The 71,524-nt window shown below is 34.0% G+C and overlaps 6 protein-coding genes across 16 annotated transcripts; 5 read left to right on the top strand and 1 right to left on the bottom strand.

Annotated features, from left to right (window-relative positions):
- Nucleotides 1-14,537: 14,537 nt before the first annotated feature.
- LOC108483466 (protein decapping 5-like) lies at nt 14,538-18,573 on the top strand. 2 transcript variants are annotated; one of them, XM_053023051.1, is made up of 9 exons: nt 14,538-14,831; nt 15,017-15,117; nt 15,277-15,348; nt 15,422-16,117; nt 16,205-16,372; nt 17,367-17,456; nt 17,748-17,942; nt 18,031-18,141; nt 18,230-18,573. In XM_053023051.1, exons 1-9 carry the CDS (start codon nt 14,681-14,683, stop codon nt 18,353-18,355), a joined length of 1,710 nt encoding a protein of 569 aa, XP_052879011.1. In that variant the 5' UTR covers nt 14,538-14,680; the 3' UTR covers nt 18,356-18,573. The 2 variants fall into 2 exon arrangements, with proteins under 2 accessions (XP_052879011.1, XP_017642370.1); XM_017786881.2 differs by having other exon boundaries at nt 15,422-16,372.
- Nucleotides 18,574-19,632: 1,059 nt separating this feature from the next.
- LOC108482824 (clavaminate synthase-like protein At3g21360) lies at nt 19,633-21,389 on the bottom strand. Its single transcript, XM_017785915.2, has 3 exons — nt 20,971-21,389; nt 20,300-20,553; nt 19,633-20,156 (listed from the first exon to the last, which is right to left on the bottom strand). Exons 1-3 carry the CDS (start codon nt 21,334-21,336, stop codon nt 19,811-19,813), a joined length of 966 nt encoding a protein of 321 aa, XP_017641404.1. The 5' UTR covers nt 21,337-21,389; the 3' UTR covers nt 19,633-19,810.
- A 2,692-nt stretch (nt 21,390-24,081) lies between these two features.
- On the top strand, nt 24,082-25,982 carry LOC108480952 (probable transmembrane ascorbate ferrireductase 4). 2 transcript variants are annotated; one of them, XM_017784104.2, is made up of 4 exons: nt 24,082-24,440; nt 24,528-24,579; nt 24,652-24,848; nt 25,470-25,982. In XM_017784104.2, exons 1-4 carry the CDS (start codon nt 24,267-24,269, stop codon nt 25,794-25,796), a joined length of 750 nt encoding a protein of 249 aa, XP_017639593.1. In that variant the 5' UTR covers nt 24,082-24,266; the 3' UTR covers nt 25,797-25,982. The 2 variants fall into 2 exon arrangements, with proteins under 2 accessions (XP_017639593.1, XP_052879287.1); XM_053023327.1 differs by having other exon boundaries at nt 24,528-24,848.
- A 19,850-nt stretch (nt 25,983-45,832) lies between these two features.
- LOC108480179 (uncharacterized) lies at nt 45,833-50,047 on the top strand. The gene is made up of 11 exons (XM_017783078.2): nt 45,833-46,500; nt 46,595-46,681; nt 46,837-47,007; nt 47,215-47,303; nt 47,398-47,486; nt 47,601-47,704; nt 47,816-47,909; nt 47,991-48,066; nt 48,184-48,298; nt 49,095-49,626; nt 49,745-50,047. Exons 1-11 carry the CDS (start codon nt 46,221-46,223, stop codon nt 49,836-49,838), a joined length of 1,731 nt encoding a protein of 576 aa, XP_017638567.1. The 5' UTR covers nt 45,833-46,220; the 3' UTR covers nt 49,839-50,047.
- Nucleotides 50,048-50,295: 248 nt separating this feature from the next.
- Nucleotides 50,296-57,104, top strand: LOC108483379 (protein CHUP1, chloroplastic). 9 transcript variants are annotated; one of them, XM_053023373.1, is made up of 10 exons: nt 50,296-50,520; nt 51,997-52,270; nt 52,480-52,553; nt 52,709-53,461; nt 53,633-54,964; nt 55,070-55,201; nt 55,554-55,735; nt 55,913-56,024; nt 56,459-56,602; nt 56,732-57,104. In XM_053023373.1, exons 2-10 carry the CDS (start codon nt 52,183-52,185, stop codon nt 56,828-56,830), a joined length of 2,916 nt encoding a protein of 971 aa, XP_052879333.1. In that variant the 5' UTR covers nt 50,296-50,520; nt 51,997-52,182; the 3' UTR covers nt 56,831-57,104. The 9 variants fall into 9 exon arrangements, with proteins under 9 accessions (XP_052879333.1, XP_017642233.1, XP_017642232.1 ...); XM_017786744.2 differs by having other exon boundaries at nt 50,297-50,520; nt 52,465-52,553; XM_017786743.2 differs by lacking the exon at nt 50,296-50,520 and adding an exon at nt 50,528-51,407 and having other exon boundaries at nt 52,465-52,553.
- Nucleotides 57,105-58,087: 983 nt separating this feature from the next.
- LOC108480632 (uncharacterized) lies at nt 58,088-60,941 on the top strand. Its single transcript, XM_017783683.2, has 7 exons — nt 58,088-58,236; nt 58,757-58,819; nt 58,944-59,023; nt 59,358-59,466; nt 59,634-59,793; nt 60,104-60,267; nt 60,356-60,941. The coding sequence occupies exons 1-7, from the start codon at nt 58,234-58,236 to the stop codon at nt 60,704-60,706; spliced, it is 930 nt and encodes a 309-aa protein (XP_017639172.1). The 5' UTR covers nt 58,088-58,233; the 3' UTR covers nt 60,707-60,941.
- Nucleotides 60,942-71,524: the final 10,583 nt, after the last annotated feature.

The following is a 71,524-nucleotide window of genomic DNA, read 5'->3' as shown; positions in this document are numbered from 1 at the left end:
CTATTTCCCCTGACTGACATTTTAAATCAATCCGTTTTTCTCTACAATTTACTATGGCATCGTGTTCAATCAACCAATCCATTCCAAGAATAACATCAAATTCTCGGAAAGGTAACAACATTAAATCAGCAGAGAATTCACGACCTTGTATTTTCGGTGGACAATTCCGACATATTAAATTAACCAACACACTTTGCCCTAGTGGATTAGTGACTTGCAATTCAAGGTCATGGACTCAATAGTCATTTTCTTTTTCGACACTAATGCGGTGCAAATATATGAATGTGTAGATCCGGGATCAATTAAAGCATACAGAATCATCAAAAGATAGAAATTACCAGCTATCACATCCGGAGCGAAGCTTCTTCCCTTGCGGATAGCATATGTACGCAGGTACTCTTGTCTCGATCGGGTGCAGTATCTCTCGTTCGAATGAACAGTCCAGTAGCACTACTTTGACTGAACGTTTACTTTTCCGAGGAGTATTTGCTTGCTTCTCCCTTGTTCTCTATCTTCGTTTAATAATTGAGGACGATCCGAATAAAATGATCGGTTCCACCACATTTATAGCAAGCTCGGCTCTTCCCAACACTCACCAATATGAAATCTACCACAATTTTACATCTAAGTCTCGAATATTTTGCACACTACTAACACTAGCTGCTGGTTTCTTAGTTACTCCGACATCTTGATGAGTCGTTTCTTGTTATTCGATCGTTCGGATTATAACAGTCGACCGTAATCATTTCGAACTTTTGGCGAAAAAGTCGAAGTTGGTCTAGAGAAACTTCTTTTGTATACCTCTTTACCTCTTCTTTCTCTTTGCATCTTTCGTTATACACTTCTTCCATCTTTTGAGCTCGATCGATGAGAATCACAAATTCGAATCTCTGTACCTCCAATCATCATTCGATTTCATCATTAAGCCCTTCTTCAAATCTAATGCACATTTCTTCCTCTGTCGCTTTACAACATCCCGAGCATATCTCTTGAGATACACAAATTCTCTTTCATATTCGACCCTTTGTTTTATTCCTTGTCGAAGATCAAGAAATTCTCTCTTCTTCTTATCTAAATATCTCTTTCCCACATACTTCTTCTTAAATTCGTTTTGGAAGAATTCCTGTAAGTTTATCTGCAGTACCATTGCCTCAATGGTTTCCCACCAATTATACGCTTCTTCTTTCAATAGCGGCGACATCCCAAATAATCCTCAGGAGAACACATCATCTGTTTAAAACTCTCTCCAAACTCTTTAACCAATACTCGCTTTAACCGGATCATCGTCCGATCTCCTCGAAATTCTTCACTCCAAACTTTCGAGTTTTTCAATTGGTGTTCTTTTGCTAGATTCAGTTATCGGAGGAGGTGGAGGAGCAACCGGGGTACTACAGATGTTGAGATAGGGGAGGAGGTTATGAGTCTCGATTTCTTTCTTGCACATTCTCATTATACCACCGATTCATGAATCCATAAATCATATTTTTGAGTTCTTGTTCTCGCATCAATGAAATTGGAGCTTCACTACTTGTTCCTTGTTCGAGGTTTGTACTCGCTATTAACTTCTTCTTGCTCGGTTTGTTCGGTCTATCGACATCTTTTCAAATCGAAGATAATCTATAATAAAAACAAGGATTAGATCGGATCATACACAAGACACTATCATGATTTATATGGCATGTAATTCTAGATACTTTTCACATCATACATATTCCGAGAATCGCCAAACCGAAGCTCGATACCAATAAATGTAACGCCCCTTTACCCGAGACCGTCTCCGAGTCGAGCACGAGGCATTACTAAACTTATTTGAGCACTTAAACAAATTCAAACAATTTATATCACACTTTCGGATAAGCTGTCCAACTGTGTCATAGTTGCTAAATAATTCATATCTCGAGTTATAAAACTCGAAATCCAAATCCGTAAATTTTCTCTAAATTTATACTCATATATCTACTTACCAATTTTTTTCTAGAATTTTTGGTCAATCCAATTAGTACAGTTTATTATTTAAAATCTCCCCTGTTTCAGGGTTTGACTACTCTGACCTTTGTGTATTACGAATCAGATATCTCTCTTTACAGAGCTTCAATGACTATGCCGTTTGTCTCTAATAAAATAGACTCAATAAGGAATCTGTACATATAAAGTATGACTTCTAATTACCTTTGTAAAATTTATGGTGAATTTCCAAAGTCAGAACAGGGGATCCAGAAATTGCTCTGGCCCTGTTTCACAAAAATTTAAACATCTCATAAAATATAGCTCATATACCTGTTTTGCTTCTTCCATATGAAAATAGACTCATCGAGATTCGATTCCATAATTTATTCATTATTTAATTCCATTTCTACTATTTTAGTGATTTTTCAAATTCAAACTACTGCTACTTACGAAAACTATTTTAGTACAAATATTGTTAACTAGTTTATAACATCTTTACTTCAATTCATTCAAACTCTATACATGCCATATAAATCTTCAAACATAAAACAAAAGCTACCGGAATTGATCTGGATAGTGTGCTTTGTTGTGTTGATCCGATCTACCCACTTCACTTCAAGTCAATCTACATAAAAATATTAAACACACACAAGTAAGCTTATTGAAGCTTAGTAAGTTCATAGGTTAAAAGTAATGCTTACCAAACATAATATTTCCAAACAATACCAAAACATTTACTAAAGTTTCTGCGATTCACAACCATTGTTATAATAATTCACATAGTTGAGCTCAACAAGAATAACTACTCAATCTCTTTCATTTGGATCACTTCTCTTTTATTTCTTATAATCAAATTAGGAAGCGGCTTACGAAATTGAGTACGTCGTTGCTCAATGCCACGATTCACAACTCAGTATGGTTTTCCTCATTGAAATACCATACCTACATTTTAACTTCGGTATGGGAAATGCCATACCTACATTTCTTAACTTCAAGATGGATTTGATAATACCATACCTACATTTCATGATTTCGGTATGGATAATACCATACCTACATTTCACAACTCAGTATGGATGATACCATACCTACATTTCACACTTTGCCATGGAACAACCATGGTCTTATCCAATCAATTCATCACACGTCACGATCTGAACGTACTCAATCCTGCGTTTTCCTAATTTGCATTTCCACATTTATTCTTTCATTAACAAAATCTACACAATCCCACAACAAATTCAGTATATAATAACACATTATATACTTCAATCATTCACAAATAAACATCTAATTTCAACCATATGAACTTACGGCTAATTTGTAGAAGATATTGAAATTTTGGGACTATTCGCAACTTTTTCTTTTCCTCGTTCTTCTTTGGATTCTTGATCTATAATATAAAATATTTCTACTCATTAGCATTTATTTGATTTCTATTTCACTTCACAATTTATGCTGTTCAAATTTCGAAATTGCACTTTTACCCCAAAATTCTGATTTTCACAATTTAGTCCCTACTCAATTCACCCATCAATTGAACTAATTTTTCTCAATTAACACTTTATTTTATCATTATAAACTATTTCAAAACCTTTTATATTCTGAATTTCAACAGCAACCTTCAATTCACAACTTTTTCACAATTAGGTCCTAAATATCATTTCCTATCAAAATCACTTAATAAAACCACCTTAATATGAAATTAGAACTTAAATTTCATAATAATTCATCATAAAATTCCCTTATCCATCCAGGGTAACTTCCAATTTCACCCATAAAATCAAAAACTAATGAATTCTACAAGTGGACCTAATTGTAAAAGTCATAAAAACATAAAATTATCAAGAAAAGCAAGAATTAGACTCACATGATGTAAAATATGAAAAACCAGCTTTCTCCAGACCTTCTATGGCGTTTTGGCTGAGAAATTATGAAGAAAATGTCTAGATTTTTCAATTACATCATTATTTAACTATTAACTTTTATCTATTTCCAATTTTGCCTCTTGTTCACATTGTTTTCTTGCTTATTTCATACCCAAACCGTCCAGCCATTAACCTTTGGGTCTAATTGCTCTTTAAATCCATCTTTTAAATACTTAAGCTATTTACTCACAATTTAACAAATTTTGTGCTATTTTCAATTTAATCCTTTTCAATTAATTAGCCATCCAAACGTTAAAATTTTCTAACGAAACTTTAATATTAACTCAATGACACTCCATAAATATTTATAAAAATATTTATAGCTCGATTTTCAACTTTGAGGTCTCGATACCTCATTTTTGACCCGTTTGACCTAATAAATTCTTTTAATTCACTAATTTCACCATTTCACAAATTCTTCTAAATTCTTACTTGACTCATAAATATTAAATTACTATCTTGTTCAATCTTATTTGTCGAATTTAGTGATCTCAAATCACCATTTCCGACACCACTGAAAATTATGCCGTTACAGATTTGGCGTCTCTGTAGCGGCAGAGAGCAGATCAAAGATAATAGATTTGGCGTCTCTGTAGCAGTGGAGAGCAGATCGAAGATGATTTGGCATCTTTGTAGCGGCAGAGAGCAGATCGAAGATAACAGATTTGGCGTCTCTGTAGCGACAGAGAGCAGATCGAAGATAACAGATTTGGCGTCTCTGTAGTGGTGGAGAGCAGATCGAAGATGATTTGGCGTCTCTGTAGTGGCGGAGAGCAGATCGAAGATGATTTGGCGTCTCTGTAGCCGCGGAGAGCAGATCGAAAATAACAGATTTGGCATCTCTGTAGCGGCAGAGAGCAGATCGAAGATGATTTGGCATCTCTGTAGCGGCGGAGAGCAGATCAAAGATAACAGATTTGGTGTCTCTGTAGCGGTGGAGAGCAGATCGAAGATAAAAGATTTGGCGTCTCTGTAGCGGCGGAGAGCAGATCGAAGATAACATATTTGGCGTCTCTGTAGCGGTAGAGAGCAGATCGAAGATGATTTGGCATCTCTGTAGTGGCGGTGAGTAGATCGAAGATAACAGATTTGGCGTCTCTGTAGCGGCGGAGAGCAGATCGAAGATAACAGATTTGGCGTCTCTGTAGCGGTGGAGAGCAGATCGAAGATAACAGATTTGGCGTCTCTGTAGCGGCAGAGAGCAGATCGAAGATAACAGATTTGGCGTCTCTGTAGCGGCAGAGAGCAGATCGAAGATGATTTGGCATCTCTATAGTGGCGGAGAGCAGATCGAAGATAACAAATTTGACGTCTCTATAGCGGCAGAGAGCAGATCGAAGATGATTTGGCATCTCTGTAGCGACGGAGAGCAGATCGAAGATAACAGATTTGGCATCTCTGTAGCGGTGGAGAGCAGATCAAAGATAACAGATTTGGCGTCTCTGTAGCGGCAGAGAGCAGATCGAAGATAACATATTTGGCGTCTCTGTAGCGGCAGAGAGCAGATCGGAGATGATTTGGCATCTCTGTAGCGGCGGAGAGCAGATTGAAGATAACAGATTTGGCGTCTCTGTAGCGGGGGAGAGCAGATCGAAGATAACAGATTTGGCGTCTCTGTAGCAGCGGAGAGCAGATCGAAGATAACGGATTTGGCGTCTCTGTAGCGGCGGAGAGCAGATCAAATATAACAGATTTGGCATCTCTGTAGCGTTAGAGAGCAGATCGAAGATAACGGATTTGGTGTCTCTGTATTATCAGAGGGCAGATCAAAGATGACAGATTTGGCGTCTCTGTATTAGACGGGGAGCAGATCAAAGATAGCAGATATCGCCTTCCTGAGTTGCAGTGAAGCAGATTGAAGCCGTCAAAAGGCCATTTAAAGAAGATCAAGAACTCAAGACTCGGCGAGCCCGGGCAAAATTGGTCCTTTTATAGTCTTTGCTCTATTCTCGTTACACGACAATGACAAAGAGGGGCAGCTGTAAGGCCCAAAATTTGCCCGGGCCTACCAAATAATAATAAAAAAAACAATCAAACCAAACCCCCCAAAAAAAATAAAAGCTAAAAGCCCAATGGCCCAACACCTAAACAATTCTCAGCCAAAAAGGAAACAAAAAACCCTAGCCGCCGCACCTGGGCCCGCCACTACCAGCTGTCTGCCACTGCCACCTGCAATTATGGAAAAGCAACAGGGGTCACGCACGAGTTACTGTAGCAAATAGTAAAAAAAATTATTATTATGTTGTAAAAGCCATATCAATATGCTGGTTAAAAAGGGGGTGGTATTACACACACAACAAGGGGGGAATCCCCATTCTGGTACGCAGGTTTTCAGAAAAAAAAGAGCAAAAAAAAAAGAGAAGAAGGTTACGTTTTTTTCAATTTCTGATTTTTTTTTCTTTTTTCATTTTTGATTTTACTTTTAGGCTTCAAAGAACAAGAAATAAAAAGAAAAAAGGGAGAAAACTTACCCGAACCTCTGGGTCACGCTGGTAAGCATTTCCTCCGTCGTCGGAGCCGAACCCAAAAGGGTGGAGATCCTTCATTTTCGGTTTTCTTGGTTCAAAAATCTTAGCCTTCATACATGGCTGAATCGGGGCTAAAACCCACCCTTGAGCATTGCCACCACCGTCACGGTGGTGGCGCGATGATGCTTGACAATGACAAGCTCACGATTTTCGATGGGAGAGGAGAGGAAGAGAAGCTTTAACGTTTTTTTTTTGTTCTTTTTTTCTTTTCTTCTATGAAATTAAGGCTGAAATAATAAAGAGAATGGGTGTTTTAAACACCAAACAAAACGGTGCCATTGGTGGGGATGGGGATTCATGTATCCTCAATTATTGGGATATTTGCATACGAGATCCCTCCATCTTTAGCGTCCTTTGATCAGGCCCTATTTTATCTTTGCTTTTTCTCTTAATTTGGTCTTTAGATTTTGCTTGTTTTTTAGATCAGTCCTCTTCTCTTTTATTTTTTTTATTCGCCCCAAGCCCCTGTTTTAAGTTCAAATTGGTCTTTTTTTTTTCATATTATATATTAAATTAGCATATTTAATATATTATTATTACTCTAACTTATTATTATTATTATTTTGCTAATATTACTATTATGATTATATTTCATTTTGTGTATTTATTTTGTGTATTCATTTTATATTTAATTCATTAATCATTATTATTAACATGTCCTTGGTATTTTTATTTCTATTATTATTTATTACTATTATTTTTATCTTGATACCACTTCTATCGTTATTATTATTAGAATTAGTGTATGTTTATTTATATATGTATGTACATATATTTTTATATAGTATTATTTTGATTACTTCATTTTAATATCATTATTATATTATATTTATTCTTTGCATTTCAATATTATTATTATTACTACTATTATTTTCATATATTAGTGTATTTTTTATATTTATATATATTATTTTTATTTTAATTCAATATTTTATTATATTTGCTTTTTGTATTTCTACATTCATTATTATTATTATTATTATTATTATTATTATTATTATTATTATTATTATCATCATTTTTATAGTTACTATTATCATTGTATCATGACTATTATGGCATTTTATTTTCTTATTACAGAGCGCCAAATCATTATCTTGAATATATAAATCTAATATGTTCTTCAAATTATATCTCATTATATATTTTTACCATCTTTGCATATTTTATATATAAATTAAATTCTCCTTTATTGAACACAAATTGTCAATCTTAAAACTAATACTCTTTAACACTTTGTATATTACCCAACTTAAAATATTCATTCCATAACACATTCCATATATATCTCTAGTTTATTTATTACAAATAGTTTGATTCAACAATTCATATATTATCGTTCACCCTTTTAAATTCATCTTTTTTTTATATTTTAATTATCATATTGTTTTGCATATTTCGCACTTGATTGTATTGTATTAGGTTTTACATATTATTGTTGTATATTATCTTCATTTCGTATTGTCATTATATTGGTTATTCTTCACCCATGATTAGGAAATTTATAATTTTTAGAGTAGTGGATTTCGATTGTTATCTTGTTATTTGATTAAAGGATTTATCTTATCTCCATTCATCTATCATAACATCTTATACATGTATATTATCTTGTGTTTTTATTTCCATTCCGATCTATAAATATCACTTTATAATTCCTAATTCTTTAAAACCAATTATTCCCTTTTATTTCAAGTTAAATTAGTTTATTTCAAGCTGGTTTTATAATTATTTGTTCCTTAAAACGGAGGCGATATTCGATGTTTGACAAATTGGGGAATCGTGCCCTATTGTGCTGGGTTGCAATTTCTTGTTTGCTCAAAATAGTCGAATATCTCTTCAGAATTTCACTCACATTTTCTAAAAACTCTTTAAAATGAAAGAAATGTTCGATGTTTGGCAATTTGGGGAATAGTGCCCTATCGTGATGGGTTGCAATCTCCCGTTTGTTCAAAATAATCGAATGTCTCTTTGGAATTTCACTCGTATCTTCCAAGGTGAGGCAATGGTCAATGTTTAGAAATTCGAGGAATCGTGCCCTACTGTGCTGGGTATCGATTTTTTGTTGGACCAAATAGTTGGGCATCCTTTTGTTATTTTCAAATTATAAATTTTCGAACGTCGAAACAAGAAGATTTTTGGCAATGGACTCGGGTTATTCAAATGTTATTAACAAGAACCACATTTCAAAAACATTTTTAATTTTAGACAAAAGGACAGTATTTAATCAAATTGGTACCAATTTTGGGCGTAATGAGGGTGCTAATCCTTCCTCATACGTAACCGACTCCCGAGCCTATTTTCTCATATTTTCGTAGACCAAAATCATTGTTTTAATAAACCAAAATGTTTTAGTAAAACAACCTAAATTTCTAGGTGATCCGATCACACCTAAACAAAAAAATATTGGTGGCGACTCCATTTTCACTTTCCAAAAAGTCGATCCATCATTTTTAAAACGAAAAGAAATAAAAAATGGTTTCGACATATATTATAAAGGAGACTACTCGAAACTTACTTCGGATATTTTTTGAACAGTTGCGGATAGGCTATACGATTGCTTTCCCCTTTTCCTTACCTGATCTAGCTCCTCCCTGCTCTTGAGCTTAATTTAAACAAAATGAATTTATTTAATTACTTATTCAACTATACTTCTTAGTAGTCGCATATAACAATCATACATAACTCCAATACATGTTTATATTTTATAAAATAGGCCATGACTCAATTTCATACTTATTTATTCCCTATCTAATTCGCATGCACAACAAAGATTTACATAACTTATTATGTTACCCTATACATGAATTTAACTATATATATATTCAATTGTCTCTATGACGCAAGGTGTATACATAAGGCATAAATATATATATATATATATATATATATATATATAGTGCATGCCTTGACATCATGTAAACCCCATTCAGCCCTAACTAAACAAACTTTGCCTCCATTTAAAAATTCCATTTCATGACCAATATAGCAATTTCGTATGAGTATCACCTATGCCAAACAATGACAATTCATACTTTTAACAAGATTAACTTCTTTCATCAACAAATTCTTCTTCAAAACTTAAAGGCTATAATCAACTTATTTCTTTGTTAACCATAACCGAATGTGCAAATTCATCCATCAAAATTCAAAGCTTTGGCATGGGCTAAGTAAGAATCAAGATGATCAACCTAAAACAAGTTAAAATTTCAAAAATCTAACACAATTCACTAACCTTCTTTATGCTTCAAAATGACCGAAAGTTTTCCCCCAAATTCTTTCTTTCTAATCGGCCAAGAAAAACAAACATAAAGCTTTGTTTTCATCACCCATTTTTCTTTTTTTTTATTCATTAAATATAAAATATAAAGCCATTTTAAGTGATAAATAATATATTTTTATATAAAGCATCATCATGGCCGGCCAATAACAACAAAAAGGGATATTTGACATGCAAGTTCAACCTTTTTATAATATGCATTAATAGACCACTTCAATTTTACTTATCACATTTCACAATTGCCTCACATGAGTCCTATTTAATAAATTTCACATATAAATGACAAAATTAAAGCATGAAATTTTCACACATGCATGTACACATACAATAAGCATAGAATATAACGGTTAATTATTTTTATGACTAGGTTTTGTGGTCTCGAAACCACTTTCCGACTAGGGTCAAATTAGGGCTGTCACATTACAGATTTAAAAATAATTTACATATATCATTTACTATTCATAACCAAAACTAATCATATTCAATCATACTGTCCTTTAAATGAATCCTCGAAGTCCAATTTATGCATTTGAAACAAGTCGGGACTATATCGGGAACTTCGGAAATTTTTAGCAAAATTTTTAAAATTTTCCAAGGTACAGGAGACACACGCCCGTGTGGTCAGGCCGTGTGTCTCACATGGCCAAGTGATACACCCGTGTCCCAGGCCATGTGGGCATTCAATGTGAGATACACGTCCGTATCCTAACCCGTGTCTATACGCATATAACTCTCTAACTTGGGTCACACGGCCAGCCACACGCCCGTGTGCTAGGCCGTGTGGACAATTTAATTTTCAAAAATTAAGTGCAGGAGTCACATGGCCATATGCTAGGCCGTGTGACACACACTGGTAAGACACACGCCCGTGTCTCTGCCCATGTGAGCAATTCAAAGCATTCTGTTTCTCAAATTTTAAGATGTAGGGGACACACGACCAAACCACACCCCGTACACGCCGCCGTGTGTCACACACGGCTGAGACATATACCCGTGTCTCTGCATATATGGACAAAATAAGGCCATTTCCAAGCCTTATTTCTCACCCAAATTTGCCTTGCACCTACATTAACATTTTAACACATCCCCAAACCAATTCAAGGCATTTAAATCAAGCCAAAACCAATTCTTATGCATGATATATCATCACAGATTTTCAAGTGACCAACTTACCAAATTGGTCAAATATTCATTTAAGTATATTTATACCTAACAATTTATCAATTCAAGCACACAACACATGTAAACATAATATGGTCTCATACACATATACATCAAAACATACCATCACTAGCCATTCCAATGGCTAATTACAACTAAATATTAACATGCCATCATTTGGTCAATTCAACCTATACATGTCATTATACCAAGGAAAATTTTACTAATTATACCAAAATGAGTTGAAGGATAGTGTGATCTTACTCTGACCCACTTCTAACCTCTACGAGCTTCCAAGTACTATAAAATAAAGGAAATAAAACAGAGTAAGCATATTATACTTAGTAAGTTCGTATAACAAATTTAACTTACCACTCATTTACATTTAAGGTAAGCATACAAAATTTATCCAAAGAAATTTGGCAAATTGCCTAAACACATATTATCTTAAGAAACTTGTTAGTCATGTATTACATGTAAACATCAAGAATCAAGGATGAGCTCATCATATAATAACTTTCATATACATATGTTTTTCATATCATATTTCCATTTAAAATGTGCATTTCTATAACAAATCATCTTAGTTTGGTTTAACCATGTCAGAACTTTGCCCGTTGAATTTATTTGAAATATCGATGGATACACATAGAGTACACTCAAAGTGTACAATTTGTAATCTGTCAACTCATATTCAGGGGTACCCATTATGTCAGGAAGCACTCTCTTAAGCCATGTAACAAGAAGTTTTTCCGGGTTATATCAGGAAACTCATAAGAGTTTAAAACAGGAAGCTCATTGAGCTTAACAGGTAACTTAGAAGAGTTATTATTAGGGAACTCTGGATAGCTATATAACAGGAATTTCAAGTGAGTCATATCAAGAAGCTCACAAAGATTCTATATCAGGATGATCATAAAAAGCTGCGTTTGTATCCTCAATATATGCTGGATCACAACTGATCATATAATAGGACGTTCACAAAGAGCTGCGGTAGTCCGCAACACATACAGGATCACTACCAATCAGGATGCTCACAGAAACCATATAACGGGAAACTCGAGAGGACTTATAACAAGATGCTCGTAAAAGCTATGGTATGTCTGCAACATATGCAGGACCACAACTAATCGGGAAATCCTGTATCCATCGAATTCCATTATTCAAACGGAATTTAATATTTATCGACCTTTGTCAGATATGTAACCAATTTCATGTATATGACATTTATACAAGTCACATACACAACATTCAATTCAAGCATATAAATATACATAATTTAGTTACCCGAACTTACCTCATCACTTGCTCGTATACGGAGATCTACTAATCCGATACTTTTTCTTTTCTTTGATCTAACTCTTTATTTGATCTTTCTAGATCTATATAAATGAATTTAACATCAATTTAACACATTTAATATCCAATTCAATCCAACTTACATTTTAGGCAAAAGTACTATTTTACCCCTATACTTTTTAATTAATTTCAATTTCGTCCCTAGGCTCGGAAAATGAAATTCATGAAAATTAATCCTCATTCCAAGCCTAACCAAATCATATAACATTTACAACCCATGTATTTCACAAAATTCATAAATTTTCCATGAATTTTACATCTTTTTAAATTAGTCCTAAAATCACAATTTCATGAAAATTTCCTTTACAAAAGTTATTTATCTATCAAGAACCTTTCATTTTCTACCATATATTTCAAAATTTTAGCATACTCATCCATGGAAAAATTTTATACTTTGATAACTTTACAGATTGATCCCCAAAATAGATAGATTAAATAATTAACAGAAATTTTCGTTTATTTCCTTTATTAACATTAACAATGAATAACAATGAGCAGCCATATACAATTGGTGGAAAAAAAGAAGCTCGTATTACTATTACGAATTTTGGCTACAAGAAGGCTTTTTCTTATCCTCATTAAGTTATTACGATCTCGGAAATATAAAATTACTAAAAACAGGACATGATTACTTACCCAATTAAGCTTGATTGAAACTCTCTCTCTTAACTAGGGTTTTCATAGAAAATATTTGGGGAAGATGACGAAATAAGATGATATTAAGTTATTATCATCTTTATTTATTTCAAATTCCAATTTAGTCATTTTTTTTCTAATTTTCAATGGATGATTCATCATAAATATCTACTAACTCTATCTAATGGTCTAATTACCATATAAGGACCTCAAGTTTTGAATTCTATAGCTATATACTACCTATCGCTACTAGAACTCAAGTTTTGCATTTTATGCAATTTGGTCCTTTCTATAATTAAACATGAAACCGTTAAAATTTTCTTATCAAAAATTTCTTACATCTTTTCTATCATAATGCAGACCATGCAATAATATTAAAATAAATTTCTTTCAGACTCAGATTTGTGGTCCCAAAACCACTGTTCCAATTTAACTGAAATTGGGCTATTACAACACGGCCAGGTGACGTGGCCGTGTGTCCCCTGTATTTTAAAAATAGGTCAAAACATAATGCTCACACGGCTTACCACACGGGCGTGTAGCTTGACCGTGTGACCCCTGCACCTTAATAATACAATTCAGTATGCTTACACGGCCTAGTACATGAGCGTGTGGCTTGGCCATGTAACCTAAGTCAGAGAGCTCACATGTTTGGACACGGGTTGGGACATGGTCCTATGTCCCTATTTCGAATGTCCACACGACTTTAGACATGGGGGTGTGTCCCCTGCACCTTTAAAATTTTTGAATGTTTTTCGAAAATTTTTCTGAGTACCTGATTAAGCCCCGACTTGTTTCTAATATATATTTTGGGCTTCAAGAGCTCATATAAGGGACTTTAAGCTTGATTTTGATTGATTTCTGATATGAATGCTAAATGAAATGAAATGTCTATTAATTGATCTGTAAATTTCGGTAATACTCTATAACCCTATTCTGACGCCAGATACGGGTTAAGGGTATTACATTTGGTATTGGTTCAAATCCCATTATATGCAGTGACAAATCTAGAAATACGACTTAAGGGTAGGGGTGAAGTCAAAAATTTTTTTTGAGGGGGCGAAATTAAATTATATATTTTTACGATAATAAAAATGTAATTTCGCCATATTAATAGCCTATGTCTTTATATTTTTTAGAGGATTAAATAAAATTTTTATTATTTTTGGGAGCCAAAGTGCAATTTTACCATTACTAATTTAAAATTTTATAAATTATAAAAGGGCCAACATGAAAAATTTTCTATTTTAGAGGGCCGGGGCCCCTGCCAGGCCCCCTAGATCTACTCATGATAATATGCATATTTTAATATTTTTAATAAAAATTAAAGTACCGTTAAATAATATAGCTTAATTTAATTATGAAAGAATATTTTATAATTTTTCTTATTGAGATGATGTCACGAATTAATTTGACACCAACTTAACTATAAAATTACTAAAATATTTTTATTTTAAAAATAATTAATATTATTATAAAGATATTTTTTTACTTAACGCTTTTATACAACATTCCAATTAAAATAACTAAAAATATTATTTTGTAATCAAACACAAAGTAAACAAATTCAAATAAAAAGACAAAGTAAACAAATTCAAATAAGAATCTCTTATGCTCTATCCATAAAATTTGTTAAATATATATTTTTAATATAAAATATTTTTAGAGAGTATTGTAAAATATAGTAATAATAATTGTATAAAATAATAAAAAATAATAATAATAAGATGATGGTCTTTATTATGATGAGAAAGAAAGTAAAGGAAGAGGTCGTCCGTTTCACAATCTAAAAACCTAAGAAATCCCTGATCCCTCTCTTTCCGAAGAAGAGAAGAGATCGGGTAATGGCGGCGGAGAATTCAAGTTCGAAATCGGCTTCAACGGCTGATTCCTACATAGGGAGCTTAATAAGCTTGACTTCCAAGAGTGAGATCAGATACGAGGGCGTTCTTTACAACATCAACCCGGACGAGTCCAGTATTGGATTAAGAAACGGTAATCCCTGTTCTCTTCTCTTTAATTTCTCTCCTATTTTTGTTTTCATCATACAACATAGACTTCGCTTTTCCTAGGACCGGATTTGCATGTTTTACCCTTAAAATTCAATTTAGCAATTTAGCATCGTTCATCCCTTCCAAGTGCTACTATTTATCGTTCTTTTTTTCTCTCGGTACGGGCAGTACGATCATTTGGAACTGAAGGAAGGAAAAAGGATGGTCCGCAAGTACCCCCGAGTGACAAAGTTTATGAATACATATTGTTCCGTGGGAGTGACATTAAGGTATTCATTTTTATGCTTATTAGATTTTATTCCCCCCGAACTTAATGTGCTCAGTGCTGAGATTTTTACTGTGTTTCTTCACTTGCATGGTAATCGAGTATATCGTGATGTTAATATATTTACTAACTAGTGAAATTTCTTTTTCCTTGGTTTTTGCAGGATTTACAGGTTAAATCTTCACCACCTACACAGCCTACCCCACCCATAAACAATGATCCTGCAATTATCCAGGTTAAGAATAAAAAATGAAATATTGATTCAAAGTTTGACATATCAAATCCTGAAGCTTTTCATATCCTTGCAGTCTCACTTTCCACACTCAGTTTCAACAACTACAAGCATGCCATCTGCTGCTAGTGGACCTTTGACTGATCTTACTTCACACAACACTCAAATGGGATTAGCGGGGTTTAATTTTCAAGCAGCACTACCTCTATATCAACCTGGTGGGAACATAGGGTCATGGGGTGCATCACCTCAACCTCCAACTGCTAATGGTAGTGGGCTTGCTATGCCCATGTATTGGCAAGGATACTATGCCTCCCCAAATGCGCTTCCACATTTGCACCAGCAAACTTTGCTTCGGCCATCACCAGGACTGTCAGTGCCTCCTTCAATGCCGCAACCAATGCAATATCCTAATTTTAATGCTTCTTTGCCTGCTGGCTCTGCTAACTTACATAGTTCAAGCTTGCCTGAAATTCCTCCTTCTTTACTTCCTGCCAGTACGAGTTCCCACATGTTCACATCTTCTTCTTTATCATCTGCCACTTCATCTTCGCTGCCTCCTGCACCCTCAGCTACGCTGGCATCAGAAACCTTGTCTGCTTCCTTGCCTAACAAAGCTCCAAGTCCCGCACCTCCTCCAGCTACACTCAGTGCCAGCTCGCCAGCACTTGCTCCTTTGATGAGTTCTAGTCCAGAATTAAATTCCATTGCACCACCAATTGCCAACAAACGAAGTGAAATTCCTACTTTGCCATATCAAAGTGCTTCTCAGGTTGCATCCTCTGTCATTGGGGTTTCAAATTTTATTCGTGTGGAAACATCTACACAATCATTGGTAACCCCTGGTCAGCTCTTGCAGTCAGGATCTACTGTTGTTCCTTCATCTCAGCCTGCAGTAACTGCACATAAAGATGTGGAAGTGGTTCAAGTGTCCTCATCATTATCGCCTGAACCATCAGTACCTGTTGTCTCAGAAACTCAGCCTCCATTATTGCCATTACCTGTTTCTTCACATGTTGCCCCAAAGGTACTTTGATGCTTCTATTTTAAATAAAGCTCAAAATTAAATAAACATTGATTGTTGGGGACACATTGCCTAACGCTACGAAACAAATTCTTAAGCTAGTTATCTTTTAGAAATTAGCACATTTGCTTTGACCAAACTTTTCACCCTCTGTGCCTTGTGTGATGCAAGGTTCTAGTGCCCAGAGTGCATTGCACACTGATATCTAATAAACTGTTTTGACATTAATATTCTGCATCTGGCTTTGACAACTTTGGTTGCAGTGAAGTGATAAGAGAATAGTGCGGATGTTGACATTTGCAAATTCTGTTCCTTTTTTACCATATTAAGAAATTTGCTCCTGAAGCTACTTCTTTAGGATGCTGTACTTACCGTACAGAAAGTGCTCCTGGTGTTTTGATTTTTGTTTCACAGGATTTTGAGTTTGAAATTTCCAAATTTTTGTTGCCATGTACTAGTGGTACATATTTTCAATAGTTTTCTTTTCCTTGGGTTGTTGACTGTAGGCTGCTTGAGAAGGTATTAATGTGATTATGAATTGCAAAACGGGAAATTAGAACTGATATGGAAAGTTAAACCAAGTATGGATTCTTAGAATGTGTGATTATCTGGGTCCATTTGAAGGGTTAGCCTCGTGGTTTCATTTGTGAAAGTATGTGTCTCCTTTTGTAAGGATCTTTTTGTAGATTATGAGTAGTTAGTACACGCAAGGTGGGCACTTTTAATGCATAACGGCAATTATTTTACTTGTTTTCTTCTCTTCTTTTACCCAAGTAGTGCCTGTCCCAAACGAGAAAAAATCATGATGAGCATGAGATATACATTTTTAGGTTTGTTGTGTTGTTTATTGTAGTGTAGAATTTACTTTGTTGCTTTATATGATATTTGATAAAAAAACCTTTCATGAGTATTAAGTTCATTGACTTTCATTTGCAATAATTTGCTTAACTGAATGTTGTAAGGAGCCTGACAAGTGTTACAATTTTTTTCCCACTAGCCAAATGGAGCTTCCTTTCAACCTCGCCATGGTTATAGAGGATATGAAAGAGGAAGAGGAAGAGGAAGAGGAAGAGGAAGAGGAACTGGGGTAAACTTCGTTTACATTTGTAGTCTAAAGTTGAATTTTCACAAATTTGAAAAGATGCAGCAAGCTGAATATTGTTGTTGTCTTGTTGAAGCTATGTGATTATAGGCTAAACCATTTCATTTTAGCCTGTAATTTATTGGGTGGAATTGACTATTTGGGTTAGTTTGTAGATGTTTTAGAGATAATTCTTGGCTTATCAAGTTTCATAAATAAAATTTTGAATGCATTTTATTGTTGGTTATAGTTATTCTTCAAGACTGACTGTATATTATGGAAAACTCTTATTGGTAGAGTTCACGTCCAGTGACAAAATTTACTGAAGACTTTGATTTCGTGGCAATGAATGAGAAATTCAAGAAAGATGAAGTATGGGGTCATCTTGGTAACAGTAGCAAATCTTATACTAAGGATAAAGAAGCAGATGCCGTTGATGAATATGGTTCTCAAGGTGAAGATGATGCTGAAATACCTAAGATTCAAACGAAGGTTATCTTACCAACTTATATTTAACTCATGTAATAATTTGATTATCTTAAAGGCTCTCTACTCACTCTATCATTCTGGTGTTGTACAGCCTGTTTACAATAAGGATGACTTTTTTGATACTCTCTCCTGCAATGCACTTGATAATGACTCGCAAAACGGAAGGCCGAGATTCTCTGAGCAAATGAAGTTAGACACAGAGGTGATGATGCATTGCTTGTTTATTCTTCCTATTAACTCTCTGAAATATGTGGACCCTTTTTGATATTGTAGTGGTTTTGGTGGTGCAGACTTTTGGTGATTTTTCAAGACATCGAGGTGGACGTGGGCGTGGAACTGGACGTGGACGTGGTGGTCGTTATCGTGGTGGGTATTATGGAAGAGGGTATGGATATGTGGGGAGGGGTCGTGGGTAAGACATGCATTTGCATGCTCCATAGTTGTGCTTGATTTTTGAAAATCTTTACGGCTGTTAGCGGGCCATGTGAAATTGTTCTCTTTTATTTGAAATGTTACAATGCACAGTCAAAACCATCCGGCCTGGCAAACATCAGACTGAAATAGGGCTATGCTCGGAATTTGTTCTCTTTCTTATTTCTCCGGAAATAAAAAAAAGTAGGCAATATTTTTACTATGTTCTATTTAATACGCTATTGTTTTCCACTTAGCATGACTTAGATATTGTGATTGATTTGTTATATGCATATCGGGGTCAGTGCATCTTAACGCCCCATCATTCAGGTACTTCCACCATAAGCTATGCGTGCATTGCATGCTGGAGTTGGCCATTATCTAATCGAGTCATCATATTCGTATAAATTGTTAAAATTCAAGTTGGAATGTGAAGTCTGGTGGAATAACCATGACGATATTGGTTACAGGGCTGCTCGGGAGCTTCGGAAGTCATCAATGACCATTCCTCTTGCTTTTCTTTTAAGTTCCAATTTTTTTTTTATCAAAGAGAGAATAAAACAAACATTAATCAACACTATTCTTCGGTTACAAAATCATGACAGTTAGCATATGGTAAATTAAAAACCTATCAGGAGACATTGCAACGGTTGACCTCAAACCACCAAAGCTAAACCATCAGTAAGTTTATTGCGTTAGCATATAGTAAATCAAAAACCCATGAGGTGGAGACATTGTAACGGATGATTCCAAGCCACCAAAGCTAAACCATCAGTAAGCTTATTGCCTTCCCTGTAGACTTGTAATATAATCACCTCTCATTCTTTCTTTATGTACGAGCTTCTCAACCGAAGTTATACTCTCCAATCTTAGCATTCCTGGTCAACATATTAACACCATCAATATTATCAATTCAAGAACAACTCTTCTTTGACCATTCCACCAGGCAAGTCGAAAGTCTTCAACACCTCAAAATTTAGCTTCCAATGCAGAACAAGAACCAATGAATCTAAAAAATCTAAAAAATCCAAAAATCCATTTCTCATGCTAATCTCGTATAACTCCTCCACAAGCGATTATGCCCGTACTTGATTTACACGTGCCATCAGTTTTCAACTTGTACCATCCAAGAGAAGGGCTCCTCCAGCTTACATATTTCTTGAGCAAATAATGATAGATTTTTGAACTTTCCATGCATATATAAGTAGATATAAAAGGTATTAATTTAACTATATATATCTTTATGCTATAATGAAAATATCCAAAACAGAAAAAAAAAAGGTTTACAAAGTTTGTTTTTATTATTTCATTATATTTTAAAGAAACATTTCAAGATACAAATGCTTTCTTATTCCACACAGGACTGATGACTGATGTCGAAACGAAGCAAAGCTTTTAAATTAAAAAGTGTTGGTATAAGATGATATGTTTGGATGGATAAAGTTGAGGCAAGGGGAAGTCTACTTGCAAGTGGCAACAAGGACTCTTCTGGGGGGCTTAGAAGGCCTCCGTCCATGGAGCAAAGCCATGTTGTCAAAGATGGCAACATCACCCTTCTCCCACTTGAATTGAATGCTTTCTTCTTCTATGATCTCTCCACATCTCTTAACTACATTCTCTGGAATCTCTGTTCCATCTGCCATGCTAGCTGAGCTTATCTCTTTTCCATGCATACCGACTACAGTGTTAAACCACATTCTCCTCCCCTTCCTTCGATCAAACACCCTAGTTAGAGATCGAGGTCCCAATACAGCCTTCACTCCCCCATTAGGTAGCCACTCCAAGTCCATTCCCAGCGCTTCGGCCCTGTAACATTTTTTGCATTTTTGGCTGTGTTTAGAGGCTCACAGTCTATCTCAGAATTAAGGCTCATAAGCATATATGTATATGTGCTTCAATTTTAAATTTTTAATAAATATTAAATACTAAATGTTCAATCAAATTCGAACCTTCTCTCGGCCTCTTCACGGTCCGATGTTCCAAAAGTATCTTCCCAGCCTCTGCCCCTCATTGATGATGTATCGTTCTTGCTGAGGGCTGTAAATGAGTATTGTAACCCCTTGGCTTCCATTTCCTCCACAGCTTCTGGGAATTCCTCTAGCATCCGCTCTGTTACTCGAAAGCTAGGAACAAAGGGCGTCTCTCCACCTTCCGGTGGTGGCACCTCGCAGAATAGTAGTAATGTCTTCGGAGATTCCTTTATCTGGTGAACAATGGCATTGTAAGATCTAGTTAAACACCAATTTCATAGCTGATTCGTGACCTAAGGAGAAGCCATATGTGTCAACTTTTAAAGTGAAAGATATCTTATATGTTTTAGCTTCACTGCATCATCAAAATTGTCAGCTATAGACAAAGATTATCAAATTCGAGAGCGCAGTAGGATCAAATTTCATGTTTGATTTGTTCTGCGTTCCGTTTTGTGTAAATCAATCATAATCATGGCCAATTTTACAGCTCCATATGCAGCCTTCCTAACATTTATATATTTATTGAAGTTGATTAAAAACTAAGAAATAGCTAAATAAGTAATTGATCCCGTAATTTGGGTTGCATTTGTAAAAGCATGGAGTTATGTCTTTGTTTCCAGAAGATATTATAGTAGCGAATAGGGACATACCAGAACCATTTCATGATGGTAATATATGAACTCGGAGAGAGGTCCTTCGTTAGCTGTCCAGACACGTTTATGCACATGCGTCCGAGGTGCTGGTCCGACATAACGAATATCATCCCAACCAAAGGCTTCAACGATGTCATTGAAGTCTTGTGCATTCTTGACATCAAAACCCCGGAGGAGGACAGCACTGTTTTTGATGATCAATTGCTCAAACCAATCCTTGTTTGTCTTCAAAGCCAACAGAAGCGACTCCATATCAGCCTTGTCTGCCTTGGGGGGTTGCAGAACTAGCGGCATGGATTCACCATCCACCAGCTTTTGGCCTTGGCATTTCCCTACCTTGAAATCCTTGCAAGAAAATTCCATATCTTCCCTTTGCTGCTTTAAGTTTCTAATTTAGTTGTTCTGAGTCACGCTGATACTCTCAGTGGAACCGAGGGTAGGTTTAAATAGTTGTGATACTGTGATAGGATATAAGTATTCATCGAAATTGGAATTTACTAGGCAAGGTTTAAATGAATACGACAGATCGCTAGTTGCGCTTTAGATCCATCTTGTGTCTTTTGGGTTGTGGGAAGCTCAGATATAATATATAAATACAAGACAAGGTAAGATCGATGACAACAAGATCATACCGGATTGTTATCGAAAGATCCAGTGCCTTCCATGGTTTTCGTTAGTTTGTGTAAATAATGAGAGATGTATATGTTTATTTTAATAGATAGCTATCGTAGATTCTTTGGAGTTTTGAGGTCGCATGGCACTAGGTGTCGTTAATGAATTATATTCTCGATGCCTCCCAGGTTGGATGGATAAACGAAAATGCCATAAAATGTTGTCCAGATTCTAGAAATCATCGACGTTTTTGCCATTTCATAGGCATCTTAGCTTGGAGCAAAGTTCAAGGGACAAGTTTATTACAGCACAAATTAAGTCTTAAGTGATATATATATATATATATCCTTTCTCATGCTTATGGATTATCTTAAGCTTGCATGCATAAAGCCAGTAGCCAACCGTTGCAACTGATATAAGCAACAGCTTTTCTTTTTTTTTTTTTTTGATAGAATATAAACCACAATTTGGAAACTGGTTGCAAATAAAATCAAAATAAAGTAAGTTGGCAAGGCAGCTTAAACTAGGCATAATTAATTATACTAATTATATATTATATTCTTGAAGTTTTGACGTTTGGGTGTTAACCAGGGCGCTCCATTTGTAAATCCCATTTAGATAAACAACAAAATAGAATATCTAAATGCTAAATATCGAGTGTTTCGAAGATGCCGTCCCTGCCCCCACCAATTCACATCAATGCAGGTTGGGTTTCAACAAAATAGTCAATCCAGTCCAGGCCATATCTATGAATTAGACCATATATATCTATTTTTCCTGTCAATTTTCTGAGCCCTGACCCTGAGGTTGCAGCTCTGAATTGCTTGTAAAAAAGGGGATAAAAATCAAAGCATATATCAGCAGATCACTATGAATAAAAAGATTATGAAGTGACTGCTTGTGAGTCTATTGCTAGACTTGCTTTAGGATCGCAATCGACAATCTTTTTGTCAACCGCTGATGAAATCATCTTTGACCATTAATTTATCATTAATTGCCGTGTCCTTATTTCTTTTATCGGCTATTTTGAAATTTATAATAGTTGGTAAGTGATTATGTCACAAGGAAACTCTACTTCCGGACCATGCATTCCTTCATTCATTGGTCTGCCATAATAATAAACTAATCAAAACTTAAAAAGTTGAAGGAGAAGTACCATCTGGTTTACGCTCATATAACATTTTTCTTATTGAGATAGTTAACGAGATATTATAAATAGATGAAAATAAAATTTAAAAAATGCACTTCGAAGTATTAATTTATTATTATTGACAGTAAAATATAAGATTAAAAAGTTGATTGAGTTTTAGTTTAGTTGGTATCGACATTGTTATTAGTGCAAGAGGACGTGAGTTTAAGTGTGTTCAAACATATCATCCTCTTATTTTAAAGTTGGAGAGAGATTATGGATAATTTTAAGTACATTATTCTATTAATTTTAACCTTTTTTCTCTTTTATTAATTTTATTTAGAACCATAACATCAAACAGCAGTTGATATTACAATGCATGTAGGGTGCTAGAAGTACTTTTACACCTGAGAAACAATCCCAAACAACATGCTTTTAGAACTTAAAGCACTTCTTTGAGCCAAACCGAAAAGCTGGGTAGGTGGTGTTGTGACTTTTAGCTTTTGTAGTTTGGGATGTGAAAATACAAATTGGCCCTCCTCTGTGCTATTTTTGTGTTTTTAATTATCTTCAAGCAAGTTATGATTTAGCTTAATACTTTAAGATGTTTAAGAATGAATATGTGATGAGTTATGCATAGTTTAAATTGGTTTGATGCATGGGGATAATTTAATAGTATTTTTATTATTAGCAGTTGTTATTGAATTACTTAAATATCATTTAAATTAATTAATTTAATAGTAATTATTATTATCGAGTTAATAGAAATTGTTATAGGATTTTTAATTACCAAAATCATATCTAAAATAAATATTTTAACTTTCGATCACAGTTTTAAACAGTAATATTAAATATCTAAAATTAATAAATTACACTTTTTCAATAACAATATCAAACTAGACGAAATTTTATGAGTAACAAAAAAAACCATTATATATACAAGATTACAAAATCAAACAGTTTACGTAACAACATCAAACAGTACTAACAAAGACAAACTATTGTTGAGGAAGGCAGTTGCTGAGCCATCTACTTGAGCTCAACTGGCTTTTAAGCCATCCTTCTCTGACAGCTGAACTTGAATGAAGTGGAGTGATCTTAAATTTGTTAGGAAGGTCAAAATGTATATGGATTGGATTTTGAATGCAAGAATTTCATTAATCCCTAATCAAGAAGCCCAGCAACTGTCCAAAAAAGGAGCCCAACAATAATGAAGATGTTATTATAGATATAGTAGTTCAGGGCTCCAGTCATAATGCAGTAGCAACGCCATTGCCCCACTATCAGCTCATAGTCTTTTTTTTTTTTTTGGCCTTTTTGATCGTTTGATCCATTTATAAATTTCATGGTCCTGGTTTATCATAGGAGGATTACAGGGAATCTTATCAAAGGCAGTAAATAAAATATAGAAACTTTCCATATAAAGTATTGTTAAAGGTGTCATGTCTTTGGTCCTTTACTCTTTGCAGCCTGCTAGATCTGAGAGTGTGTGTCGGTAGCTATCCTCTCGCCACTTCACTCATCAGCTCAGCTGTACTCAAACTGAAGTTGCATGTTTCTAAACAAGCCCATGGCTGCAGTTTCTCCACCTTTGGTTCCGCCTCTCTTATTTGCTAGAATATCAGGGATCCTAGTGGCAGCTTTGGTCCTCTCGTGGGCTCTTCTTTTCAAGTCTAGCTTCCTTCCTCACTCTTCTTTACCCTCCCAAGAAGACCTCATCTATGCAGTGAGTATTTATTTATCACTCCATTCTCTACTTAATTACTTCACATTTCCTTTTGCAGCCTTTGAAAGTTATCTGTGTTGCTTACAGGTCCTCCATCCTTTGCTCATGGTGATTGGCTTCATTCTCATAAGTGGGGAAGGTAAATCAGAAAATGAAGTGAAAATAGATTATTCTTTTTTTCAAACAATTGAAAGTTCTTCTTTCTTTTCAGCTATATTGATACACAGGTGGTTGCCTGGTTCAAGGAATTTGAAGAAATCTGTGCATTTGTGCCTTCAAGGGGTGGCTTTAGGTTGTGGGGTTTTTGGGATTTGGACAAAGTTCCATGGACAAGATGGCATTGTGGCTAATTTTTTCAGCCTGCATTCTTGGATGGGTTTGATCTGTGTCAGCCTGTTTGGAGCTCAGGTTCTATTCTTCAGCCACTCAATCATTTTTTGTTCCTATTTCTTTCTTCAAAAATGGTCCCTTAAGTTTTCTTTACTGATAAATACATTCCAGGGGCAAGTTAATTACAGTTAACTTACCGGAAACTGAGTTGTAATCACAATTCACACTTCTTTTTTCTTTTCTTTTTTTTTATCTACTGGGAAACATTAAAAAATAACGGAATGCTGAAAGCTGCAATTATTGCAGTTCACCCATTCATATTGTGTTGCTTTCTTTTGAGGTTGTGGCCCCATTTATACGACTCCCTTAGCTGCTTAGCAAGTTTCAAAAACGTATTTTAGCCTTTTTCAATTATTTATGCTGAGATGATGTATTCCAGCGTTACACGGGATAACTCATGAGCACGGCCTGGAGCCATCCTTAATGGACTTATTTAACTATTGCCTAAGCACGAAAATTTTCATTGAAAAGACTGATCAATTGTCATACTCTCATTTGCTCAAAATAATCGTTTACATTCAGAGCAAGACAACATATTCGGCTTGCTGGTTAATTCAGTCTAATGACAAGGAGATTAGGAGTTTTCGTTTACATGAAAAGATAATTTTTTATATGCTGTGGTTGTGTATTTGAATGCAGTGGTTGGTGGGTTTTGTAAGCTTTTGGCACCGAGGTGAAGTGCGGACGACAAGAGCAAAGGTGTTGCCGTGGCATATCTTCCTTGGTCTCTACACTTATGGCTTAGCAGTGGCAACAGCGGAAACGGGGTTGTTAGAGAAATCGACATTCTTGCAAAGCAGGCGGACTGTATCCAAACACTGTCCGGAGTCCATGATTGTTAATAGTCTAGGTCTGGGGTTGGTTCTCCTCTGTGGCATTGTCATATTGACGGCAGTTTCGCCTAAATATCATGCTCTGCAAACCAAACTTATGTATTCCTCAGATACCAAGTGTTTGTCCTCTTGATCACATGATTAGAGATCCAAAAGAAATAAAAAGTCATTCCTATACTGTTTGTTATACTATTGTATATAATGTAAAGTGTAAGGTTTTGGTGCTGCATGGGGATTTGGAGAGGAATGATTTGTGTTTCCTTAAATGGAAAAGCCTTTTGCTGTCAATTTAAAGAGTAAGAGCCAAGTGGTATAAAAACACCATGCTTTCTTTGGTTTGTTGATTTATGACAACATTCTCCACTCAACAGGCCTTCTTGATGCAAGTAGACCTAGAAAAGGGATAGACTTAAAAAGGGCGACTTTATCTGGGTTCCATTGAAAAATCGACTGTACCAACTTTATAATTTCTTAAATCAAAATTGAACCTATTTTGGAATAAAATTAACTACACCCAATTGCCTTTTCTCAATGGGTAAGTTGTAAAAAAATTGAAAAATTTTATAAATTTAAACTTGCTAACTTGTCAAATTAGATAATAGCTATATAAATATGAATGATGTGTTTAAATTTGGTTAAAATAAACTATTAGTCCTTGTACTTCTATAGAATTTAAGATTTAATCCATGTACTTTAAAATTTATAACTTCAACCGTCTTATTTTTTAATTTAAAAATTTTAGTCCAATTATTATTATTATTGATAATTTTGTTAAAATTAATCAATTTAATATATTTATTTTCCGTTAATCGTTTTTTCTAAGAAGAAGTAATCTTCTTCGTACTGCTATTTTTTATTTCTGGAAATCCAACTATTTTAAATTTACAACATCATTCATAAAATTCGATCAATTGCATTTAGATATTATTTTTTCTTTCATGCTCCCAACTAGTTTAGGAAGTTCTTTTGTTGACTCTTTACATGTTTGGAGAATGCAAGTCACTGATTTAATTTAATTTAATGGTTAAAAATTGGGTAAAACTAATGAATTTTATATGATGTGAGTGGATGCTTCTCCAAATTCTATTGATATCTATTTATTAAGAAAGTTTTAAATATAAAAATATTTATACCCTTATTTATTTTTCTATTTAGTTTATTCATTAATCTATTTTTAATACAATATAATGAAACTTTAATTACATATTGAAGTGATATAAAATTAAATATATCTTTGATTTCTTTCATAAAAAATTATGTTCTACTTCAATTAAAATTAAATATTTTAAATTTATATTTAATTCATATATATTAACCTTAAGATGGATTCATTAAATTATTTAATTACCATTATTAAAAGATTTTAATAAAAATTATTAAAGTATAAATATTAAAAGTTATTTTGAAGTTAATGTTATAATTAAATAATTAAATATTTAACTTGTATTTACATAAAATAATTATTGCCTTATAAGGCATGGGTTCAAATCTCATCAAAAGAAATCAAGACACATCTAATAAGGGACGTCCAAGTGTCACAAGGCTAAAACTTTAGTCTGACAAAGCACACGGTCTTAAATAATTGCTTTACTTCAAATCCGCCTAAGTTAATCTAACTCTCGAAAAATGAGAATTTACACAGAATCTCTTTAAGGCACTAAAATAAAGTGGAAGCAACTCAAAATGACAAAGAGACTTTGAATCGAACAGAAAGTCGCAATAAAATAATATCACACCAAATTTTTGAGTAAATGCTCTCAAATATATTCAATAACTATGAATGAAGTGATTACAAATGAATGGGGGAGGGCTCTATTTATAGTTGAACTCCCCTAAATCCAACAGTACAGATCGAATTACATCAACGACTGAGATTAGTGCCTATCTACAAGATGAAAGTTCTAAAGGATTTAAACTCTATATGTTTTTATCCTTTAGGATTTACAATAATTACCCTGGAAACTCTAATTTTATTGGAGTGTTTCACTGGGCCACCAATGCTTCAAATAGATGGGTTTTTTCGTGTGTTCCACGAATCAAACCAGTTCAAGTGGGTCAAATGAGCTCCATTTAATTAGTTGACCTTCATGGGACATTCTGTGTGCATTCGTCACAGGTTTTGATCCATGATTTGTGATATTCTCCTTGATCCATCATCGTGATGCCCTTGTCACGTCCTTGAAATGACGTTGGTTTGACTCGTCTCAGAATTATCTCGATGCCTCAGCTGATTTTTAATTAGTCTCTTATTTTTGGGTAGTTCTATCCCTCGGAACATTTGCCTCGACTTATGTCTCCGCCATCACCTAACTCAAACCATTTCTCTCTTTTGTACAACTCGTTCAAAAGAGCCCACCACTCTTACTTGCCTCTATTGTGACTTGCCTCGATCAAGATCTCCTTGACTCTAAAATCTGATGCACAACCCACTTCTCTCATAGGTGTAGCCTCACTAATAACTCAATAAGCTTCATATCGGCTTTCTACACCTTTAGCATTTCCAAGGGAGTCTTCGTAGCACTCTGATTTACCAAGTCAATGTTCTTGCCACAATGAACATTCTCGGCAAACTAGATTGCCGATAATACTTTGGTTCCACCTTTCTTATCACGACTACTGACACAACACATTGTCGTTAACGAGTATCCAAGATACATATACAATTGATGAAATGAACCAACAGAGCATTAATATTTTCAAGAAAATTTAAACCAATAACGAAGTTGTAATCATTTAAGTGAATTACTTCAAAGTCATCATTGTCTTTTCAATCCCCAATTTGTACCTTAACTCCTTGTGCTACTCCCATAGTTGAGACCTATTTTGTGACAGCCCTAATTTGACCCCAGTCGGGAAGTGGTTTCGGGACCACTAAACCGAGTCGTGAAAATAATTGAATGATAAATTTTGTGCTTAATTTGTGTGAAAATGCATATGTGAATTTGTGGTGCTTTGATTTTTGCCAATTAAGGTGAATTTTATTGAAAGGGACTCGCGTGAAAAATTTAAGAAATGTGCTAGGTATTTATGTGATGGCTTATTACTATGGTTTAAAAAGCATAAGGATGTGCATGTCAAATTGTCATTTTTTTTATAGTGGCCGGCCATGTGGTTGAGTAATTGAAAAAGTATAAATTTTATATGTATTTATATATATAAATATATTATAATATGTAATAACAATTTTATATTATAATGAAATAAGTAAGTGGGTGAAAAGAACAAGGTTGATAACTTTTGTTCTTCATTGCGAAAAGGGGGATAGGAGAGACCAAACTTTCGACTATGTTAACATCAAAATTAAGGTATGTTTCATGTGCTATCTTCAAAGTCTTGTGAAAATCTAGTTAATCACATAGTTTCCTACATAGCCCATGTTAAAAACTTTAGTTTTGGTTGAGGATATAGCATTCGGCCATTTACCTAAGTTTTTGCTAAATTATTGATAGTTGAATATTAGTTTTAAAGAATGAATAATTGTGATTGTAATGGAGTTTCATGTTGCTTAGGTGGTGAATTAAGCATATATGTGCATTAGATGCTAAGTAGGAAATCGGCTAATGTGTTGGGTGTACTATGGCCGATTGTGACTTGGATAAAATTTAGTAATGTATGTGCTTTAAATGTGTTATGAACTATTATAAGTTAAATTAAGTTGAAGCTTGGTAAAATTGAATAATTGTGGTTTAATTTCTTAATGGCAATTGGCTATTCTGGTGAAATGCAAATGTTAATATTTAGTTACTAGTGTTTATATGTGTGCTAGCCGGATTTGAACTTGAATGATGATTTGAGTACAATGTGTTGTATTGATATTATGCTTAAGTGAAATTATAGATATATATGATGAAATTGATTGGTGATATACATGTTTGAATAATATGTATGCAAAGAATGTGTGAAAGAGTGAATTGGTAATAATCTATTTGGGACAGTAGCAGTAAAGTGATTTTGGAAAATCACCATAAATTGTGGAAGTTGAGTTAGAAGCTGAATAAATTATTTAATTAAAGCTTAATGAGTCTAGTTTCTTATAAAAGAAACCATGTAAGCAAAAGAATTTCCGATAATAAGATATTTGAAGTGATGCGGGACAGGGTCAAAATGACTTCTAGATCCCTTGTTCTGTTTTTATAAAATCATTATAAATTGTACAAAAATGGTTATAAGATGAAGTTTATATGCTTAGACTCCTTAATGAGTATAGTTACAAATGAAATAAACGAGAACATATTTTTAATTCTGTACAATGAGAATTTTGATTCGTAGTGAAGAGTGGTCAGATTAGTCAAACAGTGAAACAAGGGAAACTTTAAGAAAAATCTGGTATTGATTTGCCAAACCAAAAATTCTGAAAATTTTATAGATAAAATCTATATGAGTCTATTTTCAGGGAAAATTAACGGCACTTGATTTGGAGTTTTGTAGCTCCAGTTATAAATGATTTAGTGACTGTTGCTCAGGAAGACAGCTTGCAGTAAAATTATGATTATGTGGTAAACATTGACAAAAAATTCGTTAATGAGTTGCTTATTGATTTCTTATAAGCTTACTATGATCAGTAAGTGTGAAATTTGAATATATATATATATATATATTATATTTATAAAGTGATGCTTGAATAGTCGAATAATGACTAGTTTAAAATCTTTGAATTTAAGCTCAAGAGCATAGAGGGACAAATTCGGATAAGGGAAAAGAGAAAATAATCGAATAGCCGTTGTAATCATTCGGTAACATTCGAGGTAAGTTCTTAAGTGTTTAAGCTTGATTCCTTTTTATATGCCTAAGAGTTAAATTAATATGGCAAAGAGAATGTAAATTTTATTTAGTTAATGTGCCGAATAAATAATGATTTAAGGCTATAACCCGATTATGGCTATTATGCTTAAGTTTAATTGGATTTGGAAATTTGATGTACTAAATGAGTGTTACAATGAGTAAACTATGTCGTATATGTGTTGGTAGAGATATCACGATTTGTGATTATTAAATATCTAAAGGAAACCATGATGTGTATAAAATTATTATTATTAGTCCTTTGTGGTAGCCAAATATGGCCTGGCACCAAAGTGATTAAATGTGAACTTCGATGAGGTAAACTATTAAAAGTGTGGTGCTTTAAGACTATGGGCTAATACGATATGTGGATTCGTTCCGTAAAGTAAATTATTCAGGTACGAATAACCTAATTAAGTATATGTGAATTAAATGAATTTGATGATTGATGTGAATCGAACATATAAGAAATGGTTTCATGTTTATGTTCAACTATGAGACCTTGTGTTAAATCGACAATCGATTTCCTTCAATACATTAAGTTGGTCAGGTATACGATATGTACTTATGCATGTTAAATCGATTGGAATTGAATCATGAATGTGAATTGAGAAGCATAGGTAAAAATGCCTATGTCATATATGTGAGTAAGGGTAAAACCATCGTAAATTATCGATAAGGATGGGCTATGTGCGGAACCAACTTATAATTTCTAATTTGAAAGGTTGTGTGCGAATTGGTAAGCAATATGTATATATTAGGTGAATTGTGACCTTTTGGTTTTACTTGAATTAAGTTGTGCGATAAATAATTTATGTATATGACTTATAGTCGAATGGTCACTATGGGTTAAGCTTGAATGGTGAAATGTGATATTTATGTATGACTTTTGAACCGAAATGTAAATGATGGTGTTCATATGAAGCTTATATCCGAATGTAGCAAATGACTACTAATGTGATATGTTGAATGAGATGTGTTAATATATGATTAAAGATGCATGATATTTGATGTGTATCCGGGCTTAAAGACCCATGAGCTTCGTCTTTGGTATTATATCCGGTTAAATCCATGAGCTTCGTCTTTGGTAATATATCCGGTTAAATCCTGCAGCTTCGTCTTTGGTGTTATGTTTGGGTTTTATACCTCGCAGGCCAAGTGTTAGTGAATTTGATAAAGTATATGACTACGAGATCCTATGCTAAGATGATAAATTGAACTCGTATTACACATTAAGTGATTCAGGTATGTGATATATATATATATATTATATGTGAGATTGATCTGACGGGAATTAAGAATGTGTAATGAGAAGCATATGAAAAGATGTTGTAAATTCATATGTATAATTGTATATGTGTGCATTCAGTTATTATGCAAAGTTACAAGATAGTTTTTGATATGCTATTTAACTATGAATGTTGAAAGTAAATGTGGGTAAGAAATGATACACTAGTGAAATTTGAAAGAATTAAAGTTAATCCGGAAGCTTGTAAATACTATGTTTATATGAGTTTGAGTATAAACGGAGTAAAATGATATGTGTTTGTGCATAATCAGCCAAATAGTATTGTACTCAGAAAGTGTTATGTGATTTCGAACATTTGGTTTGTTTTTAAGTTCAACTGTTTAAGTTGCTTAAGACTTACTAAGCTTATGAAAGCTTACTTTGAATGTTATGTTTCTCTGTTTATTTTTGTAGATCGTTGACTCTTACTATTAGCTCGGGGATCGTCAGCACTTCGTCACACTATCTACTATTGTAGTAATCATGTGATTTGGACTTAGCTTATGACATGTATAGGATAGACTATAAATAGAATGATATTTTGACTATTGTATATAAGCCATGCAAATATGGCATCTTATGGAAGTTTACTTTTATAAGTTTTAAATTCGATCTTTGTTTGTGTCTATTAGTTATATAAATAAATGATCTTTTATTTAAGAAAAGGTTCAAAGTTTTACTGTTCTGATCCGATTCCTAATTTCTGGTAATATCTCGTCCTATTCCGGCGACGGTTACGGGATAGGGGTGTTACATGTTTGGAATTTTCAATATCGATCTTTTAGTTGATTTACTAACCGAGAGACCAAGTTTACCCACGACCTTTTCTATGAAAAAGTTTGATGCTCCGTATCAACAAGATCACTATTTTTTTGGCCTGTGATGTTGATGTCTACAAACATCAACTCATTTTGCTTGTAATCCCTCTTCACTTTGACAAAATCGAATACCATTGACTCAAACTTTAAATTCTCACTCTCTGGCTCTACTTTATCTTCTCTATAGGCCGTAGATAGATTAGGTCGCTCTAGACGGTCCCGTATCCTATGCGGACCACAACATAATAAGCACTTCATTGGTTTCTTTTCATTCTTTTTAACCCTCTTTTTTGGAAAAAAAATCGGTTCAAAAATAGTTTTATTGTACAGCAAAAAAATAAAATTTTGAATATCAAGTCGGTTTGTGATATTTATAGTAATAAACTTTTCTTGAAATCGCATCTATGTTTTGGGCTAGATAGATCCTTTTCATTCCCAGCTTTCAATCGGACTACCTTTTATCCTCGTACCACGAACTACTTCTAGTGTGGGCTCGAACAAATTCGAATCAAACACAGAACCATAAATTAATTACTTTACTTTCATTGGGAAAGTAAAACTTTCTCTCAAATATAAACCGATAGAATTACTGTAACAACCCTAACCCGAATCCATCGTCGAAACAAGGTTATGGAGCATTACCAGAGATTTCAGAACAGATAACATACATTTCATATCATACAATGTTCATATAAAAAATCAATCATAAAGTCCCTTATAAGAGCCCTCAAGGCCCATAATGCACATTAGAAACAAGTCGGGTCTAAATCGTGTACTTAGAAAAATTTTTGCAAAATTTTAAAATTTTTTTTAAGTGCAGGATACACACGCCCGTGTGGTCAGGCCATATGGCTGACATGGTTGAGAGACACGCTTGTGTCTCAGGCCATGTGGGCATTTGAAATAGGGACATACGACCGTGTCCCAGGCTGTGCCTAAATTAGGGTGGTTACTGACTTGGGTCACACGGCTAAGCCGCACGCCCGTGTGCTATGCCGTGTAAACATTTTAATTTACATTAATTAGGTGCAGGGGCTACACGGTCAAGTCACACACCTGTGTGCCAGGCCATGTACCACACACAACTGAAACAGACGCCCGTGTCTCTACCCTTGTAAAAATACCTGAGCATTCTGTTTTGCAATTTTAAGGATACAGGGGACACCAAAACACACGCCCATGTGCTAGGCCGTGTGTCATACACGGCTGAGACACATGCCCATGTCTCTACCCATGTGGACAAAATAAGGTTATTTCTAAGCCTTATTTCTCACCCAATTTGTCTTCCACCTACATCAACACTTTAATACATTCACCAACCAATTCAAGATATTAAACCAAGCTAAAAGTAAGTCTTATACATGCCATATTATCACATATGTTTAAGTGTTCAAACTTACCAAATCCACATATGTGCATATAGGCATATTTTACCAATTATGCTATCTCGAACTAATCATCAATAGGTCTATGTACTTTCTACAATTTAACCATTTTAAACACACACATCAAACATGTTTAGGCCATATATCTACATATCAAAATATACCTAACATAAGCCATACCAATATCTAGTTTCAACCAAATATTTATATGCCATCATTTGGCCAATTTAACCTATACATGCCATTATACCCAAAAGAAATTTTGCTATTTATACCAAAATGAGATGAATGATAGTGTGATGTTGCTCTGACCTATTTCCAACCTTTACGAGCTTCTGAATACTATAAAACGGAAGAAATAAACAGGGTAAGCATTTAATATTTAGTAAGTTCGTATAACATGAAATTTAACTTACCATTTAATTACATTAAAGGTAAACAAATAAAACATATTCCAAACAATATGGCCAAAAGCTTAGCACATATCCTCAAAAATCATGTTAGTCAAGTAATCAACAAGAAATATATATGAGCTCATCAATATTCAATTTCCAAATACATGTATTTATCAATTCAAGTTTTCAAGAACATGTACATATAATATCTTTGTATTTCAAGTATTTATCATAATAATTCATTTTAAACTCTTATCATCTCACATCAGAACTTTACCCGTTGAATCATTAAAAATATCGATGGATATAAGGGTAGTACACATGAAGTGTATGAGTCTGAAATTTGTCAATTCATATTCAGGAATACTTATTGAGCATTTAAACGGGAAGTTCTTCCAAGCCAAATAACAGAAAGCCCATATGAGGTTGTAACGAGAAACTTATCTGGGTTTAATAACAAGATGCTCATAAGAGCCTAAATCAGAAAGCTCATGCGGGCTTAACGGGTAACTTCGAAGAGCTATTATCAAGAAGCTTATGAAAGAGCTTTTAATCGAGAAGTTCCAAATAGCCATATATCAGGACGCTCATAAGAGCTGCGGTGTGTCCGCAACACATGCAGGATTATTACCGATCAGAATGCTCATAGGAGCATATAAACGGGAAGCTTGGTAGGATAATGTATTAAAAAACTCAAGAGCGATTATATCGGGATGCTCATGTGAGCTATAACGGGATGTTTTTGCGAGCTATGGTGTGTTCGTAACATATGCAGAACCACAACCACTCTGGGAACCTTGTATCCATTTAATTTCATTTGTTTAAAAGTGATTTATTTCTTGCTGGACATTATTGGATATGTGATTTATTTTCATACTTAGCAATTATACAAATCATATACATATAAATCAAACAAATCACATAAATATACAATTTAGTTATACGAACTTACTTGGACAATGTTCGTGTTTGTATGGTACTAATTTGATACTTTTTTTTACCTCGATATAGCTCCGTATTTGATCTATCTAGATCTAATTTGGGCAAATTAGTTTTCTCTTTCTTCAATTCTCAATGACTAGGGTTTTCATATTTTATTTAGGAAAGATGATGAAAAATAATGATATTTTCTTATTTTATTAATTGATCATCTTTTCATCTTTTACTTTCCAATTTCATCATTTTCTTTAATTAAAATTCCATGGATGAATCATCATACTTATCTATTAACTCCACTTAATGGTCTAATTACCATATAAGGACCTCAAAATTTGAATTTCATAGCTATTTGATACTTAAAGCTACTAAAACTCAACTTTTACATTTTATGCAATTTAGTCTTTTATTAAATTAGACATGTAATCGGTAAAATTTTTTTAATGAAATTTTCATACGTTATTCCTATCATAATGCAGACCATGCACTAATATTAAAATAATTTTTTTTCTAACTCAGATTTGTGGTCTGAAACCACTGTTCTTATAACACCCCAAACCCAGCCTGAACATTATGGCCGAATCTGGCGATATCACATGAGAGTGTTTTTTTAAAAACTGTTTCGAATAAGGAAAACTGTTCAAATTGTTATCTTTTTCGTAGCCGATATCGTGTAATAGTCAAATTATTTGAAAACATTTCTTTATCGCGGAAGCTTTTGAAACCAATTTATTATTTATTTAGAAAACTCTTAGTTTGTTTTAGGAAAACCATACTTGGGCGTTGTAGCTTATAATCCATGTTCGCAGTTCAAAAACCCAAATTAAAAACCAAAAGTATAAGTCTAAAATTACATCAAAATATTCCCAAAATAATGAATAAAACAAAAGCAGTAAGTCTATAAACCAAATGTATGTGAGCGTGGTCACCATTGAGTCTTCCACTGTACCGATCCGCCTACTGCTGGGGATTACCTAAACAGATAAAACAAACAAGGGTGAGTTTTCACAAACTCAGTGTGTACATCCCCACAGTTCAGCATGCATACAGACAGATATTAGAATATAGTCATAACTCGGGCCTAAACCTTTTTTATAGAATCGGTATGGCTTTGGCCCACTCAGAAACAGAATCAGATACAAACTTAAGGCCTTAGCCCATCAAAGCCCACTCAGAAACAGAATCAGATACAAACTTAAGGCCTTAGGCCATCTCAAATATAGCATGCATAACAGATCAAAATAACTGAACATGACCACTAACCCTGCACACCAACTCCGTCCAACCCAACACACCATGTGGGATAAAATCGACCTACCTATCCCTGCACACCAAATATGGGGATAAAATCAACCCATCCAACCCTACACACCATAAAGTACCGTAATGCGGCACATGTCATAAATATGCAGCTTAGCTGCCAGATAATAGGCTTATAAAGCCTTCAGATACTTCCTTCTCTTTATCAAACCCACCCCGATGCAATGCATCATAGAATATGGCATGTTATAATGCAGATAAATAGATCATACATTTATATTCAAAATAGTATAGATGTATATGCTAGGTATAACATGGTAACACATACATCATAATATCATATAACAGAGCAGAGGTCTAAGTATTACTTATTGACCCTTTGACAGGTCACAGTCGACTTGGGCAACCCGTGCAAGCTTACAGAACATTTCAAAAAAATGGGCTCACACGCCCATGTGGCCTACACGGCCTAAATTGGCCTTCCACACGGCCTGACCCAAATTCTCACACGCCTATGTGGTTCGTCTTTGTGGGCCCACACACCCATGTGGACTATACGACCCAATTGGCTGAGCCTGTGTCTTTCATACGGCCTCGCCAGTCATCATACGACAGTGTTTGTCGCGCCCGTGTCACTTGTGCACGGCCTAGTTCGTCGACCACACGCCCGTGTACTTCTACATGGCCTACCACAAGGGCGACTACACGCTCGTGTGGCGTCGACAGAAAGTTTTTTGGCTTTCACCGATCCCGTTTTCTGTGTAATTGGAGTACACACCTGTATTATTTAGTAACGGCCCAAATTTCAGTGATATCGGAATAGTGATTCGAGATCACTAAATCTAACATGTGAGTTTAGATATTAGTAAGTAAATGCTAAGTGTGGTTTTAGAAATAATTTTTAATTAGTGAAATTATGAGTTAAAAGAAATTTGTAGATTAAATGAGATAAAAAAGAGGTATCGAGACCTCAAATTCAAAAACCGAGCTATAAATATTTTTAGAAATATTTATGGAGTGTTAATAAGTTAAAATTAAAGTTTCGTCAAGAAATTTTAAGGTTTTGGTAGTCAATTGGGTAAAAAGGACTAAATTGAATTAAGTGCAAAATTATGAGATGTGATTAAATAGCTCTAGTAATAATTAAATGAGGACTAAATAGGCAACTAAACACCTATTATTAGGCTGGACGGCAGGTGTGTGCTGGAAAATAGAAATCAAGTGTGAACAAGGGGCAAAATTGGAATTGGGTAAATATTAAATTGTAAAATATGATTATTAGGTAAAAAAATCTAGAGTTTTCTTCAATTTTCTTCATCTTCTCCAGCAAAAACACCATTGAAGGGTTCTTTTAAGCTGGTGTCTCATATTTCTATTACATATCAAGAAAACGAAATGAATCGAGGAAAGGAGAAAATTCAAGAATAGTCCCTAAATTTCTACGACTTTTTCAAATTAGCCCAGGTAAGTTCATATGACAAAGTTCAATGTTTGATATGAAAATCTTATGATTATTAAAGTATTTTATTGTAGATGAATATTATCAAATTGTATTAACTAATGAATAATGTGTAACTAAAAGAACAAATTAGTTGGAACAATAGTTTGAGTGCTTTTATTTTATGACCATAATGAATTGACGGAAAAGATGTGATATATGTTTCTGTATAAGACCATAGCCGGGCTATGGTATCGGTACAATGTAATTCGCGTTCTCGTATAAGACTATAGCTGGACTATGGCATCGGTGTGATGTAATAATATGATTCAGTATAAGATCATATCTGGGACATGGCATCGGTATGATATGTGATCCGTGTAAGACCATGGCAGGGCTAAGGCTTTGGTGTGTGATGTGTGACAATGTGAAAGTCCATAGTTTACTATGGCAATGTGATAATGAAGCACTAAATTCCATTATTGTTCCCTAATTTGACAATGGAAATAAATAATAAATGGGCCCAAAAGAATTAAGTTCGTGAATTGCATCATGAAAATCATTCAAATGAGTTTATTAATGAAGTTGTGATTTGCAGGATGAAATAGTTTAAATAATACATGTATAATTATGTACAGTGTTCGGTAAGATTTGTGTTATTATGCCTATGAGCTTACTAAGCTTCTATAAGCTTACTTGTGTATGTGATTTGTTTTGTAGATTGACTTATATACATATGGAGGATCGGATCTACATCAAGGGTCACACTATCCAGATTTACTCCGGTAGATTTTGTTAAATAACTTTTTGGTTTCTATGACATATATAGTAATGTAACTATATGAATAATTAAGTATGCAAACTATGTTGAATGTGATGTTTTGTGATTTGAAAATGAAATATACTTGTTTTGGCTTGAAATAATTGTTTTGTTGAAATTTTTTAGGTATAAATGTTATATAATATGGCTTGTGAAAATTACCTCTAAAAGGGGTGGCAAATTGGCTTAAATCAAGCCTACATGGTGCCACACGATCAGGGGACACGGGCGTGCCTTATGGCCGTGTAAGAAACTCAGTAACCTCCTAAATATTACACGACCTTGACACACGGGCGTGTCATTTGGCCGTGGATTAAGTCAGTAGCTAAATATGTATCACACGGCTGCAGCACACGGGCATGTTCCAGGCCACACGGGCGTGTTCTAAGCCACACGGACATGTCCCCCTATCTTCAAGGAAAATTTTCCAAAGTTCCCGATTTAGTTTCAAATCACTTCTAAAACATATATAGGGCCCGTAGGCCCATATTAAGGACTTTAAGATGAAATTTGATAAGAATCGATCTAAAATGTAAAGTTTGTCTCAGTTTTGTATAAATATTAGTGTATAAGTCCTATTCCGGTGACGGCTTGGGGTTAGGGATGTTACATGTTTTCGACACGTAACCGCTCCCAAGCTTCCATAACCTAAAAATCAACCAAAATCCCACTCAATTAATCACTTATTTCGATTCTCCATCAACTAAAATCAGAAGGAACACTCCCTAAAATCTAACGAAACCCTTATCTTCGAGTAAAAACAGTGGTTCCGCACACCGGAGCACCGATTGGCTGACACAGCCCCTTAACTTCTACCTAAGTACCGAAAACAAGCCTCTATTAACAAAATATTCATTAACCAATAAAAAGCGCACTTAATCAAACTTACCTAGTTGCACGAAAACGATAAATTGAAACACCGCATTTAGAAAGGATGCAAAAAGAGTATTAAACAAAGAGGAATAAAAAAACAGTAGAGAAGAGAAACAAAAAAAACGGAAGGGGACGTTAGAAACTTTAGAAGAATACCGAAATTTTGGGAAAAGAGGAGGTAAAAATGAAAAAAAAATTAAAAGATGAGATAACCACCCCTTATTTTCCTTCCACAAATCCACTAAACTACAACCACTCCAGAGTCCCCACTCTGCCGAAATTTTTGCCCATCACCGAGCAAAAATTAAAACCCATACTCCTGCAGGGATTCGAACTCCAGACCTCTAACACACCAACATACAATTTAACAACTAGACCAGTAGGCCCATTCTGATAAACTTTTACAAATAAGTACTTATAAGCCTAATAACCAAATACCAGGCTTCATTCAGATAAAAACCAAAATTTACCAAAGCTAGGTCTAGAACTTGGGACCTCTTACACACACCCAAAATACTTAACTACTGAAGCAAATGCACATTTGTATCAAACTCTAACAGAATCAGAAATATAAATTTTGGGGCGTTACAGTTCTGATTTCACTAAAAACGATTGTTACAATTACAATTTTCAGAAAGTAAAATTTATTCTAGAAAATAAATTTTCACTACTTTTTGGCAAAATAACAATATTAAAAAAATTGAGAGACTTGTGTTTCTCTCTTTTTCGAGGTGTGATTTGAAGCCTACCAGTACTATCTATTTATAGTAAAAGTTGAGAGAATCTTGATTGAATCGATAGAATCCAAATAATATTAAATTAATAGAAAAAACCTAGCTCTCTATTATTTAGGGAGAGGGGTTGGCAACCCTAGGCAAAAATAATAGGGTTTTTAAGCACATTGAAGTGATTACAAATGAAGGGAGAGGGTTCTAATTATAGTTGAGCTCTCCCGAATCCAACAATACATATTAAATTACATCAACAGTTGAGATTAGTGACTATCTATAAGATGAGAATACTAAAGGATATAAGCTCTATATATTTTTATCCTTTAGGATTTATAATAATTACTCTGGTAACTCTAGTTTTACTAAAGTGTTCCACTAGGCCACCAAGATTTTAAGTAGATGGGCTTCTCCATGTGTTCTAAGAATCAGTTTAGTTCAAATGAGTTAAATAAGCCCTATTTAATCAATTGACCTCTGTGTGATGTTCTGTGTGCATTCATAATGGGCTTTGATCTGCGGCTTGTGACACAAAAACCTTCTTATGTACCTAATGATCTTCTATTTTTCTTTTCGATTTGAGATTAGTAGACTCCTCTGTCATGATTGGTCCATTTGACCTACCTAAATGTGGGATTAAGAGGCTCATTTGTCATAATTGGTCTACTCGACCCACCCACTTGTTGGGGTACTTATATAACACTGATTTTTTCTTTTATTGACTTGTTGGCACACTTATATACACAAAGATATTCCCTTTTCTATAACATCCTCAAAACCTCATTGGTCACAAATAATATGATATAAAATCTTACCGAAATAAGATATATGATCAAATAAAATGAAAGTTGCAATATATCAAAAAAGAGTTAAATCAAGAAGCATGACATGAAGTATTAAGGAAGGGACTAAATCGTAAGTATGTGAAATTTTTTGGCTCAAGTGTAAATATTCAAAATTTAGATGATCAAAAGAAATTTGAAGGACCAAAAGTGAAAATAATCCAATTTACTAAGATATGGAATTGGTATACGGTGACCAAATTGAATAGGTGGAGAATGTGAGGGACTAAATCACAATTTTAGCGAATAAAGTAATGATTCAATGATGAAATTTTGAAAGATTATGAAGGGTAAAATGATCAATTAGAAAATGGTAGTATAAAAAGAAAGGAAGGATGAATGAAATTTATCATCCTTCCAACATTAGTGAAAGGGTGAGAAAGAAAGTTTTCTTTTCTTTATAATTTAGTCCTTTACCATGAAAACCTACATTTTTACCTAAAATTTTTAAAAATTTCCTTAGATATTAAAGAGAGAAGATGAAGTAGAGATTTTAGAGAATATGTTCATCAATTTAGAAGCAAGAAAATAGTAGATGAAGTGGAGAAAATGAGAAGAAAAAGGAAGGAAAAAGGTGAAGATGAGAAATGCATGGGAATAAAGAAGAAATGAAGAAATTCTTGACAATAGAGGTAAGTTTCATACTAAACCTACGTGTATTTTAATAGATTGAGTTAAAGATGTTTTGAGTGAGATGTATAAAACATGTATTTAATCTAACTACTAGAAATAGAAAGTATTTGATGAAGAATAGAGACTTAAAACACTAAATTGGTAAGAGAGAATGTGAGTTGTATGGTGAAAAGTACTAAAATTAAGAAATGAATATGTAATCTACATATAAACATAAGTGACTAAATTGTATAATAATCAAAAGTATGGCAATTATGTGTGATTGAATGAAAGAGAGTGCAAAGAACCTTGGAAAAGAAAATATTTTCATTAAACAGTTTGGACAACGGTAGTGACTTAACTTTGAAAATTCACCTAAAATGATAGAAATTTAGTTAGAGAGTGATGATGATTATTTTATGAACCACTAAACTAGACTACGATCACGACTAAGGCAAGTGCACCTATTGAATGCTAATATAATTATGGTGAGTCCAGAATATCGTATCCACAAGAACTAAAAGTATTAGCATTAACTTTCTTTCTATTATTTAGCCTAAAATAAAAGGGGTTTGTTCTAATTTGAAATTAACTAACTAATTAACTACTGCACGCAACAAAGAGTGAAGAAAATAATCGAATAAACCAATAATAAAGGCAATACCCAAGGAAGAATCCACCTAGACTTCACTTATTATTCTGACTCTAAATCAAAAGATTTATTCACTTGTCTTGATCCGTAGAAATCCCTAATTTATGTTAATATCTTTTTCGACACAAAGAACAATTGACTTTAGGTTGATTAATCGAAATTTTTTTCTAATTAAAACCCCTATCATTGCATTAACTCGATCTATGGATTCCCTTATTAGATTTGACTCTAATCTGACAGATTAATGCCGCCCTATTTCTAGGGTTGCATGCAACTCCGCTTAATTTTGTGAGATCTACTCTTAAACAGGGACTTTTTCTCCACTGAATAAGCACATCAAACTTGGAATAATATCCTGAAAATATTAAAGCAAGAATTAATAACACATAATTAAGAACAAGAACAAGTATTTATCATTAAATTCAGAATATTAAATAATAAGATCCATCTTAGGTTTCATCTTTCCTAGGTATCTAGGGAATTTAGTTCATAATATAAAAGGAAGACATCTCAAATTTAGAAAAACAACAAGACATACCCAAATAAACTTCGAGAGAAATTTGAATGGAGATCTTCAATCTTGATGTAGATCTGCTTCTGAGACGATTCCAATGGCTTCCTTCGAGTAATTTCTGTTTTCTGCTTTGCGTCCCCCTTTAGGTCTGTTTTTAGTGTGTTTATATAAACTTTAAAATGCTCAGAAACCCTAAAATTTGGCTTTTTTTGCATATTTGGGAAACAGGTAGCGATATTGACACGGGCCACCACATGGGCGTGTGGCCAGCCCGTGTGGCTCATACGGGCGTGTGGCCAGCCCGTGTGGAATTCGTCTTGGCCGTGTGGATCTTTCAATCAGCCTGTTTTGTCCATTTTTGGAACGTTTTATGCTCCTTTTGTTCCCCTATGCTCTCCTAAGTATAAAACATGAAATTAAGGGATTAGGAGCATCTAATTCACTAAATTATATGATAAACCATCCAAAAACATGCTAAGTATGAGACTAAAATGTGTTACTTTTATGGTTTATCAATCGAATTAAATATGGAATTAAATATTATTGAATCTAGTTTCATATGGAAGAAAATGTGAAGAAACGGGATTTTATAGTTTGAGATATATTAATTTTCATGAAACAAGGTCAGAGTAGATTCAGGTTCCCTTGTTCTGACTTTGGAAAATCATAAAAATTTTTAAAAAAATGATTATGAGTTTAAATTTATATTATTAAATTATTAATGAGTCTATTTTCAATAGAAACAAATGAAAGTAATCATCCAAACCCCATTCTAAGAGATAATTAATTTTTAGTTAAAAAAGGTCGAAGCTGTCAAGCAATAGAACAATGAGAAATTTGAATAATTTACTATACTGATTGGCTAAATTATAAATTTTGAAATTTTTATGTAAAAAGATATTTGAGTCTAGTTTCAAAAATATCAAGCAGATCTTAATTTCAAATTCTGTAGCTCAAGATATAAATAATTTAGTGACTATGACTCAAGTGGAGAGCTTTGATATTAACATATAAGTAAATAGTGGAATTATAGACAATGTTACATTTAAGCATGTTATAAACTAAAAGCTAAAGATTCTAATAAATATATATATATAAAGGATGTGGAATGGAGAGGAGGAGGAGGAAAAATATATGAATATATATATATATATATATATATATATATATATATATATATATATATATATATAGTAGATGAATTTGAAATGTTTGAAATGATTGTAAGTGATGGAATGATTAATACATGTGAATATGTTTAAACAATTGATAAAATAATAAGTGAATAATTGTTAATTGATGTGATATTGAGTTCTTGTTAAAATTTTATGAAGAATTAAATTGATTGACACAATTTAGAAATAAATATGAAATATACATCAAGTGGGTAAACTACTTTGAAAGTGCAAGTCTTCCAATGGTCTTATTTGTAAAACTTTAATATTTGTGTTAATTTTATAAATTTTGTTATCTTTAATTGAATATCATGTTTTTATGAGGACTTGAGATTAGAAATAAATGTAAGTGGATGATATGTAAAATGAAGTGGCGGTTATGATATCTGAATACGATTCAGGTAATGATATATAAAAAAAATAAATAAAAATAAAGCGTGGAACATGTAGGAAAATTGAGACGACGTCACGATGACAAGTTTGCCATGTCACAACATGGAAATCTCAACATCGCGATGACAGTTCAAAATATGAACTATACAATTTGGCCTTTGATCAATTGTGAATGTTTTAATAAGCTCCTTTAACTCATAATTAGTTCTATCGTAAATTCAATTATTACTGAAATGAGTTAATGATCTATATTAATTAAATAATATGATACATTGATCTGAAATTCTCAGTAGTTGTTTCGACAACGAATGTGATATCCTGATGCCTTGACTCGACGACCGGATCGAGTATGGAGGTATTACATTTTCTTTCCAAAGAGAGGTTAGGAGGCTCCTCCATCATCGTCATGATGGTCCACTCGACCTACCCTACTTATTAGGACGTTCTTTCATCACTATCACAATTGATCCACCCCGACTTACCCTACCTCTTAGGGTGCTCGACAATCAAAGGTGGCGAGGATATTACCCTTTTCCCAAAATACATGTTTGATAGAATGCGTATTACATTTGCTTATATGGAAAATACATGTTTGATAGAATGCGTATTACATTTGCTTATATGGAAAATACATGTTTGATAGAATGCGTAGTACATTTGTTTATATGCCCCAAATATGTTCCTTTTTCTTTTATCACGTAGGCTTAACATACCTACCTACTTTTATAAAGCATTTTATATGACACATCTACAAGATTCATCTTATCAAGCACTCAAAAGAGGCATTTTATCTTATAAAAGTTAACTAAAATTTTAATTAATATAGGATAATATTGTTTTGGACTAATAATAATTATAATATAGGATAATATTATTCTTTCATTCAAAACTCTTTAATAAATAGTATTTTTCATCCTTAATGTTTAACCTTTTGATCACTTTGGTAATTATTTTTGTTATCACTTTTGTCCTTAATGGAAAAATTAGTTAAATTATTAAAATTTTCATGGTATTGATATAACAGTTTAAATGACAATTTATATACTTTCTTACTCATATGAATAAATAATTTAAATTTTTTTGAAATTTTTGTGAATTATCATGCGATTGACTACATTAATGTTGTTGAATTTTTTACAGTTTAGTCAAGTTGAGGATGGAAGTGGGTAGAAAATAAAGGCAAACAATAAAAGCTGAATTTTTAATTATGGCTTAATTCTCCAACAATCCTATTAGGAGAATAAAAAAGGAGTAATAAATAAGAAAAATCTAAATGGATCAATGATCCACGTAAAGGAAAAAAACCCATAAAGAAGAAAATAAAGAAATATTAATTGTTAACAGGACTGGTAGTTTCCAGTAAGTAGTAAGTTTTGAAGGGTTAATCCATGGATCGACTAATTATTTTTTGGGAGGAAAAAAAATGAAGAAAAACCCTCGCGGTGGCACTGACAGACAAAATGAAAGAGGAACAAGGTACTCAAGGGTTGAGACAAGTGGTGCGCGGCAGCAGCTGAGCCCGAGAGCAAAACGTAGACCCCAAAGCTCACGTCCTATCTTCCAATTCCAATTCAGTCCAATGCTTGCTGTTCTTTGCTTCATCGTCTCTGGTTTCGTTTTAGTACCCCAATTTTGTTAATCGATCAAGGATGGGCTCATCCACCGCATTTCCATCGTCTCGGTTCATCGCATCTGAACCCCCCTCCTTTCCTCCACGCCGTAGCAGCTGCTTCTCCTCCTTCACGTCTCCAACTTCATTTGTCTCTTATCGCAGATCCTCCAACTCCCGAATTCTGCATATCTCTGCTTCTCTTCTGCACTCAAACGTTGACGTTTCCTGGTTCCCTCCTGATCCCAATTCTCTACCTAACAACTATGGGGGTTGGGCCGTTGTTCAAGCTCCTCCGACTCCGAAAACAAATAAAAAAGGTTTCTTTTTCTTTTTCTTTTTCATTTACTGAAGAATTATTATTTTTATATAAAATTTGGGTCCAATCAGAAATGCGTTTTTGCTGTTCTGCAGGATTGTCTTCTATTTTTGTTGGGAGTCTTATTGGATCTTCACTTGCTATTGCAATTTCCATTTCATACTTGCTATTCTACAAAAAAGGTGGGTTCTTTCTTTATTTGAATAATTTATCTGCTTTTATCGACACTTGCATTCATATGCAATCTCTCGACTTAACAACGCCTTTTGGTTTTCTCCAATGAACACAATGCGTATGTTTGAACTCATGTTTAGTGCATTTTTGTTGATATTTACAGGGTTTAAGTTTCAGTTCAGGGGTCCATTAAATACTTTTCACGAGTTCTTTAGCTGGAGAGAAACAAAAGATGATCAAACCGAAGCTAGACACTATCTTGAATCTGATGAACAGGCTGCTGAGACAATACCCGACCATGTATCTGTTGCAGTTACCGAAGCTGTTCCTTCAGGTGCAGCAGTCACTTATAGATCCTTCTAATTTCCTGTTTAGTTTATGTTTCAGCATTTTAGATTGCCATTTGTTGGACCTAACAAAAGCTAAACTAAACTTTAATATGTTGGTGAGGCCGGTGTTTCAAACTATATTCTAATGTTTAATCCATTTGATTTAACCCAATTCTTTAGAAAATTTGATTTCTGTTCCTTGGAATTTTCAGCACCTACATATAAGCATGAACGCATTGTGGTACCTGTTGCTGTGGATTCTACTCAACAGGAAGCATTATCGATTCTAAAGAAGCTGAAGGTTTTTTATTTTTGAAACTTCTTTTATGTAAAATCATCTCACTGTTTTTTCAAATGAACTGCTTATGATCGTATCGAGTAACTAAGGCTTGCAGATCATTGAAGATGAAGAAAGAGCTGATGAATTATGCACGAGAAGGGAATATGCTAGATGGCTTGTTCGTACAAGTTCATTATTAGAAAGGTAGTAATTATCATGTATTCACTCTTTTGGAAATAGGTTGAAATTGAACGTGGGAAGTTCTAAGCATTTTCTTTTGCATGATCTGATCTGACATGGAAGCTTACTTTCTTGTAGGAACCCTAGGCACAGGATTGTTCCATGCATTGCACTTTCTGGGTCAGAAACTTTAGCATTTGACGATATTGGTGCTAATGACCCAGATTTTGAGTCCATTCAAGGTAAAGTCCGCTTTGACATTTTCATGTAAATTCAGGCTTGAGTATGTTTTTTCTTTTGTTAATTTTCTAAAGATGACAATTAAGAGTTTTTCTCCTTGGAACTTTGATTAGCTTTGGCAGAGGCAGGCATCATTCCCAGCAAGCTTTCTGGTAGGAACACTGCTTCTGATGGTTCAAAAGGAGAAATCAACTTCTATCCTGACCGGTAAAGATGCAAAGTCATTACGTATTTCATCAATTCTTGAAAAGTACCTTTTGACTGAGTGAAACATATGTGGTTTTCTAGATTCATTTCTCGAGAGGATCTTATAAATTGGAAAGCCTTGGTAGAGTATGACTTTGAGCCAGGAGTAATAGAGCAGGTAGAATAATTCTCCCTAATCATCTGCTCGAATTTCTTGTATCCACTTTGGAACTATTAGACTGATGCTTCACCAGTGTTTTCATAGCTCTTAAAACCTAACTTGTTTACAGTCCAGATATCAAGGACAGAGGCAGATTTTATGGATTTGAAGGAGATCAGTCCAGATTCATCACCTGGACTTTTTATAGACATGTTGGCTGGGGAAAAAAGCATACTCAGAAAAGTTTTTGGTACAATTCTTATCTTGGTTTGTTATTTGCATACATATGCAGTATTGCCTTCCTCATTTCTTCTTCTTGCTTCATTTCCCTTCCTTTCAGATAAGCATTTAACATGTAAATGGTAGGAATATTCGTGACTGGTGCCACTTCTAGATAGAAACACTTAAAACTGACATCCATGTCATATATTAGAAGATAAATTTTAGGAATTCAAGAGTGGCTTTGGCCAAGAAAGTGCAAAGAGCTAGTGCTAAGCTAACGTAAAGATAAGAATGGGTAGAATGTGCAGAGTTATTCTTGTGATGCTGTTATTAATGTAAATAAGATACTGTGCTAAGTGGATCCCTTTTTTTTTTTTATTGATTAAAAGAAAGAAACACTTGTGCTTTCCAAAGGGAGAAGTTGTTGCTGCCACTAAGTTTGATTGGTAGTTGAGTAACTGGATTAAACCGAACTATAGAAGTTGTTGCATCAGAATTTTTAACAGATGTGTCTATGACTTCTGGGTGGGTAACAGGAGTTTAAAGCTCGGTGAAGTGATAAGAGGCTCTTATACCATGAAAAGGTTTAAGAATGCAGGAAATGGCTCATACTTTGTTAATGACCAATGATGCTCAATTTATAGAGCTGATACATAACAAACAACTAGATCATAGGAACCACCAGATAACAAATTGAATTCAAAATAATAAATTGACATAAAAGAGATAAGGATGCAGCAGTAACAAATTGAAATAAATCAAACTAACAACTAAAACCTAGAATGGAGGAGATATGATTTTGATTCTATTTCTAAATTTTGTAGGACAAATCAAGCGATTTCAATCAAATAAACCTTCAACAAAAGCACAAGTAGCAGTGGCTTTGACAAGTGGCAGGATGGCAGAAGCAATCTCCAATGAGTTGTTGAAGCTAGAAATGGAGAGTTGTTCAAAGAGAGCTCAAATGAAAGAAATCAAGTCCGAATTGCTTGAAAAGGGAGAAATACAGAGGTTTTGGAATGAAAAGCTGGATGAAGAAAGAACTCGAGGCTTTGAGGTGGAGAAGCTTTACTTTTCTGCAGTTCAGGATGTGGAAGAGGAGAAGATTGTTCAGGAGAAATGTGGTGCTGAGTTTTTGAAGGAAAAGGCAGCAATGGACTGCCAGAGGCAACTGGTTTTGAGTCTGAAAGAAGAGGTTGCTGAGATGTCAGAAAGGCTTGCATCTGAGAGGACTATGTATGTTACTGAGCATAGTAAGTTGCAAGATACGCTTAGTGGTTTACGGTCCAAACAAGAAGAAATAATTGATGCAAAATCTATACTGGAAGCTGAGATCGAAGCTATCAAGATTCTCAGGTAACTGCTGAATTTGCATACCCTCTCCACTCTTAGCTGTACCATATTATAGTTACTGCTTGTAGAAAGTAGTGTGATTCATGGTTGTAATTAAGAAAATCATCAAATGCGATTGCAGATCTTGGGTAGAGGATGAAGCGAGAAAAAGCCAAGCCCGAGCTAAGGTCCTTGAGGAGGTGGGACGAAGATGGAAATGGGATGACCAAGCTTGATTGTCAGTCAGCCGAAAATGTTTAACATAGGAAAACCAAATAAGACATTCCCATGGACATGAAGCGCAGAATGAGAAAATCTTTATTATTTTTGTTGAGCATTGGTCGGAGTGTTGATATTTGTTTAGTATCATCTTCTCATTCATGTTCTTACCTTTTTATATTGGTTCACTGTTGATGAAACTAAATGGGATGAAAGAATTGGGGAACCAGCTCTTTGATGTGTGCAATCATATTATATTCACACCTAAAAGCCAATCCAACTATGCTATAAGGCCGCGGAGGTTATATGTCAAGTTTGGTTTAGTTAATGTATTATTGTGTGATATTTGAGTAAAAAAAATAAAAATATTTAAATGGAGAATATGGATTAAATTCATGTCTTATATGTTATTAATTATAACATAATCAAAATTTTTGAATAAATATCTTGCATGATTATTACATAAGCCATTTCAATGATTAGAATGTGAAATCTAATTGACAATAATGAAATGAGGGTTATGTTATCTTTTTCTTTTGTTGTTAAAGAGGGTTAAGATTTAATTGGATTTAAGCGGGAGAGAGCTCAAAAAGTTAATCCCGCCCAGCCGTCGGGCAACTTATGAACTTTCCTTTCTTCTATGGACGCTCAGCTGTCTGTTCCGTGCATTGTTTACTAATAGTAACAGCGTATAGCCAGGTATGTTATGTTTGCTCTCTATTTTAGTTGCTGTTTTCATTATTTCTGTTCTGTTCAATATTCTTCAACTACCAAGTCGCTGTAAAATGTTGGGGTTTATTTATATCCAAATCAAAATTCTCACTTTACTAAACCATGGCCAAGGCCTTGGTATATTTCAATCCAGAAAGAATCACAAGAGAGCTGTGAACCACCGGCTGTTTTAGATAATAAATTGTCTGCTATTGCCCACTTGATCCCACTATAATTTCACCATGAAAATGACTTTCTTCTGCGTTTTTTTTCCTCCCATTTTTTCCTTTTATTTCTTTCCCCCGGGATGAATTTGGCGTTGATTAGTTAACACCAAAAATTTCCACGGCCAGGAAAAAAAAAAAAAAGAATCTTCTGGGTTTATTTATCCATTACCATCTATAAAGTTGTCTGCTCCTGAACTCCTCATTATTACCATATAAATAGAACTCAATTACTAACTCCCATCTTTTTTCTTTACCAACAAAGCTAACTGCAGAATGCTTACTTTAATTTTCAACTCTACAAAATTCGCCAAAACCCCACCACTTGGCTGCGAAAATTTTGGATAAATATATGTAGTCTGGTATAACTGAGACATGTTTTGATGTATATTATCTTATAGTTTATCAGAGCTACAGATAATATTGTTTTTGTGGCCCAGAAAGAGATACAGAGATTTCTTTTATCATATAAAACCTAGCAAAACTAAAAGAAAAGCCAAAAAGTCCAACCATTTCAATCACCAGAAAGAAAAGTAGGGTTTATTGGCTTTTGCTTGGATGCACCTCTGCATTCGCTTCGGTCCATTAAGCAAACAGCTGGGAATTAAGTTTCAGCCTTACTATGGTCAATGAATGAGGGGTCCAAGGCTGGTTAGTGAATGATTGATCAGACGGTTGCAATTCTGTCATGCGTCCTTTAATCTTAAAAGCTTCGTATTAGAAATTTAATTGGACAAACACCTACCAATTAGTTGGGACCGAAACATTCAATTAAATGCATTAGAGACAAGAGGTTTCTCTTGCCCACATCTTATCTTGCTAATAGAATATATACGTAGTCCTTAAATAAAACAGGCAAGATATTCAGGCAGGCTTGCTTTTTGTTTAAATTTACAGTTTCTGGTGTCTTTTTCAGCTTTAGTTTCGGCAATGTTTTCACAGTACAACATTTTCCTCAGGAAAATCTTAAGGTTTTAGTGTCCTACCCTTAAGTAAATTTCATTCCTTTTCGGAGCAAAACTGGCCACTAGTTTATTGGTGGTTTCTGTAGCTCTTAGCATGACAGTTGTTCTGTATTCTACTTACGTGTGTGCACTATAAAGTTTTTCATTGAAAGGTCTACAAAACTGATAACATGATAATGTTAATGGATTAGGAACGTTTTGTATCTGGATATGGCTATTATGGTTCAACCATATATTCAACTCTCTAACTAGGGTTCTGCTTGAATTTACAACAGGATTGTATTTACATTTGTTGCTGGTGAACTCTTGCGTTCTTGGTAGCTGTATTTACATTTAAATGGTCATAATGGTTTAAGATGATAATGATGGGGGATGAGGAGACGTGGAGTAGGGATGTCAGTGGAGTATTTCTTTCCTGTTGATGAGAGGAGGAAAAGGGTTTTTATATCAACAAATCCTACATGATAGTTAGGGTCCTTCTTGCCGCTTCAATTGCTGCTTTAGCAGTTAAGCGGCTCAATCTCAAAAACTCAAAGCCATCACCTTCAGGTACCCAACTTTTTAATCTCTTAGTTCATCAATTTTAGATCCCAAGTCATATTTCAATAAAAGAAAAAAAAAATTGAAGGACTGCTTGTTTTCATTGTCTGATATTTTTCCCATTAGAGATATCTACTTTTACTCATCTCCTATTTGGGCTTCATTTTGTTATGTTAACTTATTCTCTGATAACACTGATTCAGAAAATGGCAAAGCAGGCTTTGAGCAACATCCAAATAAGGACAATAAGAAGCAGTTTAGATATCCTAATGATAGCCTCAAAGAAAAGGATGTAAGTATATCTCTAATTCTTTAATCAAAATTTAAATATCCTATTGCTAACTTCTGATACTATTTGCTTTTATTAACTTACCGTCTAAGAAAATATTAGCTGGTTTCGTAGTAATTATTTTCTTCCAATGATTGAGATGTGATAACATATTACAGGGTGAGGAAGAAGAAGAGGAAGAAGAGGTTAAATTGATTAGCAGCATATTTGATCGAGCTAATGATAGCCGACCAGATATTGGTGATGAAGATTTTCTACCTGAATTTGAAGACCTTCTTTCTGGGGAAATCGAATATCCGTTACCACCTGATAAATTTGACAGGGCAGAGAAAGAAAAAATATATGAAACTGAGATGGCAAACAATGCAAGTGAATTGGAAAGGTTGCGCAATTTAGTAAAGGAACTGGAGGAGAGGGAAGTGAAGCTCGAGGGCGAATTGCTTGAGTACTATGGTTTAAAAGAGCAGGAATCAGATATTGCTGAATTACAAAAGCAGCTTAAGATCAAGACAGTTGAAATTGACATGCTGAATATTACCATAAACTCTTTGCAAACTGAGAGGAAGAAGCTTCAAGAAGAGATTGCACATGGAGCTTCTATAAAGAAGGAGCTGGAGGTGGCTAGGAACAAAATCAAGGAGCTACAAAGGCAAATTCAACTTGATGCTAACCAAACAAAAGCTCAGTTATTGTTTCTCAAGCAACAAGTTTCTGGTCTTCAAGCAAAAGAGCAAGAAGCCATCAAAAGTGATGCTGAGCTTGAGAAGAAATTGAAAGCTTTAAAGGAGTTAGAAATTGAAGTTGTGGAGCTTAGGAGAAAGAATAAAGAGCTTCAACACGAAAAGAGGGAGTTAACTGTTAAACTGGATGCTGCTGAAGCAAAAATAGCCTCCCTTTCCAACATGACAGAGGTAAGTCCCACAGACATCTCTTATTTATCATATTCTGAACTATTGTAATTAGTCCTAGGCTGTATCACCGGTAATAGCATAAATGTTCTGGTTTTTAGCTTGTTCTTATACGTGATTCTTTATAAATGTTCTGGTTTTTAGCTTCTTCTTATACGTGATTCTTTCTTTCAGAATGAAATTGCAGCCACGGCAAGAGAAGAGGTCAATAATTTAAAACATGCAAATGAAGATCTGCTAAAGCAAGTGGAAGGACTTCAGATGAACAGATTTAGTGAAGTTGAAGAGCTAGTGTACCTTCGTTGGGTCAATGCGTGCTTGAGATATGAACTCCGTAATTACCAGACACCTGGAGGAAAAATATCTGCTCGTGATCTCAATAAAAGTCTGAGCCCTAAGTCCCAAGAGAAGGCTAAAAGGTTACTATTAGAATATGCAGGGTCTGAACGTGGGCAAGGGGACACAGATCTTGAAAGCAACTACTCTCATCCATCCTCTCCTGGAAGTGAGGATTTTGATAATGCTTCTATTGACAGTTCCATGAGTAGATACAGCAGTCTCAGTAAGAAACCTGGCTTAATCCAAAAGCTGAAGAAATGGGGCAAGAGCAAAGATGATTCAAGTGCTCTTTCGTCACCAGCCAGATCCTTCTCTGGTGGCTCTCCAAGCAGGACTAGCATGAGCCTCCGTCAGCGGGGTCCATTAGAATCACTTATGCTGAGGAATGCAGGTGATGGTGTTGCAATCACAACTTTTGGTAAAATGGAGCAGGAACTCACTGGTTCCCCTGAAACTTCCACTCTTCCCAACATTAGAACACAGCCTTCTTCTGGTGACTCTTTGAATAATGTTGCATCATCATTCCAATTAATGTCTAAATCAGTAGAAGGAACTCTAGAGGAAAAATATCCTGCTTTTAAGGACCGCCATAAGTTGGCCATGGAGAGGGAGAAACAAATTAAGAAAAAAGCAGAACAAGCAAGGGCAGAGAGGTTTGGCGAAAAGACTGAAAGAGAGAAACCTGTAAATCTACCCCCAAAACTTGCTCAAATAAAGGAGAAGTCAGTTGTTTCTGGTAACTCAAATGAGCAATCCAATGACGATAAGGCTGTAGACTCTCAAACTATCAGCAAGATGAAACTTGCCCACATTGAAAAGAGACCACCTAGGGTGGCCAGACCACCACCAAAGCCATCCAGTGGCATTTCTGCTGATGCAAATACCTCTGCAGCAGGACAACCTCCACCACCTGGTGCGCCACCACCACCACCGCCACCTCCTGGTGGAAGACCACCTCCGCCTCCTCCTCCAGGCAGCCTACCTAGAGGGGCAGGCAGTGGTGATAAAGTTCACCGAGCTCCTGAACTTGTTGAATTCTATCAGACATTGATGAAACGAGAGGCAAAGAAAGACACATCAAGTTTGCTTTCTACAACTTCTAATACATCAGATGCTAGGAGCAACATGATTGGAGAGATTGAGAATAGATCGACATTCCTCTTAGCTGTGTGTTAAACTTTTCCTTTCCTTTCATTTATCTGCTTATCATCAGATCTAGGTAGGCGTTCTTTAATCAGACTTAACAATATGAGATTATATGAATTGATCCAGGTAAAAGCTGATGTGGAAACTCAAGGTGACTTTGTTCAGTCCTTGGCAGCTGAAATTCGGGCAGCTTCCTTCACCAACGTAGAAGACCTGGTGGCTTTTGTAAATTGGCTAGATGAGGAGCTTTCCTTCTTGGTATGCAATAAAATATTCACGATATAATATATGTGTTTATTTGTAAAAGGTGGTTATAGTTTGAATTTGAAAGAGATCTTATTGCACGAAAGAAGCATATATTTTTCAGGTAATATGGCAGAAGATGCATCTTGGAACTAAACCATAGGTCTAAGACATGCACGATGTTGCTCTCCATTGTCTGCTCTATTATATTACCAGTTATAAAGAAAGACCTACTGTCATTGCTTTAACTCATAGTGGCAAGATATACTATATATGAACCCCATTGTTCATTTGCTAACAGATTCACTAGAAATTGTCTGTCTATTGTCTACTATATTTGCTGAATTATCTTTCTGCACCCATCTAGGTTGATGAACGAGCAGTTCTCAAGCACTTTGATTGGCCTGAAGGAAAGGCTGATGCATTAAGAGAGGCAGCTTTTGAATACCAGGACCTAATGAAGTTGGAGAAGCTGGTCTCTTCCTTTGTTGATGATCCAAACCTTCCATGTGAAGCTGCTCTGAAGAAGATGTACAAGTTGCTTGAGAAGTAAGTCAGTTTTGATTCATTTAGTTTAATTTCTGAACCTGTGGGTAATAAAACCTGAGTAGGATTCTTCTAGTTTTCCTTCCGGAGCATTTCAGTATTAATTAACAATCTTAGGATGGTAGAGATGCACTTCCTCTTGCCATATTCTGATTTCCCATTTCATTTTTTGTTTCTCAGAGTGGAACAAAGTGTATATGCCCTCTTGCGTACAAGAGATATGGCTATTTCACGATACAGGGAGTTTGGAATTCCAGTGAATTGGTTATTAGATTCTGGGATTGTTGGCAAGGTATGAACCAAAACAATTAATTAAAAGGTTTGGTTTGGTATGGTAATTTTATGCAGTGGTAGTTTTAATACATGGAACTTCCACTTTGGTAAATAGTATGATGCATGGAACATAGTTCATCAAGTGGCACGCCATTATGATGAACCGATGATGTAGTTGTAAGTTGATCAACACTACTGTGTTATGCTGATTGTTTAGCCAGTTATTGCTTAGATAACGACTTGGATTATTAGAAGGGTCATACCAGAAATTTTAGATTCTTGTTAGTTCTGCAAACTTTTCTAGATGAAGCTACTGTGTTCTAAGTTGCATAATTTGCTATATGTGATTAAGTACCAATGAAACTACCTCCACGAATATAACAGTAGTATGTAAAATTGTTTTCCTACTACACAATGCAATTATAGATTTATGTTTCCTTTTGCATATTGCAGATCAAGCTTTCATCTGTACAATTGGCAAGGAAATATATGAAACGTGTAGCATCAGAACTTGATGCACTGAGTGGACCGGAGAAAGAACCAAATCGAGAGTTTATACTCCTGCAAGGGGTCCGTTTTGCTTTCCGTGTTCATCAGGTATTTAGCGTTGCACTTGTATCCCTTGGTTTAACCACTAGGGTAAAGGTTATAAAAAATCTACTTGTACTGCGGTAATGCTGTTTGAAATGTTGAAATAAATCACAAATTTATTTCCTTTTCTGCCAGTTCGCGGGTGGTTTTGATGCTGAAAGCATGAAGGCTTTCGAAGAGCTTAGGAGCCGCATGCATACACAAACTGGAGAAGACAATAAGCCGGAAGCATGAGAAATATATACTACTTTTGGCCTTATCTTTTCCTTGTTTCTCCACTGCTCTGTTGTATATTGATTTTATACTACTTGACAATATTCCACTAGAACTTACTCCATATAGATTGGATATTGTACAATGAAGTTGTCCAGACACAGAAAAGGGAAATATTAATATGACTACATGAGTATTAATTGTGAGGCTGTGGTTCAAGTTCTAAGAACATATGATTAGTATGTTGATACAAGATGAAACCTTTTTTTTTCAACAATGAAATATCATTTGAACACTTCAGACTCTTGGTTGAAGCTAGACTGGCCATATGGGATGAAAATATTGTCAATATATAGAATAATGTATGACATCAAAGATTTAAATCTCTTATGATATAATTTTTTATATGAATTCTATTTGGAGGATGGCTAGCAGAACTAGTAAACTTCTTTGTGATTTACAGTTAAAAGACATTAAAATTTTAGAAAATTATATTTTCTAGTGATTCTCAATATTGCTATCAATGGTCCAATATTATTTAAATTTTAATAATTAGCGAAGAACAAGCATGGAGCTCAAAATTTTTACCCCAAAATAAAGAATTTAGTTCACAAAGTATCAGGCTATGATAGCCAAAATCAACCCAACATATCATCGCATCGATTTTCATTTGCCGATGCTAGGGCAATGCTAAGCCCAAGCGGCCTTTGCCTTCTAAAACTATTTTGCCCATCCACACTTAACAATAAAAACATTAATTCCACTATATATCTCAAATTATGAGAATAATGTTGCAGTATCATTCTAATTAAATATATGTTTAATAAACTGAAAAATTAAGTGTTGAATTTAAGTAATAAATTGGTCCATATTTTTTTATTTTTTCCCATTTTATCTATTTATAAATAAATAAATAAAACTAGGTAACATTTATAATAGTTAGTATAAATTTTATTTAAGTTGATTTAGATATAAAATAAATAAATTTTATATTTCGTAAATAATTTATTTTCATAAAATTATTTATAGAAAAATAAATAAGAAAATTAATGTAATTGAATATATTTAATAAATCATTTATTAAAACATTTAAATTAGTCTATAAATTGATTTATTGTATTGATTTATAAAATGAAAAGACGAAAAATAATATTTATATACAACTAATTGATTTTTTTGATAGATATACAATTAATTGATAGTTTGAGAGTTAATTAGAATTTCTTGAAGTTTGACGATTAATTTAAAACTATCTTATAAGTTGAGGACTTGTATGCAATTAGTCTAAAACAAAATTAAGAAAATTCGAAGCAAAATATATCAAAATTCATAGGGGGCCATAATAAAGTAGGGCAAAATCTCAATTTCCAGTATCCAAATCAGAAGAAGAGAAGAAGAAGAAGAAGCCAGAACGAGAAGAAATTATGGTAAGCAAATTATACCCTCTAACTTTCGATTAGATTAAATAGAAAAATTTCTTTTAGTTTTCCCCGATAATTAGGGTTTTGTGTTATCCAACGCTTCGTTGTTGATCTTACAATCCCTAGAAAGTGAGACGGGTTTAGTTATATCATTATGATTAGTTTTATATTTAATTGTATTGGTTTCATTCATTACCCCTCCAATTTTCCATTTTTTATCGCAGAATTCACGCGGTTATGTTGATTTCGCGATATTTATGTGTGGCTTAATTTCATATGGCTGAATAGATTTTATACGATTCGTTAAAAAAATTAATCTTTTAGAGCAATGTTTCAAGAGGAATATATTTTAAGCTGTTTGCTAATATAAGTTGTCGCATTAACTAGTTATTTTATGGTGGCTGTCGATTAATGTCCTTAAGTTTTTCTGCTGTTCAACATTTGTCTAAAGCTTGTATATCCCTTCCCCCTCCCTACATTGAAAAGTTATTAGAGGACTTAACTCACTTTGTTTGTGCTTTTGCAGTCTTCGCTTGCAGCTGCTAGAGCAGATAACTTTTACTATCCTCCAGAATGGGATCCAAGTCAGGTATGCATAATTTAGACTTATTTGCTTTATGCATTTTTTTGGGGGTTTCAAGGAAACCTTTGCTGAAGCTGGTTATGATTTATGACATTTCTATCTTTAAATTTTGCCACTGCTCTCTTTTCAGGGCTCCTTGAACAAGTTTCATGGACAACATGCTTTGAGAGAGAGGGCGAGGAAAATAGATCAAGGCATTTTGATTATAAGGTAAGATCACATACTTTTTGGATTTTTTATACCATCTCTTTTTTGAGAGTGTCTCAGATATGTTCTTTTGTCATCTTCAAAATATTATGTGATGGGCTTCAATGTGGCTAGTGTTGAAAAGAGCATGACAGCTTTTTAAGGTTTAGTTCATTAAGGATTTCTTCAACATATTCTGACAAGATTGGCTGGCAACTGGGCTCTGGCTTGCCATTTTCTTGACCCAAAGTTCTTTATTATTTGGTTTAAATATCCTCGCTAATTTTACTTTTGGTGTGGGAAGTTTCTCTGTAAATGGTAATTGTAGGTCTAATTTTCGTTCTTGTTTTGCTTTAAGGTTTGAAATGCCTTTCAATATATGGTGTGGGGGGTGCAATTCTATGATAGCAAAAGGTGTACGGTTCAATGCTGAGAAAAAGCAAGTGGGAAATTATTATTCTACAAAGGTATCTTCTTTTTACTAATTGTGTAATCTATTCAGTACGGTTCATTTTAATATGTCTTGTGCAAGTGTTCTCCTATGATTTTGTTTTTGTTAAAGTAGACATATTCTGTTAATTAATTTTAGCTCATCATTTATTTGGTATTCCTAACAATTAGTTGTTTCTTTTAGATATGGAGCTTTACCATGAAGTCTGCATGCTGCAAACGTGAGATAGTCATTCAAACGGACCCCAAAAATTGTGAGTATGTGATCATTAGTGGGGCTCAGCGGAAAACTGAAGTGTTTGATGTTGAGGACGCAGAGACATTAGAACTCCCTGCTGATGAAGGTATGTAGTAAGTTCCATAGAATTTTTTATTCTTAAATGACAATTGCTTTTAACTATAGGGCTGTCTTTGCTTGAATATGAAGTATTCTGGAGAACTTTGCACCAATGTCATGGACTAATTTCTTGACAAAATGTGAATCTCTGTATAACTTCCAGTCAAAAGCATGGGATGACTCCCAAGTCTCAATAAGGGTTAAACCCATAGGCCCATGCATCTTGCTTAATGAGAATGAGAATTAACTTTTTGCTAACTTTTTTTCTATTTCTTTTTTTGTGTGTGTTGGTTTTGACGGGTATATTTGTTCTGCAGAAAGAGGCAAGCTTGCTGATCCATTTTATCGTCTTGAACACCAGGAGGAGGATTTGCAGAAGAAGAAAGAAGCTGAGCCAGTACTTGTTCGCCTTCAGCGTGTATCTGATGCCAGGCATTCAGATGACTATGCCCTCAACAAAGCTCTGCGTGCCAAACTTAGAGTATGTTACTAAGCATAGTTTGGCTTGTTAGTTACATATCGTTATGGGCTTGCTTCCTAGTTTTACTCCTTTTTTTATCTGTTGTCAGAGTCAAAAGAAGAGGGTTTTTGAAGAAGAATCTGCTTCAAGGAAAATGGGCCTAAGCATTCGACTACTTCCGGCAAGTGAAGAAGATGGTGCTACTGCTGCAGGAGTCAAATTTTCTTCCAAGTTTGAGAGAAACAGGAAAGATAAGAGAGCATTGATTAAAACTGCTTCAATCTTCCCTGGATCATCTGGGTCGTCCTCGTCCAATAAGAAGAGGTTGGAGCTCGAGTCCAAGAGAAGAAAAATCTGTGCAGCTGCGGCTTTTAACTTGCTGACACAGGGGTTCAAACCATCATCATGGTCTCGAGATGCTGTGAAGAAGAGTGCTTCCTTGAATGCACGGAAATTTTAGCTCGAGTTTTCTTACTGCTGTTTCTATTCACATATAAGATAGCTGGAATGGATGGATTCCAATCTCTGATGATTCTTGTGAAAGATTGTGGTGGTGGATCATGTATATAGTTACACATTTACTGCTAGATAACTGTTCTCTTTGGTCATAACAAATCTATTATATGTCTCATAGGTGTTGCATGTGACTTGATTCTGCTGAGAATTTGGAATGAACTTGATATTTTTGCCCCCAATTTAGCATGTATTGTTCGAGTTTTCATCGGCACCCGGCACCCTACATCGATTCTCCTTGCAAGACTTCTTGATCATGTTGATTCTTAACTTTGTCCGGTTTTTTCGTGCTACGAAATTCTCTTTTGAGGTGGTCTATTTGGGGTTAAATTATTTATTGCTTGAATTTTTTTTAATTTATTTTCGTACAATTATTTTTGGGCTTGAATTTTTTGTCCAAGTTGGTCACTAAATTTAGCAATCGATACCATATTAAGGAAATATTAAGGAGAGAAAAATAAAAGTTTATGTCTCAATGTCAGAATAATTGTTAAGTTTAAGTCTTAACTTAAAAAAATAAAAGGCAGGTTATGCCCCTAATATGAAAATGGTTTTCAAATTCAGATTCCAAAAAGTAATTTAATCCTTTTATTTTGAATTTTATATATTTAAATTCATTTGATCAAAAATGGTATTAAATTATTGTTCATTACACGGTTTAATACTTTTGACTAACAACACGTTGGCCAATTGATAGTCAATTATGATGTAGTTCAATAAAGGAATTCACATGTCATACAAAAGTGATGTTGGAGGTGTGGCAGGGTGTAATGATCCAAAATTCACAAACATCGGAAAAGTGTATTTTCAAGCCTTCGTCTTAGCAATCTGAATTAGTAAATATTTATTAGAAATAATTATGAGCCTAGTCGTGTATCTAATTAGGTTTTTATTAAGTGAATTTAGCTTAATTAAAAGTAATTAGAAAAAAAAGGGACTAAAGTGAATAAAGGGTAAAAGTTAAATTGTAGATTAAAAGAAAATAAAAAGGACTAAAAGGGAAATTAGGCCAATCCTCATAAATGAAGAGGCAAACCATGCTAAAAATCTTAGATACTTTAGATTTTAATTATATAATTATATATGATTTAATTATAAAATATATTATTAAATTAAGTTATTATAAATATTATATTATGAAAATAATCTAAATTATGCCAAATGTATGGTGATGATAAAATACATATGTAATGTTTGTATTTATACACTTGTAAAATATTTATATATTTTCTTAAATAATAAGTAAAAGATATTTGTATATTAATTATATTATAAGATTTTTATATGATAAATAAATTAAAATAAAGAAAAATGTATGGTGATTAAATTATACATGTGTAATGCATATATTATACACTTGTAAAATAAATAAATAATTACTTATAATTTAAGTGTAAAGATATTTATTAATTAAATAATTATTATTATATTATTATAAAATTAACAAAGTAAATAAAACATAAAAGGAATAAAAGAAACAAAGCATAAAAAAAAGCAGAGAGTGAAACCAAACAGGGAAAGGAAGGGAAAAAAAGGAAAACCTAGGGTTTTAAAGCTTGGAGCTTATTTTGGTAAGTTAATTAAGTCATTTTCTTTTAATTTTGATGTTTTTGAAGCCTTAGAACAAAGTTTTGTTGAAATTGAGTTGAAATTGTGAAAGTTCTTAGATTTTTGAACATGATTCATGTTGGACAAATGGTTGAATTAGGGGTTTGATTGATAGAATTTCTAGTTAGAACTGATAAAAGGATTAAATTGTAAAGTAAGTTATAAGTTTTGTGTTAGAGGAACTAAATTGAAAAAAAATTGAAATTAGGGTTTATTCATGAATATTAGATAGTTAAGTTGAATTTGGTAGGAAATTGAGTAGAAATAAAGTATGAATTGAGATAGAAAAGTAAGTGAATTTAGTTAGGATCAAATTGAAATTAAAGTTGAAGTTGAATAGAAAATTCAATTATTTAATATAAATTAGTACTGTATTAATAGTGTAAATTAGTTTAATTTTCATAGCTAGCAAAGAACCAGAGGCATCGGCTCAAAAAGGAAAGGAAAAAGTTATCGAGGAGTAGATACGAGAAAATCACGGTTTATATTACTATAATTTGAACTACTATTTATTAATGTTATATTTAAATTTATATGTATGGTAAGCAAATTATAAGGTAAGTGTCAATATTGAAATGATTGAAATTGAGATGAAGTATGATTATGTATGAATATTTGATGATATATTGATTGGAAAGTGGAAAATTGTATTGAATTGAACTGTGATTAAATTGAGAATGATTTAAATTGAAAATATGAGAAAGTGATGGAATTGAAATATGAAAATTGAATACTCTATTAACTAGTCGGGTTGAGTCGGATATAGTTGGCATTGTATAGGATTGGAAGAATTTAGGGATTTTTCAGCTTGGCCGAGGAGACACTGATGTTACTATATTTCTTCGGACTATCCAAAGAGGTACTTACTGCCATTTTGGTGTATTTGGGTGGATTATTCTGGTGTGTTTGGGAGGATTATTTTGGTGTGTTTGGCCTCTAACCACTTCGGGATTCTTTAGATCTTTTTGGCTGAGGATTAGAACTAGTGGTTCTTGCTCGTTTCCCAGTTAATCTAGCGATTTTCGACTTTTTATCCAATCCCAGAACTTGCTCCACCATTTTTGCCCGTTCAACCAAATCTAAAAATTCTGTGATTCGATGGGATACCAACTGTACTCTAATTTCATCTCTTAAACCTCATAGGAACCGCTTACAACTGTCAGCCTTTGTCGGTATAAACTCTGAAGCATATCGGCTGAGTCTAGAAAATTCCTGTTCATAGTCTACCACTGATAAATCATTTTGTTTCAACATCAAGAACTCTTGCTTTTTGTCTTCAATATATAATTCCCCGACATATTTCTTTTGGAACTCTTTCTGAAATAAATCCTATGTTACCTGTTCTGTTGGTAGATGTCGAATTACAAATTCCCACCATAAATAAGCTTCACATTGTAGTAGAGAAACAACACAGATAAGACATTCTCGGGGGGTACATTCCAATTGTTGCAAAACTCTTTTAGTTGATTCCATCCAATTCTCTGCTGTGGATGGATCGACTCTTTTCAGACCCAAAAATTCAGTGGCACTGTATTTTCTTAATTCTTTTATTGTTGCCCCTCTCTAAGTAGATGCGGATGTCGTAGTAGGAGCAGTTCTCGCTACCCTTTGTAATGCATAAGCAATAACTCTTAATAAATCAGAATCATCCCTATCTTTGACATTTCCCCTATCTACTCTGGGGGGTTGATTTCTCATCGAGTTTACAGTAGGTGTTACTGATTCAGTTTCATCTAATATGTATGTTAATTTATTTATGAATTATTCGTAAATTTTTTATATGTCCGATAATGCTCTGTAACCCTATTCCGGTGACAGTTTAAGGTTAGAGGGTGTTACAACTATTGGTATCAGAGTTATTCAGGTTTAGCTGATTCTTGGGCTAAATCGAGCTCGGAAGTAGTCTAAAAGTACATGCCACTATTGAGTCAAAATTGAGTCGGGATTTGGATGCTGACCTATTTGTTATTTCTGTTTTATAGATTAAAGATGTCAGATAAACGAATAAATGATATTGACTAAGAAATGTACACTGGAGGCGAAGAATCATATGGATTAGATGAAACTGAATCAGTAACACCTAGTGTAAACCTTATGAGAAATCAACCCCCTAGAGTAGATAAGGGAAATGTCAGAGATAGGGATGATTCTGATTTATTAAGAGTTATTGTTGATGCCTTATAAAGGGTAGCGGGAACTGTTCCTGCTACGACATCCGCACCTACTCAAAGACGGGCTCTAATAAAATAATTAAAAATACAGTGCCATTGAATTCTTGGGTCTGAAAGGAGTTGATCCATCCACATTAGAAAATTGAATAGAATCAACTAAAAGAGTTTTGCAACAATTGGAATGTACCCCTCGAGAATGTCTTATCTGTGTTGTTTTTCTACTACAAGGTGAAGCTTATTTATGGTAGGAATCTATAATTCAACATTTACCAACAGAATAAGTAACATAGGATTTATTTTAGAAAGAATTATAAAAGAAATATGTAGGGGAATTATATATTGAAGACAAAAAGCAAGAATTCCTTATGTTGAAACAAGATGATCTATCAGTGGTAGACTATGAACGGGAATTTTCTAGACTCAACCGATATGCTTCAGAGTTTATATCGACAGATGCCGACATTTGTAAATGGTTCCTACAAGGTTTAAGAGATGAAATCAGAGTACAGTTGGTATCCCATCGAATCACAGAATTTGTAGATTTGGTTGAACGGGTAAAATTGGTGGAGCAAGTTCTGGGATTTGATAAAAAGTCAGAAATTACTAGATCGACTGAGAAACGAGCGGGAACCACTAGTTATAATCCTCAGCCAAAAAGTTCTAGAGAATTCAGAGGTGGTTGAAGGCGGAGTTTTAGATTGGACCAAGGTGACAGAAGCCGAGAAAAACAGACTACAGTTTCTACTAGTAGTGTAATAGCCCTTCTTGAAACATTGATATGTCGAATTGCGAACATTGTAGGAAAAAGCATAAAGGTGAATGTTGGAGAATAACTAGGCGATGCTTCCGATGTGGGTCTATAGATCATTTTATCAGAGACTGCCCGGAAGTGAAAGCACCGCACCTGCAGCATCACAGAGATCAGTGTCTATTGCTCGAGGCAGAGGCTCGGGTACAGGCGGTTCTATTTCTAGAGGTAGTGGTGTAAGAAAAGGTAGTGACATAGCTACTCAGCAGTCAGAGGCTAGAGCATCGACCAGAGCATACGTGGTTCGGACTTAGGAAGAAGGTGATGCACATGACATCGTGATAGGTATATTTTTATTGTATTCTGAATCTGTTTATGCATTAGTTGATCTGGGTTCTTCTCATTCATACATTAATTTAAAACTGGTCGAGTCGAGAAAGTTAAAATATAAGACGTCTAGAATATTAATAGAAGTGTCTAGCCCTTTGGGACAAACCGTGTCTGTGGACCGAGTGTGCCAAAGATGCTCGTTGATAATACAGGGTAAGATTTTTTCTGTTGATTTGTTGATTATGCCCTTTGGCGATTTTGATGTAATCTTGGGTATGGATTGGTTATTTGAACATGGGGTGGTTTTGGATTGTTATAAAAAAAGGTTCAGTATTCAGATAGAAGATGGAAACAAAATTAAGGTAAATGGTATTCGTACTAGTGGTTCGACACGTATCATTTTAGAAATTAAAGCCAATAAATTGCTTCAGCAGGGTTGTGCAGCATACTTAACTTATGTTATTAATTCTGTTTTAGTCAAAAGTTAGTGTAGCAAAATTAGAACTGTATGTGAGTTTCCAGACGTCTTTCCTGAAGATTTACCGGGTTTGCCACCAAACAGAGAGGTTGATTTGCAATTGAAGTCTATCTTGGTATAGCTTCAATATCTATACCTCCATACTGAATGTCGCCTACCGAATTGAAAGGATTGAAGGTATAGTTGCATGATTTGTTAGATCGTAGATTTATTAGACTGAGCATTTCACCTTGGGGAGCTCCGGTATTATTTTTTAAAAAGAAAGATAGTTCAATGCGGCTTTTAATTGATTACCGACAGCTGAATAAAGTAACGATCAAGAATCGGTATCTGTTGCCTCGTATAGATGATTCGTTTGATCAGTTAAAGGGAGCTTCAGTATTTTCGAAGATTGACTTGAGATTCGGGTACTATCAGTTGAAAGTAAAAGAAAGTGATGTGCCGAAAATTTATTTTTATACTCGATATGGTCATTATGAGTTCTTAGTGATGCCGTTTGGGTTAACCAATGCCCCAGCTGCTTTCATGGATCTGATGAACCTTATTTTCTAGCTGTACTTAGATCAGTTTGTGGTGGTCTTCATTGATGATATATTGGTCTATTCGAAGAGAGAGTTAGATCATGATCAGCATATTAGAATAGTGCTACAAATTCTGCGAGAAAAACAATTGTATGAGAAGTTGAGTAAATATGAATTATGGTTATCTGGGGTAGTGTTTTTGGGACATGTGGTAATTGCTGAAGGGACTAGAGTTGATTCGAAGAAGATTAAGGTGATTGTTCAATGGAAGGCACTAAGGAATGTATCTAAGATACGTAGCTTCCTGAAATTAGCTGGATACTATAGTAGATTTGTTAATGGATTTTCGAAAATAGCATTGCCGATACAAAGCTGCTATAAAAGAATGTTCCTTTCAATTGGGATGATCAGTGCTAGAGGAGTTTTGAGACATTGAAGTAAATGTTAACCAAGGCACCAGTTCTGACTTTACCAGAGTCAGGAAAGGACTTTGTTGTATACAGTGATGTTTTGCTAAGTGGTTTGGGCTGTGTATTGATGTAAAACAGAAAAGTAATAGCCTATATATCTCTACAATTGAAGCCACATGAGCACAACTACTCGACACACGATTTGGAGTTAGCTGTAGTAATCTTTGCATTGAAGATTTGAAGGCATTACTTGTATGATGAGAAATGTTACATTTATATTGATCATAAGAGCCTTAAGTATCTTCTTTCGCAAAAAGAGTTGAATTTGAAGCAAAGACGATGGATTGAACTTCTGAAAGATTACGATTGTGTTATAGATTACCATTCGGGAAAGGCAAATGTAGTAGCAGATGCATTGAGCAGAAAAGTTGCTGTTGAATTAATGACAATGTTTGCTCAGCTTAGTATTAATGATGACGAAAGCTTGTTAGCTGAACTAAGGGTTAAGTCGATAATGTTTGACCAGATTAGAGCAACCCAGCTAAAAGACGAAAAGTTGGTGAAGAGAAAAGAGATGGTACGGAATGGTATGGTAGAAAATTTTAGTATTGATGAACATGATTGTTTAAGGTTCCAAAATCGGCTTTGTATTCCAACTGCTTCTGAGTTAAAAGAGTTGATTCTCCAAGAAGCACACGATAGTACTTTTGCTTTACACCCTGGTAGAACGAAGATGTATCAAAATTTACGGGAGTTATACTAGTGGCCAGGAATGAAGAAAGATATAATTGAGTATGTTGGTAAATGATTGACTTGTCAGCGGGTAAAAACAGAACATCAGGTACCCACGGGTTTGTTACAGCTTATTATTATTCCCGAGTGGAAATGGAATTGCATTACTATGGATTTTGTTACGAGATTGCCACTACCAGTAAGTAAAAAGAATGCTATCTGGGTAACTGTGGATAGACTCACGAAATCAGCTTATTTCATAGCAGTTAGAACCGATTGGTTTTTGCAGAAGCTTGCTGAGATTTAGATCTGGAAAATTCTAAGATTACATGGTATTCTTACATCGATAATTTCAGACCGGAATCCACGGTTTACATCAAGATTTTGGAGGCAATTGCATAATTCTCTGGGTACTCGACTTAATTTTAGTATTGCATGTCATCCGCAAACTGATGGACAGTCTAAATGGGTGATTCATATATTAGAAGACATGTTACGGGTTTGTATCATTGACTTTGAATCAGGTTGGAATGTTATTTACCATTGGCTGAATTTGTTTATAATAATATTTTTCAATCTAGTATTCAGATGTCCCCGTATGAAGCTCTATATGGTTGAATGTGTAGATTGCCGGTATGTTAGATAGAATTAAATGAAATAAAAGTAATTGGACTGGAGTTAATTCAGCAAATAGAGGAAACGGTTAAAAAGATTAAAGATAGACTGAAAATAGCCTTCGATAGACAGAAATCTTATGCAGACTTGAAACAGCGAGACATAGAGTATTTCATTGGTGATAAAGTGTTCCTTAAGGTATTGCCTTAGAAGAAGGTCTTGAGGTTTGGCCGAAAAGGAAAATTGAGTCCTCGTTATATTGGGCTGTATGAGATTATAGAAAGGATTGGACCGGTTGTTTATCAACTAGCTTTGCCTTTAGAGTTATAGAAGATTCACGATGTTTTCCATGTTTCTATGCTTCGAAGATATAGATCGGATCCTTCTCATGTTATTCACTGAAGACATCGAAATTCGATCTGATTTGTTTTATGAAGAAGAGTCAGTGCAAATATTAGCTAGAAAAGTAAATGAGTTGAGAAACAAATGGGTTCCTTTAATGAAAGTGTTATGGAGAAGTCACAGTATTGAGAAAGCAACTTGGGAACCGAAAGAAACAATGAGAGCGCAATATCCTCATCTCTTCTTAGGTAAATTTCGAGGATGAAATTTATTAATGGGGGAGAAATGTAATGACCCAAAATTCACGGGCATCAGAAAGGTGCAATTTCGGGCCTTCGTCTTAGCAAACCGAATTAGTAAATATTTATTAGAAATAATTATGAGCCTAGTTGTGTGTTTAATTAGGTTTTTATTAAGTGAATTTAGCTTAATTAAGAGTAATTATGAAAAAAAGGGACTAAAGTGAATAAAGGGTAAAAGTTGAATTGTAGATTAAAAGAAAATAAAAAGGACTAAAAAGGCAATTAGGCCAATCCTCATAAATGAAGAGGCAAACCATGCTAAAAATCTTAGATACTTTAGATTTTAATTATATAATTATATATGATTTAATTATAAAATATATTATTAAATTAAGTTATTATAAATATCAAATTATGAAAATAAACTAAATTATGCCAAATGTATGGTGATGATAAAATACATATGTAATGTTTGTATTTATACACTTGTAAAATATTTATATATTTTCTTAAATAATAAGTAAAATATATTTGTATATTAATTATATTATAAGATTTTTATATGATAAATAAATTAAAATAAAGAAAATGTATGGTGATTAAATTATACATGTGTAATGCATATATTTATACACTTGTAAAATAAATAAATAATTACTTATAATTTAAGGATAAAGATATTAATTAATTAAATAATTATTATTATATTATTATAAAACTAATAAAGTAAATAAAACATAAAAGGAATAAAAGAAAACGAAACAGAGAAAGGAAGGGAGAAAAAGAAAAAAAAAAAGGAAAAACTAGGGTTTTAAAGCTTGGAGCTTATTTTGGTAAGTCAATTAAGTCATTTTCTTTTAATTTTGATGTTTTTGAAGCCTTAGAACAAAGTTTTGTTGAAATTTTGAAAGTTCTTAGATTTTTGAACATGATTCATGTTGGACAAATTGTTGAATTAGGGGTTTGATTGATAGAATTTCTAGTTAGAATTGATAAAAGGATTAAATTGTAAAGTAAGCTATAAGTTTTGTGCTAGAGGAACTAAATTGAAAGAAATTTGAAATTAGGGTTTATTCATGAATATTAGATAGTTAAGTTGAATTTGGTAGGAAATTGAGTAGAAATAAATTATGAATTGAGATAGAAAAGTAAGTGAATTTAGTTAGGACCAAATTGAAATTAAAGTTGAAGTTGAATAGAAAATCCAATTATTTAATATAAATTAGTATTGTATTAATAGTGTAAATTACTTTAATTTTCAGAGAAGGAAAAAGTTATCAAAGAGTAGACACGAGAAAATCACGGTTTGTATCACTATAATTGAACTACTATTTATTAATGTTATATTTAAATTTATACGTATGGTAAGTAAATTATAAGGTAAGTGTCAATATTGAAATGATTGAAATTGAGATGAAGTATGATTATGTATGAATATTTGATGATATATTGATTGGAAAGTGAAAAATTGTATTGAGTTGAACTGTGATTAAATTAAGAATGATTTGAATTGAAAATATGAGAAAGTGATGGAATTGAAATATGAATATTGAATACCCTATTAACTAGTCGGGCTGAGTCGGATATAGTTGGCATTGCATAGGATTGGAAGAATTTGGGGATTTTTCAGCTTGGCCAAGGAGACACTGATGTTACTATATTTATTCGGACTATCCGAAGAGGCACTTAGTGCCATTCTGGTGTGTTTGGGTGGATTATTTTGGTGTGTTTGGGAGGATTGTTTTGGTATGTTTGGATGGATCATTATGGTGTGTTTGGTTAGAATTCGTGTATTCGTCAAGATCCAAGTTTTGTTAATAGGGTGAATAAATGAAATGAGAAAATCGAACGAATTTGATTAATCGTACATTGAAAGTATGAAAAAGAAATTGTGAATCGAATTGTGAATTGAAATGGGATGTGAGACTTGAAAACCTAAACCAAAGGTTCATGAATTTGATAAAAGACCAAATTGTTGATATATGATATTAGTTGATGAAATGTTATAGATAATCTATGAATTTAAATGTGAATTAGTTCTTATGATTTAAAATATTATATGATTGATATTTATAATTCATTAATATTATATAGTTTGAATTTTTGTAATACCACTGAGTATATATATACTCAGCGTACGGTTGTTTCCGTGCGTAGGTCAGCAGAAGTCAAAGGTCCCGATTCAGCATCCAGATCAATCCCGACTTCAGCACAACTTTGGTGATGTAGTTTTTTCCTTTTGGTAAATGTGGCATGTACCTAGGTCTTATTTAAGAGTCTTGTGAGTTTTGGTTGTAAAGAATTGGTCTCTAATGTTTGAATAATAAATGAAATGTTAAGTTATAAAATGGTACGTTTGGTACTAAAGTTGAAATGAGATAAATGAAGTTTATTAGTTAACTTTTATATAGTATCACTAATGTTGTTGATCAATTTGATAAGTCAATGTTTTAGGCATGATTTAAGTATGTTTGAATGTGAAAATGTGTTGGTTTCCATATTAACTGTAAATTGGTTGCGATTTGAAATTGCAGGGAATGTTAGATATTTATAAAGGGGTTATATTGA

Source organism: Gossypium arboreum, chromosome 12, assembly GCF_025698485.1.
Source record: "Gossypium arboreum isolate Shixiya-1 chromosome 12, ASM2569848v2, whole genome shotgun sequence".
Lineage (NCBI taxonomy): Eukaryota > Viridiplantae > Streptophyta > Magnoliopsida > Malvales > Malvaceae > Gossypium > Gossypium arboreum.
Note: the sequence above shows the minus strand (reverse complement) of the source record. Positions and strands in the feature narration are given on the sequence as shown.

Bases quoted from the DNA above. Each gene is read 5' to 3' on its own strand.
- LOC108480952 (XM_053023327.1), top strand. From the start codon at position 24,267: ATGTTTCTAAACAAGCCCATGGCTGCAGTTTCTCCACCTTTGGTTCCG. The intron at 24,441-24,527 runs GTGAGTATTTAT...TGTTGCTTACAG, and splicing joins AAGAAGACCTCATCTATGCA to GTCCTCCATCCTTTGCTCAT. The intron at 24,849-25,469 runs GTTCTATTCTTC...ATTTGAATGCAG, and splicing joins TCAGCCTGTTTGGAGCTCAG to TGGTTGGTGGGTTTTGTAAG.
- LOC108483466 (XM_017786881.2), top strand. From the start codon at position 14,681: ATGGCGGCGGAGAATTCAAGTTCGAAATCGGCTTCAACGGCTGATTCC. The intron at 15,349-15,421 runs GTTAAGAATAAA...ATATCCTTGCAG, and splicing joins ATGATCCTGCAATTATCCAG to TCTCACTTTCCACACTCAGT. The intron at 17,457-17,747 runs GTAAACTTCGTT...TCTTATTGGTAG, and splicing joins GAAGAGGAAGAGGAACTGGG to AGTTCACGTCCAGTGACAAA.
- LOC108480179 (XM_017783078.2), top strand. From the start codon at position 46,221: ATGGGCTCATCCACCGCATTTCCATCGTCTCGGTTCATCGCATCTGAA. The intron at 47,008-47,214 runs GTGCAGCAGTCA...TGGAATTTTCAG, and splicing joins TACCGAAGCTGTTCCTTCAG to CACCTACATATAAGCATGAA. The intron at 49,627-49,744 runs GTAACTGCTGAA...ATGCGATTGCAG, and splicing joins GAAGCTATCAAGATTCTCAG to ATCTTGGGTAGAGGATGAAG.
- LOC108483379 (XM_017786744.2), top strand. From the start codon at position 52,183: ATGATAGTTAGGGTCCTTCTTGCCGCTTCAATTGCTGCTTTAGCAGTT. The intron at 55,736-55,912 runs GTAAGTCAGTTT...TTTGTTTCTCAG, and splicing joins ATGTACAAGTTGCTTGAGAA to AGTGGAACAAAGTGTATATG. The intron at 56,025-56,458 runs GTATGAACCAAA...TGCATATTGCAG, and splicing joins ATTCTGGGATTGTTGGCAAG to ATCAAGCTTTCATCTGTACA.
- LOC108482824 (XM_017785915.2), bottom strand. From the start codon at position 21,336: ATGGAATTTTCTTGCAAGGATTTCAAGGTAGGGAAATGCCAAGGCCAA. The intron at 20,554-20,970 runs GTATGTCCCTAT...ATTGTTCACCAG, and splicing joins ACCATCATGAAATGGTTCTG to ATAAAGGAATCTCCGAAGAC. The intron at 20,157-20,299 runs GTTCGAATTTGA...AAAATGTTACAG, and splicing joins CGTGAAGAGGCCGAGAGAAG to GGCCGAAGCGCTGGGAATGG.
- LOC108480632 (XM_017783683.2), top strand. The intron at 58,820-58,943 runs GTATGCATAATT...CTCTCTTTTCAG, and splicing joins CAGAATGGGATCCAAGTCAG to GGCTCCTTGAACAAGTTTCA. The intron at 60,268-60,355 runs GTATGTTACTAA...ATCTGTTGTCAG, and splicing joins CTCTGCGTGCCAAACTTAGA to AGTCAAAAGAAGAGGGTTTT.